Genomic DNA, 72,089 nt, shown 5'->3' on the forward strand with positions numbered 1-72,089 from the left:
GTATTAAATATGGATGGATTTCGTTCATGAAATGAAGCAAAAAGCAAATGCGTATGTGTTTATGAATGATAATACATCATTTTGGGTCACAATATCAGTTTCAGTCTGTGTTCCTGCTGTTCCCACAGAGAAACAAGCAACTGATATTTCTGTACCCATATTGAAGACTGGGCAGTTTGCAAATTGTGTCTTCTACAACTTAAAAAAATACAAGTTCCTACACGGTAGCTGTAACACACATTTGGAAATATTGCTAAAGATGAATCCTACCACATCTAATATCTGTATTACACGAAAAAGGCTTATAGATCTTTTAGGTATTAATTTTTCAAGTTACAATACATGACAAACCCGATGGCAATGTCCACCACTGGACTGCATCTCTGTGTAATTACTCACTGATGAATTGAATGTGTTCTTAGAAAAGTACACTCAGACATGTTTTGACATATTTTATGAAATTCCCACATTAAAAAACAAACAACTCAAAAGCACACTGATAAACCCCAAAATGGATTGTGGTGTCTGATTGACTAAAGTCAAAAACATCATACGGCTAAAATATTAACCTAACACCTTTTATCCACTGTAATTGAAATAAGGTAAAACTACTTTTTTTTTTATAGTTTCCATTTCACGGTCATAAAATGCAGTAAAAAAAAACAACCAAAAACAACAACAAAACAACAAAAATCAATGATATAACTGGAAGGTCCATTCCTTCAAAACTTCAAAAGTTGTTCTATCACTCAGCTTGTGGTTTAATTTTGTGAAATCCTAAAAGGTCAGGTAGAACATTTTCACTACATTCCTTCCAGCTCAATATCCACTTCATACATGTAGGTTGTACACATACTCCGATGAAAGTGGTTTTCCTTGGCAAGTAAGTATATTACTCATTTTCAGTGCACAACACAAGTCATGTTCATGCTCTGCAAAAGTACTTTCCAGAACAGACCTTGATTATGACTCCAAACCATTGACTTGTAAAACAAAGCCCCAGTCAAAAATATAAAGTAACGTCAAATGATGGTCTGTCAGGAGCCTATAGGTGCTCGTATAGAAAATTACTAAATTGATTATGTTGGATTATGTTCAGATCCAAATTTTGTGCTTTGCTTGACAAACAACAACAGTTGATATGTAAATAAAAGCTGTAATGAAACCTGAGTAAGTTTGACTGGTATAAATAAAAGGTGGAGTTGAACTGGTTATCTCAGCACAGGTCACAGGTTTGCCTTCTTTTCCTATTGACTACTCAGAGGTGGGAAAGGCTCGGGAGTGACGTCTCCAATGCAGTTTACATTGGTTGAATCATTAACACCGCTATGTATTGAGATAGGTGCCAGCTGACTATAGGCAGTCATTCGTTATGGGCACGCCTTAATGTAAACACATGCAGATACGTACTCACCTTTGTTCCTTTGACATTATGCTGACCATAGAGTTTATTTCACGTGACGACAGGGAGAACATTGCATGCCTTCCCCTCAACTTGACTTTGGAAACATTTCACAATTCATCGACAAATGTTTCATCTTGAATATCAACCGGCATCATGTCAGTGTCCACCATTGGGCCGCACCTCGGCATAATTTTTAATCAACTGTGAGATCCTGACGACTTTGATGTCCGACGGCACCGAGTCGTAGTCAGACCACAGGTATTCCGGAGACAGCACCTTAGTTGGTTTGTTGTACAGCAGGTACCTGCATGCAACAGAAAGACAATTTTCTTCGAGACATGTGACTGGATTTTGAAATCCCCAGGGAGCTGCAGAGCTGCCGTGAGCCGACTGTGTAATTGGATTGGACACCCTATGCGCCCTCCCAAACTGTCATAGGCTCTAATGTCAATCACTGTATTAAGTTGCCACCCAACACTAAATTAGAAAACGGAGATGGAGCCAAAGCTAAAGGCAATTTCAGCAAGGGCTGTGCAATTACAATTATAATGAGTTACATTTTATTTGAGGGTATTCCTTTAGAAATGTGCATGTTAAATGTATTAAACTTTGAATAAATGCTACACTAATCAATTCACTGACAATGCTAAAATCGCTTTGCTCTTATTTTGCGCTCATAATGGATATGGATTCTTATTAATTCACACTGCATCATATGATTCAACCATAGAAGAATATAGAGTTCACTTAGCCAACCAAAGCAGGATAAGGAAGTAGAAACAGTCACTGAACAACTAAAATGTTTCTTTGTTGTATCAATAACATTTTCTGGACCCCCCTGTGAGATTCATACTTTGAAAACAGGTACACATATAAAAGTGAAGATAAAATGAGATACCGTACTTGTTCAGGTGACTCTCTTCCTGCCACACAGCTTCAATGTTGTTCTTTTTGTCTTCCTCCGACATGTCGTAACAGTATCTAATGAAATACAAAAGTTGCAACTGTGAGGCAGCACAACAGGTACAATATTAAACAGACAATCAAACACAGTAGTGACAAAAGGCTTTACAAACTGTTTTGAAGGCAAAGCTTCTCATCCTTATTGTATTTAAAAGCCAACTGCAGCCATCTGAGGCCTGTACTACGACGCTGGAGTTTCTCTTATTGAGATAACTTTAATGATTAACCCAGAGTTTTCCATACTACGACGTTTTTGTGTCCAACTGTGGCCCTGAAGTCACAAGGAATGAGACGCGCCAAAGAATGTCGCGTGGCTGGAAACGGAGAGAGATCCTGGATATGCTCCTCTGCTCCTCTGCTTCACTTCCTTTTCTTAAGTTTTGAATCAAAACGGTTGGAAAATATTTTTGTTTTGGTTACTTGACGAGGTTGTACATGTCCTCCAGGTATCCCCCCCAGACGGCTGCGGTGTAATAATAGTCTCCTTCACCGGCAGGAATATAGGCTTTGGACTGGGGCCGGCGCTCGTAAGGAAACCCGTCTCTCTGTGTTTTCTGGTAAAAACAGAAATATACAGACAAGATCACTCTTAAAATTTCGGCATCTTCACGAGAAAGTTTAGCAGATTCTTTTAAATTCAACGCTCTTAAGCAGAAAATGTGTGAATAATTTGTACAGCCCCTTCGCATTAATGGTCATGATGACATAAGGTGGTAAAAAAAAAAAAAAAAATTTTATTTGGCATGAATATGATGGAAATAAAGGAAAACATTAAAACCTTGTAGTAGCCACGGTGAAGAACAGCAGATAGTCGACTGAGAGACTCTGCCCCAAAGCGGTTGTGGAAGATGCTGTCAATGTCCATCATGAAAAGATAGTCTGCTTCTTTACGGATCTTAAACATGGAAGACACAATTTAATTGTCAAATACACAAACGCAAACATAACAAAACAAAAGTCTATAGAGTCTTAAGTTGTTTTTTTTCCTACGATACTCGTTTATGGTGACTCAAAGAAGAGTGACAAAGTGGGTTATTGAAGAGTGTATTACAAACACACTATAAAAGAACTTGATAATTTCTTCAATGTCACAGTCAAGTGTCTTTCACTCGTTACCTGTTTGTCAATGGTGATGGTGGCCCATTTCATTCGGCCAAGTACCACATCCTGCCAGCGCTTGGCACTTGGAACAGTGACAATTGTGATCTTTCTGCCCTTTCCCATCGCAACCTAAAAGAGTCCCAACAAAAACATTTAAAAGAATATTATGTAGGTCCACTTGTTATAATAACAGCTCAAGTGTAGACATCTGTTATGCTTTTATCCATCTCACAGGGGAGAAATTCAGTGTTGCACACAGAGATACATGCATATGAGACAGGAGAAAAAAAACCTGTACAAACATAAGTACAAAACAAATGTAAAAAGAATAGTACAATCATTGAATATATTTTTAAAAAAAACACTCATAAACAGTGCAAATCCACTCCCTTGGATGTTTACCAGAGAGGGGCACTGTTGTTTTGTGTCAGTGAAAGTCAACCACCAGCTCTTTGGTTTTTCCAGCATTAATATACTGTCCATATGCTGCATCTTGACAGAATCGTAAAATTATGTTTAAGTTTCATCTTGTATGGCTTCTTAGCTCTGCTTTCACCAGACTGTGCCGGTAGGTTTAAATCATGGGGTGTGTGTGAAGTCTATACATTGAAATTAATAAATCTTTAACTTACTTTGGGAACATCTTTCTCATTGTCAGTGAAGATATAGTAAGTAATCCTGAAGTCAACGAGAAAGTACTTTTCACCCGACTCCAGGAAGCCCTTCAGAAAACGTGTGTATCTGTTTTAAAGAAGCACGTCATATTTTTAGTGCATGTGAGACAAATGGAACAGCATAATGCAGATAACACACAACAATATATACAGAGAAATGATTTAAAGTTATTGCTTTTTCAATTTTAAAAAGAGTTACAATCTCAACTTGATACAACAGTTCAGAAATAGTCTCGCTCCAACAATAGCCTGCCAATGCTCTTACTTGCCAACAGCAAAAACAACCACAGCAATTCTCGGGTCCATTTTCTTGTAGATTGCATCAATAACCACCGGATCAAACGTACCCTCCCACACCAGGGGAGCATTCCAGTTTGTCACCGCATTCACATCAGTCCGTCTGAGCAAAAAGAAAGAAGATTGCAAATGGATTGGAGCACTCAAATTTTCTGGATACATGTACGCAGAGCAATTCTCAGCTTCCAGTCTATTATTAGTGGTTTGGCTCTGATCTATGGTCATCATATGAAAATCTGATTTCTATTAACCCAGGTTGATCGAGCTTGATTAGCTTTCCTTCACCTCAAATTAACTATAAAGATATGAAAGAAATATGAGAATAGGTAAACAGACTGAAGGCAAGTGGAAAAACATATTTCTAAACTTGGTAATACTGAGAGCATAAAGTCTATGACACCCCTCACAGATAGGGTGGTATATTATTCCCCAAGGCTCTCCTTGGTCAATCAGACTAGACTACAATGTAACTCCAGTGATGTCACGCTCTGTGAAATCAGCCTGTCCAGCTAGGAAGCAACACTAATTGTGAATCAATTTCACCTGCTGGTGAGCAAATGAAACCCACAACATGTGGAAATGAGAGGCAAAAAGTAAGACTACTCCAATAAAGGAGTGGTTCTGCAGGTGGTAGTTGGCTTTTAGTTTCTGGATGATTTTTTTTAGTCACTTTTGAATTTTGTTAGTGTTCTCAGGCCTCGAGGGAGCAGGAGGCGTCTCTATAATGAAGAGAAGTTGCTCAGGTTGTGCAGCTCATCCAAGATGGCACATCAATGTGAGCTGTGGCAAGGTTTGCCGTGTCTCCCGGCACAGTGTCCAAAGCATGGAGGAGATTCCAGGAGACATGGAGGGGGGAGGGGGGAGGGGTGTAGGAGGGCAACAAGCCAGCAGCAGGACCGCTACCTCCTCCTTTGTGCAAGAAGGAACAGGAGCAGCACTGCAACAGCCCTGCAAAATTACCTCCAGCAGGCCATTAATGTGCATGTTTCTGTTCAAACTGTCAGAAACAGACTTCACCAGGGTGCTATGAGGGCCCACGTCCACAAGTGGGGCCTGTTCTTCCAGCCCAATACCGTGCAGGGCCATCGGCATTTGCCAGAGAACTCCAATATTGGCAGATTGGCCATTGGTGCCCTGTGCTCTTCACAGATGAGAGCAGGTTCACGCTGAGCTCATGTGACAGACGTGACAGAGTCTGGAGACGCCGTGGAGAACGTTCTGCTGCCTGCAACACCCTCCAGTGGGTCAGTAATGGCATGTCTTTGGATGGCTGCACAGCCCTCCATGTGCAACCAAAGGTACCATGACTGGCATTAGGTACGGGGCTGAGATCCTCAGACCCTTTATTAGACCAGATGCTGGTGCAGTGGGCCCTGGGTTCCTTCTGATGCATGACAACGCCAGGCCTCATGTGGCTGAAGTATGTCAACAGTTCTTCCATGATGAAGGTATTGATGTTATGGACAGGCCTGAACCAACCATTGTCATCAATAAACCTTAACATTGGAATAAGCCCCTACCCTTTTTTTTTTTAAGTCAATCAATCAATAAATGAAAGACTTTATTTGTCCAAGGCAGGGGGCAATTAAAGTCGCATAGAGCAGGCAGTGCAAATAAATAAAGAAATAGTTAAACAACAGACTACAACTACATCTCTGGGTAAATAAATAGCAGTAATAGTAAAAATGTGATCATAAAAGCATGCGTCTGATATAAATACAACAAAGAATGAAAGTCAAAAGGTTAAATATGTATCAGCAGGTGCAGGAGGAAGGGTTCAGCAGAGTTTTTGGCAAAATCGGTTGTAATTCTTATGTTCAGACGATGGGGGTGTTGTTGGCAGCTGCTGAAAGTAACTAAAAGGTAACTTGTAATCTAACTAGTTACTTTTAAAAATAAGTAATTTGTGAAGTATCCAAGTTACTTTTTAAAGGAATAATCAGATTAGGTTTTTTTTTAAAGCTTTGACCCAAACAGGAAGAAGCAGCTGATAAAGTTTTGATGACTGCATCTTTTCCAATGCCTTACCCAATCTGTGTGCTTGGCTGAGCATATCTTAACCTGGAAAATAAGAACAAAGTCAACATTTCATCACTTTAATCACTTTTTATACAGCAGTCAAGAGAATGTAAAGGATGAAGCAATATATAAAAAGACACCGGCAACAAATCCTAGAATTCTCAATAAATGCAAATGGGAACTAGAGAAATTGAGGAAAATGTGACTGGTACCGAGTAACCTGCTGAAACGTAATGCATCTTTAACACAACATAGTTTCTCTATTCGGAGGAATAAGTTAATCATTCCTCAGGTTAGTCATTCAGTTCCCAGGGTGACTGCTTTGTCCCCATCCCGTTAGTCAATATGCTGATCTTTGGTGTGAATTTTCAAATTGTAAGTATTGAATGAGAAACAGTTTAACTACACTGTAACACACACACACACACACACACACACACACACACACACACACACACACACACACACACACACACACACACACACACACACACACACACACACACACACACACACACACACACACACACACACACACACACACACATAAACAAACGGGTCTCAACAACCTATAATCTTAATCTTGATAAATTCATTATTTACACTGCTGCACGGATGGATGTGTTTATGGATAAGCAGAGGAATGTGGGATAGCCTCAACATTAGAGAGTGAGTATTCAGAACTGCACTTTTAAAACAGCAGTTCCAGTCTGTAGGCCTCTCACCCAGTTTGCATCGTTAGGTCTCCAATCTTCCAGTTGCCACTGTTTGGCGAAGGTTTGATTTCTTTGTTTTCCACCACGTCAGTCTCCAGGACTATCCTGTTGGGCTCAGTGGCTTCATAACACGGTTGGCACAAGCTTAAATGAGAAACAATATTAAAAAACAAAAATGAGTTCAAAATTAAAAATGTACATTGCTGTAAGAAATCACACATTTCATTTCTGTATCATTTAGGCACCGTTTATTTTTATTTCTGCTGAAAAACTTACCTGAAGGATGAGACGGCATTTCCCGAGTAGATATATATGGCTCTATCAAGACAAACAAAAACCCGCACATTAACAACATACAAACAGTGGGTATTGTACCTTTTGTGTAGAAACAATGAACTTTGTTCTTGACTATAGGCGACAATCTTAATAACAATTGTCATAAAATGAACACAATATTGTAAATATTGTCTCAAATGGGTCAAGAACTTGTTCTTTGTTATCAAGCCCCTTTGCACCGCTCACTTAGTTTGCCACATTGAACTGTGAGAAGAGTTCAAATGCTTTCAGAATTAGTTTCACAGCTACTGACTTTATTAGAGGGTTTCCTTTGAACTTTGACTCCATCCATCCATCCATCCATTGGCTACCGCTTTATCCGGGGCCGGGTCGCGGAGGAAGCAGTCCAAGCAGAGTTGCCCAGACTTCCCTCGCCCCAGACATTTCCTCCAGCTCCTCCGGTGGCACCCCAAGGCGTTCCCAGGCCAGCCGAGAGACATAGTCTCTCCAGCGTGTCCTGGGTCTGCCCCGAGGCCTCCTACCGGAGGGACATGCCCGGAACACCTCCCTCGGGAGGCGTCCGGGGGGCATCCGAAATAGATGCCCGAGCCACCTCAGCTGGCTCCTCTCGATGTGGAGGAGCAGCGGCTCTACTCCGAGCTCCTCCCTGGTGACTGAGCTCCTCACCCTATCTCTAAGGGTACGCCCAGCCACCCTACGGAGGAAGCTCATTTCAGCCGCTTGTATCCGGGATCTCGTTCTTTCGGTCATGACCCAAAGTTCATGACCATAGGTGAGGGTAGGAACGAAGATCGACCGGTAAATCGAGAGCTTCGCTTTTTGGCTCAGCTCCTTCTTCACCACGACGGACCGATACAACGTCCGCATAACTGCAGACGCTGCACCGACCTGCCTGTCGATCTCACGCTCCATCTTTCCCCCACTCGTGAACAAGACCCCAAGATACTTAAACTCCTCCACTTGGGACAAGGGCACTCCACCGACCTGGAGGGGGCAAGCCACCTTTTTCAGGTCGAGAACCATGGCCTCGGATTTAGAGGTGCTGATCCTCATCCCAGCTGCTTCACACTCGGCTGCGAACCGTGTCAGTGCACGCTGGAGATCCAGGCTTGATGGGGCCAACAGAACCACATCATCCGCAAATAGCAGAGATGAGATTCTGTGGTCCCCAAGCTGGACCCCCTCCGGCCCCCGGCTGTGCCTAGAAATTCTGTCCATATATATGATGAACAGAACCGGTGATAGAGGACACCCCTGCCGGAGGCCAACGTGCACAGGGAACAGGTCCGACTTACTGCCGGCAATGCGAACCAGACTCCTGCTCCGGGAATACAAGGACCGAACAGCCCTCAACAAGGGACCCCGGACTCCGTACTCCCGGAGCACCCCCCACAGGACATCTCGGGGGACGCGGTCGAACGCCTTCTCCAGATCCACAAAACACATGTGGACTGGTGGGGCGAACTCCCACGAACCCTCAAGCACCTGGTGGAGTGTATAGAGCTGGTCCAGTGTTCCACGACCAGGACGAAAACCGCATTGTTCCTCTTGAATCCGAGGTTCGACTAACGGCCGGACCCTCCTCTCCAGTACCCTGGAATAGACTTTCCTGGGGAGGCTGAGGAGTGTGATCCCTCTGTAGTTGGAACACACCCTCCGATCCCCCTTCTTAAAGAGAGGGACCACCACCCCGGTCTGCCAGTCCAGAGGTACTGTCCCCGCCCGCCACGCGATGTTGCAGAGACGAGTCAGCCACGACAGTCCCTGCACATCCAGAGACTTAAGGAACTCTGGGCGAATCTCATCCACTCCCGGTGCCTTGCCACCGAGGAGCTTCACAACAACCTCGGTGGACTTCAGCTTGGGAAATGGACGAGTCCACCTCTGAGAACCCAGTCTCTGCTTCCTCAATGGAAGACGTGGTGGTGGGATTGAGGAGGTCCTCGAAGTATTCCTTCCACCGCCCAACAATGTCCCCAGTTGAGGTCAACAGCTCCCCACTTCCACTGTAAACAGTGTTGGTGGAGAACTGCTTCCCCCGCCTGAGGCGCCGGACGGTTTGCCAGAATTTCCTTGAGGCCGACCGAAAGTCCTCCTCCATGGCCTCTCCGAACTCCTCCCAGACCCGAGTTTTTGCCTCCACCACAGCCCGGGCTGCAGCTCGCTTGGCCTGCCGGTACCTGTCGATTGCCTCGGGAGTCCTATGAGCTAACAGTGCCCGGTAGGACTCCTTCTTCCGCTTGACGGCATCCCTTACTTCCGGTGTCCACCACCGGGTTCGGGGATTGCCGCTACGACAGGCGCCAGAGACCCTGCGGCCACAGCTCCGAGCAGCAGCTTCGACAATGGAAGTGGAGAACATGGTCCACTCGGACTCAATGTCTCCAACCTCCCTCGGGATCTGTGAGAAGCTCTCCCGGAGGTGGGAGTTGAAGGCTGCGCGGACGGAGGGCTCGGCCAGATGTTCCCAGCAGACCTTCACAACACGTTTGGGCCTGCCGAGTCTATCCGGCCTCCTCCCAGTCCAGCGCATCCAACTCACCACCAGGTGGTGATCAGTTGACAGCTCTGCCCCTCTCTTTACCCGAGTGTCCAAGACACGCGGCCAGAGATCAGATGACACGACCACAAAGTCTATCATTGACCTCCGGCCTAGGGTGTCCTGGTGCCATGTGCACTTATGGACACCCCTGTGCTCGAACATGGTGTTCGTTATCGTCAAACTGTGACTAGCACAGAAGTCCAATAACAGAACACCACTCGGGTTCAGATCGGGGAGGCTGTTCCTCCCAATCACCCCCTTCCAAGTCTCGCTGTCATTGCCCACGTGGGCGTTGAAGTCCCCCAGGAGAACAATGGAGTCCCCAGTTGGGGCACTATCCAGCACCCCTCCCAGGGACTCCAAGAAGGTTGGGTACTCTGAACTGCTGTTCGGTGCATAGGCCGAGACAACAGTCAGAGACCTGTCCCCTACTTGTAGGCGTAGGGACGCAACCCTCTCGTTCACCGGGGTGAACTCCAACACATGGCGGCTGAGCTGTGGGGCAATAAGCAAGCCCACTCCAGCCCGCCGCCTTACACCGCGGGCAACTCCAGAGAAGTGGAGTGTCCAGCCCCTGTCGAGGAGCTGGGTTCCAGAGTCCAAGCTGTGAGTGGAGGTGAGCCCGACTATATCTAGACGGTATCTCTCAACCTCCCTCACAAGCTCGGGCTCCTTCCCCCCCAGCGAGGTCACATTCTATGTCCCAAAAGCCAGAGTCCGTGTCCGGGGATCGGGTCGTCGAGGCCCCTGCCGTCGACTGCCACCCAATCCACACTGCACCCGACCCCTACGGCAGCCTCTGTGGGTGGTGGGTCCACAGGAGGATGAGGAGGAGGGGCCCGTGTCGTCCCTTCGGGCTGAGCCCGGCCGAGTCCCGCGGGCAAGAACGCGGCCACCAGGCGCTCGCGTGCGAGCCTCCACCCCGGGCCTGGCTCCAGGGTGTGGCCCCGGCTGCGCCAAACCGGGCGACGTCACCTTGTTCCTCGTGAGTGTGTCCATGGGGTCTTGTGAACTGCTTTTAGTCTGACCCGTCGCCTCGGACCTGTTTGCCTTGGGAGACCCTACTGGGGGGGCAAGCCCCCCGGCAACATAGCTCCGAGGGTCATTCGGGTGCTCAAACTCCCCCACCACGATAAGGTTGCAGTTCAAGGGAGAGTGAACTTTGACTCATAACTCAAATAGGTAAAAGTCTAAATCTCAACGTATTGTTGAAACAAAGGCTACATCCAAGGATAGTATGGATTGATAAAGCAAAGAGTGTGACTGTTAAGAGTCTCACTCTTAAAATACTATAGCATAGCTACTATTTATAGAAAGCCATTTATCGGGAGGTAAATGCCAATTGTATTGAATTAATTCATACCAAAAATGTGGTACAAGGATTTGAAAAAGGGGGAAAGAACTTTCAGTTAAATTGAACTATTTGTGTGAGTGTGTTGTTTTTTTTTAATCCATTAGAAAGCTGAGCGGTACCTCTTTAAAATACAACAGGGATAAAAGTAGAGTCGGTCAAAAAAGCAGACAAAGGTTGTAGTCATAAAAGTCAAAGGGCTGGGTATTTGAAAGATCTGTCAAATCAATACGATTAATAGCCTAATATGTTATCATTTCCAGCCTTTGTGGGCCTTTTGAACTCCGACATAGGCGCTGGTTAGAACAACATTCAACATACTGTTTGCTGAGGAACTCTTTGTCAAACATTAACAGGCATAATGTCCTCAGCTGTGTGAAACCTGATATAGGAAAGACTTGCACTTGCCTGCAGAGTGAAGAACTAAAACCACCTGTTCACCTGTAATTTGGCCCACTGAGTAAATATTTGTAAATTGGGCCAAAACTGCAATCTTTTATAAAAGATGGGTGGATTTATAATGACAAAGTTTGATAAAAAACAAAACAAAACAACAAGTTATCATTTTGATGACAAATTTGCATTGATGTGTTGCTGATGGGGGGAAAAATAACTAAAATGACTAAATACAGACAATGAGTGACACAAAAACATTGTGAGATACATGAACCATAGCTACTTAAAGCTCGACAGAAGAACCAAGAGATCAGAGCAGTTACTTGTAAAGATAACGATTAGTCCAGAGGTAAAGAACTCCTATAGGGTATGTGGTAGGGTCCACAGTCCGTCAAACCTGCGCCTGTAAAACTCAATAAAGCCGCGGTCTCACAGCACAGTAAGTGCCGGGGCGGGGCTGGAGGGTATGGTATGGTACGGTATGGCAAAGTCCCCCCAATCCCTACTCTGTTGCACAGTCCCACCACAGACAGTACGGTTAAATTGTACGCAGGGATGTGAAGGACACGGGCATGTGTTGGGTGAACAACGCGGAAGCCGTCAGCAAAGACCGGCCGCAGGTCCGCAGCCGTCCAAGTAAAGCCTTGAGCCTCCTTTATCTGTGACAAAGCTTGTAAAACTTCCTCCTTGTGAACTGCAGCATCCAGCCTCCCGCTGAATCTTCTCCTCTCCTGCTACTGAGCGGAGCGTCTGCAGCTCGTTGAAAGACCGCGCTGCTGTGGAGCGCACCAAGCTTTCAATAAACCCTCCCGTTGTTGTTTTTAAAACAACAATGGGAGGGTTTACGGCAGATTAAATATTTACATATTGCGGGTAAGTCGAGAGTGACGGTCATCTCTACCAATCGGCAGACACTTGCGTTGTTGGTTTTCCTTATGAGACCCATTCCGATGTGCGAGGTACCTCAAATGAGGGGTGACAAAAAAATGTAACCGGTACCATCCATAACTTTTGTCCGTGGGGCCGCACAAAAACCCACCCCACAACATTCCATCCCGGCACAAACAGCGCGGTAGGACCGCAGCTTTTGAAACCCTTGTGCGAAATCTGAATCAACCCTTCATATAAATCCTCAAGCACCCACAATATAAATATTAGACCCAAAACCAAACACCTGATTGGTCACAGTGTCTCTGCAATCACTTGCTTCATAGGGTTTTATCTTTTTAACTTCTGCAATTGTGAAGCACACAAAGTGTGTTTGTCACATTTTCTGGAGGTTGAAGTCCAATGTCCGTATTTTTGTTCATTTGGGGACTTAATGTGAGTGTCCATCCTGTATCAGTTTGGGGGTGACTGTAGTTATTTAAATTAGACAGTAGGAGGCAGTGTGGCATAGCAGTGACTCATCCAGCTGCCGTCACGGACTTCTGAGGAACAAACTCTCGCGTGGCTTCTTCAGTCTGCCTGTGGAGCGACGTGAAAACGGAAGTTCAACGCTGCATGACTCAGTCCACAGATCGGACCTGTAACACAATCACTCATCAGGAGCTGTTGAGCCACAACCCCGGCTTCGGGAGAAACAAATTCATGAGGCCACCATCTCGGCCCCTGACAACCAGCTTAAGCTCACAACTGTACTCAATTGATTGAGTGCTCAATAACACAGATTTAGACACATTTTTTGAACAATATTTGAGAGACATGGGCCTTTTATTTATATAGAAAAGGTCTTAGATCTTTGAGTTCAGCTCATGGAACATGGGAGTCGTTTATATTTCTGTTCAGTGTAATAACTTAAACATTATGGAAATCCTTCTAGAAATGTTGGGTTTCACAGGAAACACCAATCGTGTTATTGTTTTTACTTTTGGGTTTATATAGCTTGTATTTGTTTTTGCATATTAATGGAACCTGTGACAATTTCCTCAAGTGTGATGATGACAAAAGCATTCTACTTGTAAAGCATTTCCATCTGTAGTGCGCAAAGATTCACAATGAGTCATACATTTTACTGCAGGTTTTCAGAAATGCTAAAGTGTTAATTCGACAGGAAACGACAGTTATGAAGTGGAATCAGGGTGAAAACATCAATATGTACTCTTTAAAAAAAAATATCCTAGTATGAAAATGCGAACTAGTATTACAAATTACAGTCTTAATATGTAATTTATATAAATGCTGAAGCTAATGCAAATGTCTGATTTCATTGTTCTTCCTTTATGTCCTGCAAAAAGTGATGCTTTTCAAGACGTGTTCGTTCCGCATACAGTTAGCAAGACATTGTAAAATACAGTGAAACCTATTTACTTTTATTCATTGTTTCACAGCCCTACAGTACAAATAGAAAAAATAGAAAACAAACAAATGCAGGGGAATTCAGATCGGAAACAAAAAAACCCAAAACAAAACAACTATTTAATCTATGAAGATGACAGCCTTAATTTTCGTTTAAAATAGTTTCCATGACGTAAATCTCATTGTTTTTACAATATATTGGATACAGTGCTGAAGGAAGAAAAGAAAAAAAGACTTACCCGACAAGAATAAAAAGAAAAGCAACGCAAATGAAAACATGGATCCTTGACATGTTCCGCAACATATTTCCTCTTCCTGGCAAATGTATTTACTTCTGTGTGAACAAACTACGTTACCGCTACTCTGCAGGTCATCGAGATCAAGTGAGTGAAGCGCGCAGGCTGCAGGTTCAGTCTGATGATGTAGTGGAGGAGTGACTTTCTTGCAATCAGACCGGTGGAGGAGCAGGGGCGGCTCGAGGGAAACGTGGCCACCTCTCGTTAATACTTGGCCACCACACACAGCAAGGAGGAAAAGGAGTGTGGAGAAGGGAACTAATTGCACTTCACCTGCTACCAGCAGCACCATGGCTCAAGTTAATGAAGTTTAAGAGAGTATTAATGATAATGGATATGCCATGTGAGAGAAGTTTATAACTAATTATATCCATTAGCCTCAGTTATTATTTTTCAAATAATATATATATTTTTTTTAATCAAACATTATGTAGGTTATACTAATGTTTATTTCCCCATCTCCATCCACAGAAAGGCCTTCGGTGGCTTTCTGTCATTCGAGAAGCCATTTCTAAAAATAAAAAGTCCGTGTTCAATTCTTTTCATTCAGCCTGGTGGTCAGGTTTATATATTTTGGATGTTGTGTCATTTTATTTCATAGACTGCTGAGCAACGTGTATCCAAAGTGCCAATAACCTTTCTATTTGAGAGATGCCAGTTGAACCATTTGAAGACAGTGCCTCAGTCAGTTAGATCCAGTAATATCAAAATTAAACTCTTGTCTCTGTCTTGTTTATCACCCAAATCTTAGTTATTTGCTTTTCATTTCCTTAAATATAAACATGCTTGGAGTTGTGATCTGTAAATATCCCATCACACTTTCGAGGAAAAAAACTTAAAGCGGTTGCGGAGAGAGCCATCTGCTGGAAAGAATCAATCATTACATGTGGTCTGCAAAGCGCTCTGTTTTTAGAACGTTATTGAATCATTCGTCATCAACAACCTTGTTTGTATTTATCGTGGAACGGTTTTCATTAGAGTATTCAGAATGTAAAGTCCACAGGTGTACTTTATTGCGCTTTTAAACGTGATGTTGTACCAAATACATCCTGGTCTGCCTCGCGTACAGGCGTCATTACGTCACCCTGCTCGGGTTGCCAAGTCCGCTGATTATGTGCGCGTTTGGGTTTGTTCCTGCAGTACAGTTGCTTGCAACTGAAAGAAGCAGATTTCGATGACCATATGAGAACGAAAGTGTATTTTATTATTTATAACGGCAAACGACGAACAGTTTTCCTGTTTAACTCAAACTGGCTTGAAGTCCTGAAACTAAAAGAAATCTGACGATGAGGGCATGTAAACATACAAATGCGCAATTCCAACAGGTTAATTCGGTAGAGAATGTAAAGAATAGTTTAACTGGCCAGGTTGCATTTGTTTGTTGCTTTAAAAAAAAAAAAAAAAAGGCTAAAATGCTAAATGTTGTCATGGTTTAAAAATCTCAGCAAGCCTCCTTTTTGTGTTACTTGTTTTAAATGTCATGTCTTTTATCCCCCCCCCCCCCCCCCCCCCCCATTTTATTTCAAGAAAAAGTTGTTTTCGGGAGGATGGTTGCTGACTTCTCTCACGATATCTGGCAACGCAGCACTGTGCGCGTTCCTTTCCACCCGCGTGCCCGTCGGGTTAAACGTGTGTCTACCGAGGGATTCCAACTGGGAAGAGAAATGCCGTCAAAAATCATCTTTGATACCGAAGATACAGAAATGGAAGAAGTTGTAGACACAGCCGCGGAAGTGAAGACCTTGAAGGTGAGCACAATGAGGGATGTCGGCCCAGAGAACCTGAATTAAAACCCAATCTGTTCCCGAGGACGACGCGTGTTTGGCTACATGTGGCTGAATGTGCTAACTCTAAACCTCGGGAAAACTTAACTGACTACTCTGTATAACCTTGAAGAAAAAAGTCGTTGAGCAGTAAATAAGCTGTGGGCTTTGCTTTTCTTTAATTAGTGTTTCGTGAACGGAGTTACTTTTGTGAAACCTGCTAAGGTACAGCTAGCATTCGGAGCAGTGGAAGCGTGGTCGTGTCCCTGTGCTTGAAGCCGCAAATCACGTGGCAGGGCCACGTGTTTCTGAGCTGATCTGCAGACCTCGAGGAATCGGCTGTCGACAACTCGCAAACCTTAACGGAGACCGTCCACACGCGTGTAGATCTGCGCTGTAGACGCGCACTGATGACGTATACATCAGCTGGTTGTGCCGTAAACAATAGAATTGCCGTGTGTCCCTCGTGCGACCTAAGAATGCCATTATTTTTTCAATAATACTGCATTACTGCTATAGTCAAACCTCTGATTTAGGGACCCCACGGTAGGTGTTCCCTGAAGACATGTGTCCTGTCTTGGGAGGGACGGGACAATAGGACAAATTGTAGGACCTGTCGATATTGACCGAACCAAACGCCAAATATGTTATGGTTAATTAAAAGCAAATGACTGAATCAAATGCATCCAATGGTCCTTGTTCGAGTTGGCAGCCCGCTGCCAGAAAACATAATTTCATATTTAGAGTTGAAATATTGATTTTCTCACTTGGTGCCAAATCCTCATTGGACAAGTATGCTGTTTGCACCTGATGCATCCTTGATGAAGTGGATTGTGTGATCTTCGTCCAGGTGTTTGAACTGAGTTTGCCCAGACGGCAATTTTGAAGCTGTACTTGGGCAGGAAGTGGCCTTGTTTCATGCCAAAACAAATCCACTAAGCCCAGTTGCCAACCCTTGTTATTCTCACTGTAAGTGATTGTTAGTATATGTAACTAGAGAAAAAAACATGGTACCTTTCTTGAAAATCTAAAAGATGGTGCTGAAATTAATAATAATAATACAAATTTATTATTATTAAGATGATATAAATACTTCTCTTGCTGTATACATTTTACTATAGTAGTTGGTTGACATTCTATTAACTATTATGAAATGTGATGCATTGATGGCTTAGTGAAAATCAGTATTGGCAGATGGACTTTGAGACTATATTTTTTATTATTAAAGCAAGAGTATTGCTGAGTTTTCCCATTCTCTCTCTTTTTTTTATAATAACACCAGGTTAAGAACAAGGAGAGCAAGAAGCTGAAGAAGCAGCAGCAGCTGTTGGAGCAGCAGGAAGATCCAGATTGTGAGCCTCCAGCACCAAAGAAGAAAAAGAAAAAAGACAAGCAGGAAGCAGACCAAATGAACGGCCACATCGAGGAGCCCACTATAATGAATGGTAGCAGTAACGATGTTGAAACCCCCAAACAGAAGAAGAAGAAGAAAGGAGACAAGCAGGAAGCAGACCAAATAAACGGCCACATCGAGGATTCCACAATAATGAATGATGACGGTAACGATGTCGAAACACCAAAACAAAAGAAGAAGAAAGGAGACAAAGGGGTCAGCGCAGATTTATTTGTACACATTTGTTGCAAATAATTTGTCTCTATAAATACATTTCAATGCATCCTTTGCATGCTTTTATCCATTTCATACGTATTTTATCAATTGCATATAGGCTGACTCGTGGTATAATAGAATGTATTACAAGATGTAAATGAACATTTTTGATGCTACCTTTGTGTAAAAAGTCACACCACTTTTTTTTTCTGTGTTTAGAAAAACAAGAAAGCAGAGGCAGAAACCAATGGACATTCCATTCCGAACACCCCCGTTCAGACCCCGTCACCTTCCAGTGACGACTCCACCAGTGACAGTGAAAAAGAAACCACGGTAATGTGGAGAGTTGTTAAAGTTTTCGTCCCAATAACTTTTGCTGTTTTTATGTTTGATGTTGAATGAATGTTTTGGAGGTTTGTTATGATTTGCTATTGTTATGTTCTGCATTTTCCTCGTCTTTACTTGCATCAGCGAGAGATTTCACACTTGTCATTAGGAGCTTTGAAGCTCATTTTCTGTTTGATAGTTTCGTTAGTTGTTGCCAAACCACCACGCGAGGAAGAAAGACGGATCAGTAATTGGGCAAGATTGACAAAATCAAAAGTTGTTTTAATTTAAGCGACTAACTTTTAAAACCACGCTAAACTAACGTTTTGTTTTTGATAAGTTTCACTCTGAAGTTTGTAACAATGGCTCTGAAGCAGAGCAGTTGCTCACTTGGCTGGTTTTTTTGAGGGTTTTTAATTTTTTGGGTGGGGTTTGATTTTTGTCCATGGTATGAAATGGCTTCATGAGGTGCTCCCTGTATAAAAAAGGACTTGTCTATACAGAGAAAATGTGAGCCACAGCCAATCCAGATCACTCGTGCTGCAGTACTGATGGAAATTAAAGGAAAATGTGTTGAATCAACAGGATTTTAAAGTTTTGTTTTGTTTTGTTTGGAAAATATTGCATTATTCAATAGTAAAGTAAAGTGATTGTCAATGAATGTTACAAAGGAAATTTACTACTAAACACATTGTTTTACTTTTTCTGTCTAGTTTATGTACAATGACATTGTTTTGAAATGTAAGAAATACTCAAGTTATGCGAACTGTGTCTTTGTTTAGGAGGAGACCCCGGAGCAGAGAGAAGGGGCATTCTCCAACTTCAGAATCTCTGACGTCACTATTAATAAACTGAAAGGTACAAAATTATATTCAGATTTTTCTGATGCCATTTTGAAATGAAACCAGAAGGGACCTCGGAGATACATTAAGAGTGCAACATGACTGCAAGATTACCTTTTCAGTCGCAGTGTTAAGTTTGAACTTTATCTTATCCACTTGATTGTTGTTTTTTTAATGTTGCTCGACTCAGAGATTTGGAGCAGGTATCTGACACAAAGTGAACTGTATGAATAAAAAAAAAAAAACATGACATTAAATTGAATTTGATGTAATCTATGATGAATCTGTAAAACACGTTTCTTCTGTTCAAAGTAAGTCTTTTCCTTCTGAAAAATGTACTTCATGGCAGTGCTAGTGGGCTTTTGGACTGTGTTAAATCACCATTAATCCTCCCCGTCTCTGTTGTCTCCTCCCTCTTTCTTCCCCTCTACACTCTGCTCGCACTCCTTCAGCTCGGGGAGTCACTTACCTGTTTGACATTCAGGTACAGACGTTTAATCCTGTTTATGATGGAGAGGACGTCATCGCTCAAGCCCGAACAGGAACTGGAAAGACTTTCTCCTTTGCCGTCCCTTTGGTGGAGAAACTGCAGAGGGATTCGGTGGAGATGGCCAGAGGCCGGCCTCCCAAGGTGCACTTCCGTACAAACCCTCACTGTTGAAGTATCGGTCTCAGTTTGAGTGTTGTTTACCGAGTCTATTGGGTCCGTCTCTAGGTCCTCGTATTGACTCCCACCAGAGAGTTGGCTATCCAGGTCGCCAAGGACTTCAAAGACGTCTCCAAAAAATTATTCATCACGTGTTTCTATGGCGGCAGCTCGTACAATCCACAAAGTGAGTTTACGGGGAAACTCCGTCATCTGTATGCAGAAAACACTAAATACAATTGTAGAAATACGTTTTTACTGAAATTTGATACAGTGACCATTCAGTAAAATGCAAATTGAATTGACAAATAATTACGATTACTATTAGTAGAGTATGTCTTATTATATTCAGGTATTATATTGAGTTTTTTGCGATACGTGTGTATACTACTAGTCCGTCAAAGGTTTGGCCAGACCCTGTATGAGTGTGATCTGAAATATAAAAAAGCAACTAACCCTGGCTCTCACTGGGTAACCAAAGAGTGTTTGACATGTAGAAGGACTTTTCATGTGAATTTGTTAACATTTTGGGATCTTTGGTCATATGTAGTTCACTCTTTATGCTGTAAAAAATAAAAGCTCAGAAAAATCTAATTTGATGAATAGAACACATCTCGGTAGTACCAGAAAGATGACTGTTCCTTTTTGTTGCGTAAATGATTAATTTTTGCTATGTGCATACTTGTTTGAATTCATCTCTCGTTGTGTAGTTGATGCAATCCGTAATGGCATTGACGTCTTGGTCGGCACGCCCGGTCGCATCAAGGATCACCTTCAGAACAACAAACTCAACCTCACAGAGCTGAAACATGTTGTTCTGGATGAAGTGGACCAGATGTTGGACATGGGATTTGCTGAACAAGTCGAGGAGATTCTGGGTTGTTCATATCAAAAAGGTAAAGCACAGAAAGTTTTATTTGAGTCTCCCATGTGTTCATAGATATTGGCCGCCACTAGGTTTTAGTCAGTAGAAATGAGCTTCTGTAGAATTTCAAACCTTGCGTGTGCTCTCCCTTTGCAGACAGCAGCACCAACCCACAGACGCTTCTGTTTTCGGCCACCTGCCCGCCCTGGGTGTACGAAGTGGCCAAGAAATACATGAGACCAGAGTGCAAACATGTTGACCTGATTGGAAAGAAAACCCAGAAGGCTGCAACGACAGTAGAAGTAAGGGAGAAAGAGTGCGCGTGTGTGTGTGTGAGGGCGTCAAGCATGGGGAGGTTTTGTGTGAGTGATGATTTTAAACTTAAGCATTACTGCAGCCCTCCCTCTCTCGTTCAAAGTTGCCTTCATGCACAGTTAATTCAAGTAATAGAGGCTAAAGTATGGTACATATATCTCCATCAGGAAAACACAGCAAGTTCATTTGCAGTAAAATGTTCTGTATTTATCGTGGTGTACACCAGTCGCATTTAAATGAGCCACAGGTTAAATGCTGCCCGCTGGATTCATGATGATTGTTTCTCATTCACTGGCTCTTGCTCTTTGTTTATTTATTTTATTTGTTTCTCTGCTCCTCCCATGTGTTTTCTGCAGCATCTGGCCATTGCGTGTCACTGGTCACAGCGTGCGGCCGTTATAGGAGACGTGATCCAGGTGTACAGTGGCAGCCACGGCAAAACCATCGTCTTCTGTGAGACAAAGAGGGAGGCCAATGAACTTTCCTTGAACGCATCCATCAAGCAGGTACAGCTGGAGTCTCGCACACAATTCACTTGCACCGTTGGTTTCATTTACGTCATTTTGAGAAAGGCGGGACATTGTTGACCACTAAAGAGTGTCCATTGTATCATCTGTTCTGCTCCTGTGCTTTCAGAGTACCCAGTCCCTTCATGGTGACATCCCACAGAAACAGAGGGAGACAACACTGAAAGGCTTCAGGAATGGATCCTTTGAGGCTTTGGTGGCTACCAATGTTGCAGCCCGAGGGTTGGACATCCCTGAAGTGGATCTGGTGATTCAGTGTTCTCCGCCTAAGGTGTGACGTCTTTCCAGTTGTCAGCCATGTTGTAATATTCATTTTGGGAGAAAAAAGTACTTCTCATCTGTTGAAGTCGCTGTCATAATGCATAATTTGTAAAAAAAAAAAAAAAAGAAATTATTCTACATTTGCCTTTCTCAAGATTGATTTCAACAAAGATGCAGCTGTAATCAGAATTTTGTGCCTTTATTGACAGATACAAATGTACAATTAGCCTATTTTACCCATTTTATTTGTTTACCTTCTTAACTCTCTAAAGCCCCGTCACAACAGATTCCTCTGAATGTTGTATTTTTTGTGTTTGTCGTCAGGATGTGGAGTCGTACATCCATCGTTCAGGACGTACGGGCCGTGCAGGCAGGACTGGAGTCTGCATCTGCTTCTACCAGAGGAAAGAAGAGGACCAGCTGCGCTACGTGGAAAACAAAGCAGTGGGTGTCTTTTACAATATTGCTTAAACAGTTTGAGCAGCTGTGCACAAATGTGAAGTGCAATGCTTCAGGTTGTTTTAGTACTTGTGGAATGGAAATAACCTTATGCTACAGAGGGAGAGGGCCTGGAGGTGCAGTGGTTGGCAGCCTCACGTCTCAGTGAGAATATCCCATGTTCAGGTGTGCTCCGTGTCCAGTTTCCATGTTTTCCCTGGGAATCCAGTTTGCCTCCTAAAGTCTAAGAAATGTTTTTAATTTAATTGGTAGCTCTTGACTAAAATAGATCTGTTTACACAACATTTGTAGTCGAAACAATAAGCTTTTGGTAAGTTTTGTCAGTTTACCTTCAAAAAGCAGTTTTTAGAGACTCAGGTAAGCAGAGTGCAGTGTTTAAAAAAAACCCAACAACAAATGACTTTCTTTGTCTAAATATGTCAAATGCAGCTGCTCTGAAACGCAGTATTGGCACATGTGCACTGTATTTGCAGTTCATAGATTTGTGGTTCATGTAAGTTGGTCAGCAAAAAAAACTGGATCTCTTAGTTTTTGTGTTGCTCACTCCAAGTTTAACAGCAAGCACTGTCACGAAATATATTGTACAATAGTATTGCATTTCCTACATCCGCTTAGCAGGCCTTTTATTAAAATATAGTGAACGTCTGCTTAAAATGGCTGGAATGCTTGGTAATGCTAATGGTTGCATTACTAAACATCACCAACTCGTGTCTTGTTAAACAAACTGCAGTGTTTTCATGGTTCCTCGTGTTGCTGTGTGTATGGCGATTGTTCTCCACGTTGTCAACTGCACATTTCCGTTACATCCACCTTCTATATCATCTTGTCCTGTTCAGGGTCGTGTTGCGCTGGCGCCGATCACGGTGAACTATGGGTGAAGTTAGATTTCCAGTCCATCATAGCGCCCGTGTGCAGCTTTTCTGGAACTAAAATCTAAAAAAAAAAAAAATCAAATAGTGTTTAGCAGGTTGTCATGTAAACAGGTTTGGTATTGGCGATGTGTGATCAAGTGGCACCCTGTCCACAGTGTCTGCTACTTTTACTCGTGGACATCTGGGATGGACTCCAGCAGTCAGCTGACCTTGGTTGGATAAAGCAGTATAGAAACGGGACGGTACGGAGTCGGCGAGATATGAGACAATCAAACATAGTGTAGACACACATGTGGAGGAGTGAAGATTGGAAATGTCATTGTTACAACAGTATTACAAACCAATTTTTTCTCTCGTCATCCATGCATAAATTACCAATGTAATTTCCAGAAGAGGTTTTTCAGATTTCAGTGCACTTTGTGTGGTTCAATATGACAGCATCCTCAATGAGTTTTTTTTTTTAATGCTGAATACCTTTTCGTTTAACATGATTTCAGGGCATCACCTTCAGGCGAGTCGGTGTTCCCACTGCCAATGACATCATCAAGTCATCAAGCAAAGACGCTGCCAAGTGGGTAAAATGTGAATCGTGAGCCACAGTAGAAATGTATTACTAAACTCTTTTCTTGACAGCCACAGTGTTCAATCATTGACTGTCGTTGTCACCTTGCAAACCTAGTAGTTGATGTACAGGAACATCTCAAGTAGTAAGAATACAATAGTTAAAGTTAAAAAAAAAAAAAATTCAAAAAGAGAAATTGGCATTCATTTTAGGTCTATAAAATAATAATAGATGTTTGATGGCGCTCATGATCATCAAAATGCAGTTTCTCAAAGTATTGGCTGAATGTGTCTTTAGGTCATCTGTTTTTCATATTTTTCATCATATTGAAAATACAACCAATCAGATTTTCACGAGTTGATTTTTGTACAACTGCAGCTGTAATCTGTGGTTCCTTCAAGTCTACGCCTGAGCGAGGATGTTTGTGAACTAGATTTCCTGATGGCATGCAATGGGTTGTGATTTTATTGTGTCCAGGTTTTTGGACTCCGTTCCTGCCACAGCTATCGAATACTTCAGAGCGTCTGCAGAGAAGCTGATCGAGGAGAAAGGAGCAGTGGATGCTCTTGCTGCTGCCCTGGCACATATTTCTGGAGCCACGGCTCTTGAGCAAAGGTCGCTGATCAACTCTGATGCAGTAAGTCTCACAAACGCAGTGCGCCCACTCCTTTTGCTTTTCTGCATGACGTGTGCCTGCTCCTCTATGTGCAAGCCACACTTTCCTACCTGATATGTGGCACCTGGTGCACACCTCGGATGACAGCAGGATGTTTGTTCACCGTCAAGATTCTCTAATGGGCATGTTCTGCTTTTCTCACTGATCCTACCGAGCTCATCGTTTGTTTCTGCAGGGCTACGCTACGATGCAGCTGGTGTGTTCTCAGCCGATGCATAACATTGGCTACGCCTGGAGAAGCGTCAAAGAACAGCTTGGAGAGGAGATGGAGAACCAGATTCACAGAATGACCTTCCTCAAAGGCAAAACGGTACGAACATGCGCGGTGCGCCTGGCATCAACATGCTGCACTTTTCCCACCCCATTTTGGATTCTATTGAACTCGAGTTGCATGTGAAGTGAATACAAAAACATCTGGCTTCTTTTATGTAGTTTTAAATGAAACATTAAAATCTCTGTGGTAGTGAATGTATGATGTAATAAAAGTATGATATTGCGTACATAGTTTTTATTGAGTTTTAAGTGCAGGGCCCCCATGATCAGCCAGTCAACGATATTATCAGTCTTGACTTGAACTCGTTTTTCTCCATAAGAAAACACCTGAGAGTGCCAGACAAATGGTAACATTGCATCTTACATTTGAATTGTGACACACTAAGTACAAAGCTAATTATCTACAAAAACAAAGTAGAGAATAAAATGTGGATCAGTGAAGCCTTGCTGAGTGTGACTATGCCTTTTATGACACAAACACTGACATCTCACCCTCATTGTGTCTAACAGGGAGTTTGTTTCGACGTCCCGGCTGATAAAGTGAAGGAGATTCAGGTAAGCGCAGCAACAGAAATCACCTGTTTAACCCATTTGGTCTGAATTGTTTAGACCATGGACGTGTATGTAAACATGGACGTCGTACTGAAGGCTGAATCCTACGCCTCAAATTAGACAAAGCAACTTTTAATAACTTTGAATTGAGAACATATAGGTTTTAATTTGTTTTGTTTGAAGATTTGTTTTTAATTTAATGTGTACTATTATGATAATTGGGTCTTATTGAATGATTTCATCATAACGCAAATATTTTACACATTTTAATGCAGACTGGACACACTTCAGTTATTTTTATCATATTGCAAATGTATTACTTCTATTGTAGTTATGTTCATTCACAGTACACCTTGAAAACATTTTTTTCATTTACTTACTGTGAGTTATATTTTGTACAGGTTACCTATTACTGCAACTACCTCCACTAACACCTAATATTATGTTAGCCATTCAATAAGATTACTATCATAATAGTAGATACTCTACAAACATTCAATAAAAAATCTTATAAATAATAAATAAAACCCATTTACCCCCAAAGTTCAAGTTATTAAAAGTTGCTTAATTTTAGATTTTATTATAATTGTAAAGAAAACAAATTTCACATTTTGAGATGTGCCTGCATGTTTGTACTGCTGAAATCCAACCATTGGCCCTTTAACAGGACGGCTGGAAGGACGGTCGTCGATGGCAACTCTCCATTGCCACCGAGCTCCCAGAGCTGGAGGAGAAGCAGCAAAGCGGTAACCGCGGTGACAGAGGCTTCGGCAGCGGTGACAGAGGGTTCAGAGGAGGAAGAGGAAGAAGTTTCGGGGGTCGAGGTGGCGGTTTCCGGGGCAATGGCGGCGGTTCCCGGGGCGGCGGCGGTGGTTTCCGGGGCAGTGGCGGCGGTTCCCGGGGTGGCGGCGGTGGTTTCCGGGGCAGTGGCGGCAGAGGACAAAAGCGCAGCTTCAGCCACGCCTTCGATCACTAACCCTGAGACTGACTGACTCTCACTGGCAGTGCCTGTGCCAGTTTACAGCTGTTAAAAATCTCCATTAGTCAACATGCCCTCTTCTTCAATGTGGAAATCAGGAAAAGGACAAAACTGTCCTCTCAACGATGCGGTTCATTTTTAGGAAACCAGGCTGGAAGATGGCATTTTTCTTTCCCAGTCCTCAGCACAGTAAGCTGACAGGCATTTAGATATTCTTGATACATGCTTCTCTGTGAAGCAATACATTAGCTAAGACTCTGAAAATGACATTCTTGAAACCACTCTACTGTATAGAATAGTACATGGGTTGGTTGCCATGTCTTGAATGGCAAAACATTTGAAACATTGACTTTTTGATCATCTAAAGAAGTAAAATATGATTTTTCTATGTCATTTGCAGGACTTAAGTTTTACTGTTACCGTCTTTTCTTTTTCTTTTCTTTTTTTCTCAATATATATTCTGTATTTGGGGAACAGTTGCAGCAATCAGGCTTTGGCCTTTTGCCAGGGTAGTCACCTTTATGATCAAACAACTTGTACACTGGAAGTGATTACGCAACCTTTGTAATTCCATGAAGGTGCACTATATAATGCAGGCATGTAGGAGGTGCTGTGTTTCTTCTCACCCTCGGGGGACAGTGATGAAACAGCTGCTGACCTTTACAGTGTGTGCTGTGTCGGATTGCTGCATTACCCTTTGCTGAAATCTCTCTCCCCAAAAATATATTGGATGATTGCTTTGCAATTGCCTCTATTTAATAACGTCTGTCGACTGCCTCCATTCATTTGAATGAGATGACTTGTTCATTAATAAAAAGGTTAACCTGTATTATGTTTTGTTTTTCCCCCCCTTAATTGGAGGGGTATGAAAATATGGCAGTGCATGTTAGTTCAGCAGAAATGCTTCCAAGATGGACTGAAGTTAATACACTACTCACAAACAGTCAGGGATAGTAGGCTTTTGGGTGAAACTTATGGAAAATGTAAAAATTGAGAAGAGCCCTTTAGAAGCATGCAATGGTGATATCCTGATCTCAAACCATTTATTGAAACGAAACCACAGCAGTAGGTACACCACAACAGAAAATGTCAATGGCTGAAGCATGGCACTCTTCTCGACGTCTCCATCACCACTGGCGGCCATCATTTCCACGCAACAGTGTGAACGCTCCCTTCGTCGTGCAAAATGGCTTCACCTGTGCCGGGTGGGGAGGATGACATAAAGTGGGACATGAACTTGACTGATCCAGTCACTGGGTCAGATCAGTGCGTCTCCCAGGATGTGCTGCTGGATGGTCTTCGAGGCTTTAGTCATGTGCTGCGCAGATCCGTCCTTCAGCAGAACCTGGTGGACACACGAGAAAGACACTTGATATACAGAACTACCCGTACTTGGGTTGCAGAGGGACTTTAATTGTACAAACCGCCTTCATGATTTTTTTGCGAAGTTCCCCTTGTGAAAGCGGCCGCTCTTCCTCATCAGTAACGGGGGACTCTTCTGTGTCGTAGTCCACACTGAGGGGTCAAAATAACACACACACACACACACAACGCTGTGCTTTTAAGACTTTGCATTTTAAAAATTCCAAATCCTCATATCAAGATTTAAATATTCTAAAACGCCATAAGTTTCCAGAACAAATTTGTTCTAAAGCTCAACCTGGAAAAGCATCCAGGAAGCAAAGACGACGTGTATCTCATGAGTTTGGTTTTGTGATTGTACATGTTGCGATTTCATCACGAACATGTAGATTTCAGACCTGTTTGCTGCAGGCTGGGTACTAATCTTCTGTTGGAGGACGTCTGGGTTTTGACCCAAAAGGAACTTGGGCAGGTCTATTGGATTGTAGTCCTTTTCCAAATCCTAAATGTTGAAAATACAAAGACACACAGAGCACACACTAAAAAAAAATAGTAATTTGATGGAAATAAGTGCATATAATATAGAGCAACTGGATGAAACCTCACTTTGGAATTGAGGAAAGCTTGTACGGTGAGCAGCTCGTCTGTCTTTTGTTCCACAAGGCCCAGATAAGACATGATGTTGTTTTCCGAAGAGGACCCCAACATGTCCTCTATCACCGAGCGGTCACAGTCCAGGTTGGACAGTATGCTGTTCACTCCTGTGTAAGGAAGGAGAGCAAGATTCACCAACCCTTAAACCCTTAATCATGGTGAGTTCCTAAATTAATTAAAGGAACAGTTTATTTCTTCCTGAATCTTTCCATAAAAGTTTTTTTTTTCTTCCTTTTTTCTGGTAAACTTTGTGTATACTAAATGTCTCGAGGGCATGCTGAGAAATGAACTGAGCTTGATAATTGGATCGGATATGAAGAGTGAATAGCTGTTAAACCTGTTTTGATCTCATCCAGGACTTTGCTTATGATGCCGGCTTGGTTTTCATAATCCTCAGTTTGAGACTCGGTTTCCCGTTGTTGCTGATCAATGTCTCTCAGCTTGGCGCGGTGATCTTGTTCCTGCTGCAAACCTTTGACTTGAAGCTGCTCGATCTCTGCTTCGATCTGCACATGCAAACAGCCAAACGAGCACTAATGTGATCAAACTATGATTGACTTGATTACCCAGCATCCTGAGACAACTTCACAGTCGTCCCTGCAGAGAACCCACCGAGACCCGATCCCTGTCCCGCTGCACCAACCTTCCTTTCTTGCTTTTAAACAATTTCCAAGTATTTCAGTGTTAAATTGCTCTATATTTATAATCAGCGACTAATGCAGATTCTATTTCCTAGTATAAGGTCTGGAGGTCGGACTACAAGCAATCCTGGGAGAGTTAAAGAGAAATCGGAAAAAAAAAACAACCTACCTGGCTAATTTGACCCCTCAGTGCCTCAGCCTCATTATTGTGCTCATTAACAAACTTCAGCAGTGCAGCGTTACGGTCCTCACCTGCAGGGTGAGACAAATAGTGAAAGGCATTCAAATATTGTTTGTGATTTCTGATCATATCGGAGAGAATTGTGACTGGACAAAAAAGAAAGATGGATTATAGATATGGGGGGGAAATGATTTAAGATCGGTTTAAGAGACAACAATATAGAATTAAATGTTTGTGTTTTCACTTGAAATTGCTCTGGTTGTGCTGATCGGATTTACCCTGGATGAACCTGTTGACCAGCAGGTCCATGTTGTCCTCGCCTGTCACAGCCTGAATCCTCCTGAACGCCTCCTCCAAAACATCCAGAGACTCCTCCCCAGAGTCCGCCCTCCTCTGCTCCTTCGGCTCGGACACTGCAGCACACAGAGCTCTGTGAGCAATCGTGTCCGTGCGTTCAAAAATGTCAAATCACAGCTGAAACCATTGATATCGGAGCAGTAGCTGCTGTGATAATATACTTGCTTCAACGTCATCAAGTTCATTATTCACACATTCAGTCCACTTTCCTAAAGCACTCCGAAATCCCCAAAATAGCATCAAGATGCCTTAAAAAGCTACTTCAGCACATCAAAATCTCAGCACTTTTACTTATGTAAAGAAATTGAATTGGTACTTTTTCTTTTACCGGTGTCTTTTTTTTTTTTTTTTTTTTGACAAATATTTCTGTAGTTTCAGTAATAGAGAATGTGAGTACTTAAAAAAAAAAAAAAAAAAAAGAATAAAATAAAATGTAGTGGCTAGTTATAAAGCTGTCTGCTGAGTTTGTCATGACACCTTCACAAGATTTTGATGTATTGAAGCGTGGAAACACCCAGGAGAGTGACGGTCCATGACCAGGATTGAACTACCCCCGCAGGAGTCGTTTTGCAGCTCACATTGTGTGGTTCCCATCTCATGGTCATTGTCATGCCCGCTCCTCTCACTGCACTTGGTGGTCATGAACTCTTTCAGGTTATACTCGTGTACTAAAACCCTTTCCAGCTCCTTCATCTCGGAGTTGAACTGGTCCACTTCCTTCGCCGCCTTCTCCCTCATCATGGTCATCTTGGACTGAGCCTCCACCCTTAATGCACAGGTTACAAATTATGAGCCGCACATTAGGCTTGTTGCTTCTTGGATCAACACGCAGTTATCTCGACCCTCACCTTGCGTCATACGCAGCAGTTGACAGGCTGATTGTTTCCCCAATCTTCTTGCGGATTTCCTGCAGTTCCTACAGCCACAAAGTGTCACCGACAGGGGTACAATCTCACAATGCTACTCAAGTATTACAACCAGAATGGGTCACTGGTGGGCTGAAGAGCTGCAAAAAAACTGAAGTGAAACGGTCGCTTAATCATACACTATGAGCCATGTGACCTTGTTCAGTTTGTTCTTCAGTTGCTGGAAGCGGTCCCGCTCAACATGAAGTGTCTGCAGCTCCTCTCTCACGTGCTTGTTTTTGGCCATTTGTTCATTTAAACGAGTTGTCTCCTGGAAATACAATATGTGAAAGTGTAATGCAGTCAAAACCATATGAAATAGAGTGCAGAGATACATCTACATGCACCTAAAAACAATTACAATATAATGGAAAGATGTTCATTTTTACTATTATTTAAATCTATAGATTTAACCTAAAATGTATATATATATATATATATATATTTGTTTATTTGTTTATTAATAAAATAAATAAATACATTTTTTATTTTTTTTTATAGCTCACCCGGCCCAGTTTGCCTTCCAAAGTGCGAATGGCCTTCTGAGTCTGCCAGACCTGAGACTTTTCTGTTTTCTTTGTTGTGACCCCTTCTTTTCTCAGTTCTGCCAGTTTCGACTCCATGCTGGTGATCTGCCCATATAAAAATTAAACAAACATAGTTTGACATGATCAAACAAATTTAAAAAAAAAAAAATTTGTATATTGCAAAATGGTTTTGTCTTAACCTCTTTTTGTATCTCTTTCCCACATTGCTTCTCTTTCTCCACCTCCTCCTTCAGTATGTCTAACTGTTCGAGCAGAACCTGAATACTCTGGGTGGCCTCAGTGTCCCGCTGCTGGCGTGACATGCTCTTACATGCACCCAGTTTTCGATGCAGCTCCTCCTGCTCCTTCATCAGCTTGTCAATTTCCTGCCTTCATCCACATCACACAAATGGCTGACAATATATGTACACGCGCACGCATGCACGTGCACACACACAAGAAAAGTGTATACATAGTCCATATTTACTGTTGTTTGCGGATTTGCTCCCGGGCCTGGATGTTGTAGGCCTGACGATCTCTCTCCATGACCCTGAGCTGTCTCTGGAGTTTGGCTAACTCGGCTTCTGCTTCAGAAATATGGGACACAGGTTATAGCTGTTTGAACCACAAAACAGGTCGAAAACTACCACTGACACAGCACTGACGACGCCAAAACTACCTGTCCCGTCGAGATCCACCTCACTGTTCTCTGAATGGGTACTTGAGGCCAGTCTTTTGTGAGACATGGTTACAACGGGCTTCACAGAACCGAAGTTAAGAGTGGCTGTTTAGAGAAAACATAGTCAAACTTGTATCAATCCCCTGCGACCCTGCACAAAACAAAATGGTATAGAAGCTGGATGGAGGGATGTATTAGTGCATGTTTCCCCGAGCCTCTGGCTTCGTCATTTAATCCATCAGACTGTTAAATTGATGAATGTGCACATGAGATTCAACCCAGTGATTCTTAATCAGAATAATGTCGGTTTTAGTCTCTGTAACACTAATTTGGATAAAATACACTTTAATTTCTTACATCCAGAGAGTTTAATCAAGTCTTACTATATATCTCTCGAACCTCAAAACTGAATAGCCAATGAATCAAAAGTGATTGTTTTCAAGAAGCTTTTAACAATCAAGAATCTTTATGTCGTCTGCAAATTAGGTGGTCTTTGACTACACCATCTTTACAAACCTTTTTTTGTATGATGTCAACTTTTAGAAAGTTGCACAGAAAGCCAAGGTTTCCCACATTAGCGTTAAAGTGAAAAAAACCAAAACAGGTGTAGACTTTCAACATAATGTAAATGTGGTGAATTAATTGAACATATATTTTATGTATTCATTCAAGGTCGAAGCTCACAGGTCATCAAAATCACACCCGTTATCAAATGCTAGTGAAGCTAAACCGAATATGTTCTCAGCTGTTTAATAGAAATAATAAATGATCTCACCAACAGTTGGAAACGTAAAAGCAATAGGACTCCTTCAGCAAGCCGACCGAGCCGCAGCACACAGCAGGCCTGAGTTGTTGGCAACCGTCGCTCGGTGATGCGGGACAACCGTTGCTATAGTGATGCAGGGCAAACAGTTCCTGCACTAAGCTTGTCAGGTTGTAAATCTTTATGAGTTTCTTTTTTTTTTGGGGGGGGGGGGGGTCTCAGGGCAGACACTGTTGGTGTTTTTAAAAGCAGACTCAAAACCCACTTTTTTTTTTTAATTAAGCTTTTAATTGGTTGATTATTTTACTTACTTTTTATTTTTCTTCTTTTATTCTAATGTACTCAATGTTTCAGCTTCATTTGTTTTATTTGATTTTATTTATCAACTCATTTTATAAGCTCCTATTTATTTTAATTGGATTATTTTGCATACTTTTTATTTTTCCTATCTTTCTGATGTAGCCAATGTTTTCTCTCAATTTCTTTTATTTTCATTTATTGATTAATTACTTATTAATTTTATCCCAGTGTCTCCTCATGTTGGCGCTCCTGGGGACCGTTCTGGCCACAGTGGGAGCTCTGCACTATAGTTCACAGACCATGATGTGGGCTCCTGGTGGTGGTGGTGGTGGTGATGGTGGTGTGTGTGTGTGTGTGTGTGTGTGTGTGTTATATTTCTCTTTTAAAAGTATGTGAACCACTTGGTGCTACAACAATTGTATGAAAAGTACTATACATGCGATTTGATTCCTCCCTCTCAAAACATAAGCTGTTGCAGATGCCAAACAACATATTGTTGATTATAACTGCAGTGGTTCCTTTTATCTTCTGAGTCTCCTTTATATTCACTGTTAATATTGCCCGCTGTAATATGTCGGCGACGCTGACGTGGCAATTTATCACCTGAGCTGTTTATACAGTTGCTAACCCCATAACATCAATGTTGTATGCGTGCTGCAGGGAAAACTCTTTATAGCTGACATCCATGCCATTCCTCATCCCTTTTTGACCTCAGGGACGTGGCTTCAGCTGTTTTTCCTCTGTGCTGAAAAACCCATTGAGCCTTGTTCCTTTATGTTATACAATTATTATTGGAAAAAAAAAAGTCCACATATTGTAAAATAGGCAAGGCAAGGCAAATGTATTTATATAACACCATTCAGATGCAAGGCAATTCACAGTGTTTTACAAGTAAATTAATGAAATGAGTGATGAAGTAAATTTACAACATGAACTAAAATGAATAAAACATATGAACATCATCATATTCTGAGGATTTGGGGAAAAAATGCTGCTATAATGTTTAAAAGTTTTAAATAGTTAATAGTTGAGATCATGTTTTTGAATATTGAATTTAGTATTGTAAATTCCAGACCTCATTAGGAGAGACTCTGTGAATCATATTGATTGCATGTGTGCCATGACCCCCCGGGGGTCATGGCCAGGATACAGGCTGCACACTCTCTGTGTGAATCCTCCTTTTGCGCACCAGTTGATTAAGTAAGTCAGTTACATTTTGATTTTATAAGATTTTGCAAGTTTCTCAGAAAACAGGAGACAATGTTTGAAGCATTGACATCAAATCCTTTTCTTGTTTGAAGGTAATCAAGAAAGTGAGAGCAAACCTTTAATGAAGAGTCAGAACGTCTTGTGTGAATACAAAAAAAGTCTTTGTTTATTTCAATGTATCCAGTATTACATTCTTGAAATAGAGGTGTGTGTCTTTATCTTTCCAAAAAAAACAAAAAACTTCTCATCTCTTTGTAAAGTGCATCATCAGAACAGGCACGCACAATCACAGCAACTACATTAAAAAAATACAACATACATGTACAAATTGTACCAGAGAATAAAACATGAAATTTAAAATGTAAAATAACATTGACTGCTCACCATATTTCACATGCAGTCGTTGACAGATTTTGTTTTGATCAGAAATAGGTACAGATATTAATTTTTTATCAGATTTTTGCTAATAGTATTGTAACATCTTTTAAGTGAATCTTTGATAAAGGTATGTTTTTAATTTGTGGTGCTCGTAATCCCACCAAACATCAGGATATACAACACCCATTTTGTCTACAGAGTGAGAATGAGGATAATCAATGAGTCTGTGGAAATAATACATCCCTCCATACTTTGGACCAAATAAATACACATTTCAGAATAAATACTTTCAGCTGCATAAAACACTTCATCAGCAAACCAGTCTTTCCTGTGACCACTCACTCCTCTGTTAAATATCTCTTTTCACTCAGTAAACAGCTAGGATACTCTCAGAACCCAAACTGAAAAGGTTGCAACACTTTAAGAAACGTTCTGACAGTCTACCCAACCAGCATGTCGTCTGTGGTGACGAAAAGTCCAGTGGCCATACGGTTCTCAATTGTGTGGCCTTCATCATCTTCATCATCCTAGCAAGAGAGAGCGAGAGGGAGAGAGAGAAAAAGAGAGAAAGAGAGAGATTTTTAATTTACTGAAAACTTAAACTAAACTAAATATAATTTTTAACATCTTAAAAAAACAAAAAAACCAACCCTACACAGATGCTGCTTCTGTCAAATTGCACCTGTCACAAAGTACATCATGCCAATTCGTTGGCTCAGTCTAGCTTTGCTCGCTTTTTAGATAATTAATTAAATATTATATTGATCACATTTTTATTATTTGTTACTTTGCCGTGGGCCTGAATATATCTCTGCTCTTTACAACATTGTCCTGCCTTTACGTTCTGGTATGTAGTAACCTGTCTAGTTCTGATATTATTATAAAAAATGTATTTTGGGTTCACATCAAAAAAACTTTAATTATCACTATCAGCTTTTACCCGTTTTGATGTTTGTATTGTAATTTGTGTTTGGTAGATAATTTTTTTCATAAGACAATTCTATGTTAATAAATGTACTTGTGTAAAGCTTGTTTAGTTCACTTTTAAATGGTCCCACATTTTACAGCAACAAGCATTTGTGGGATGAGTGTCAAAGATTAGTCAGTGGGTTTGGTTGAGGTCACAGCTGTTGGCAGGCCTTACAGAGTAAGATTTGGGAAATTTGACTTTGATGCTTTTTTCCCTCACAAATGCATATTACTTATCAATATGAATCCGCTTCACAAGGAAACAAGCATTTGTTTCATGGTGGTGTCGTTGGCATGATCCCCATGTGCCTGTGTGGGTTTCCTTCCATAGTCTGGAAACATGTTTTTGAGGTTAACAGATGTGTTTGTGTGTGATGGTCTCTCTGTTTGCCCTGTGGTGATGTGAATATATGCAAACGTTTTCTTTTCTCTCAATCATCTGTGAAGCTATGAAAAAGCTGGTTTAAATAAATGAAGACTGATTACCTCTGCCAAGGAGGTTATAAAACCATCCGTGTTTATTTGTCTGTCTGTTAACAAGATATCTCAAAAACTAAAGTGTGGATCTTCGTGATCACTGGTACACAGGGGAATTTTGATCAAAGGAAGACCCATTAGATTTTAGTGGTGATCTGGGTCAAAATATTTGTTACTGCTGAACATTTTCATTTTGCAATATATTGTCCTTATTTTTTTTCTTCACAAGTTAAGCACGCTTCACAGCTTCATATGATTTTTTTTGTACCTTTATTTAACCACGAGAACCACATCGAGATCAGTAATCTCTTAATCTATTGTCTTCGCTTGTGTTCTGCCAAATGATGAAATAAAATCACGTGATCACCAAACAACATAAATGAATAAAGGCAGTCGATCTGGATGTGGAATATGTGTCATTTCCCTGTGTCCATGTCTACGGTTGGTCAGTCAATCAATACAATTCCTCCTGTAATGCGTGAAACAGCGGCCTCTGCAGGCAGCACGAGGAACATCGGGACTTGTTGGTCAGTGATTAGTAAAGTGGATGCAGCTGGAGTAGAAACAAGAAACCATTCAACTATACCAACAAGCGTTTGTAATCAAACAATACAAGACTTTAGTTTCACGTTCCACTACTGTAGCTTTACTAGATGTCTCAGGTTTAGTAAATAAATACTATAAAAATTGAACGGCAAAGGAAAGGAGCTGCAGATGAACTTACTAAGCACTTGGACTCTGGGTGGGTGACGGTATGTTAAAACATGTTGTGTTAAGATTATTCTCCATATATATATATTTAAAATGTAATTGCTGAAGTTTTTGACAGTCAGGAAATCTTGCAAATTTGTATTTGAAGTCAGCCTTTGTATTCAACTGTATTTAGTCTGTTTATGTATTATTTGCATGACTTAATTTCAGTTACAACTCATAAAGCGAAGTACTGTTTTGTTAAATGTAGTCAGAGCTGAGAATGGCTGTCATATTGTTTAACTTGTACTCAATTACAAGTAAAGGTACATTTGTTGTAAAGTGCAAAGTAGTTCCTATTGTCAATGTATATTGAAATGATAACTATTTCAATTATTAGTTACTTTTTACATTTACCTAATTCTATTAAAGCAGATATTCACTTTACTGTAATAGAATATAATTTAATTTGTTAAAAATATCTCCAAATATGGAGTCAGAAAATTTTTATATACATTCAATCTACGTTTATACAGTAGTGACATTTGATTTCAAGAAAAGAGTCAAAAGTACATTACATTATGGAGGTTGTACCAAAGTATGAGTCAAGTTACAGCCTCAGAAATACACAAGACTCATTTAATTTACAGTAATGTATTATCAATTTATGTCCATCCCTGCCCATAGTTAGTTCCTTTTTATGTAACAACATTTCAAATTTATAACCGGTTATGTATATCGCTTATGTCGTGTTGACATAATGATAAACAAATTTAATTTTAAACAAACTTAATACCTATGAAAATTGCACATTAGATTGTTTCTGTATTTGATACTTGCTGTGTTATGTTTTGAGGATTTTCTTTTTCTCCTCCTGAAGCAACTTTCAACTCTTGATGCCGATGGCAAAGCTTTGGAGCGTCAGCATGAAGGTAAGTTGCTTTATTATACCTAAATTCTCCTATCTTAGGCAGATTATTATATGCCCATGTGTAAATATCCACTGCGGTTGGTTCTTCATTTTGGTTTTCCTTAAATATCTCTATAATCTGCAAGCGCATGAACACATTCTGCTGTGAATACGTTGTATTATCTGGTTCCCAGAAGTTTATTGGAACGACTGTTTGCAGTTCAAGTCGCTGGTATTTTGGCTCTCTTTCTTGTGTTGAAGGGAACTCGTGGTGTTATCTCTGAGCATCATAAAGCCTACGTGATTTGTGGTGTCGCTACTTACTTCAGTGTTCTCTTTGTAGTCTTTTTCTGTGCTTCGGTAAGACACGACATGGATCAGAGTGTAGATCCTGCAAACAGACAAACAAGCGGACAACAGAGGAAAATAGAGGCACTGGAATGAGTAAACAGTGTTTATAAGAAGGAGAGATATCCAAAGAGGATATTAGTTGTCAACAAACTTTTTATTTATCAGTAAAACGAACATGCGCAGTTAATGATTTAAAAAATGTAGTGAAACCAGGTAATTATTCAGTTTTTCTGTATGCGTGTGTGTGTGTGTGTGTGTGTACCTGTGATATAACATAGCCAAAAACTGGATAATGAGGAGAACAGCAAATGAAAACAGGAACATCAAACTGACAGGTTCCACCTGTGGACACATAATATTGGTCATTGTTTAGGTTCCAGCCGTATGAACGGCGTCGAGACAGTTTCATGACTCCAGTATGGTCTCTGTGACGAACGCTCGAACCTTGAGGGGTTCATCGGACAGCGTCCCGTTCGGGTAGTATTTTGGGATTTTGATGCTCATAATGTCAACTCCAATGAGCTGCAGGACGAAGGTAGCGACCACCCACAGCATGTTGATCATGAAATACAAGAAGACTGCCTGTGGGGAGAAAAAAAAAAAAGCAAATGAAAGGCGTTTTTTTAACTCTTATTGCTGAGCACAGCTAGCGTGCCCGATTTTACAGCTGGATTGTTATTGAGCAAGAAACGGTTAAATGGTTTGCCAGTCACTTTGTACACAAGCTAGTTTGTTTTCGGAATAATGCGCTTTAAATGGAGCACAAAAGAAACGTGAACAGGTGAATATTCTTGCACGTGATTTGCTATGCATTACGTCCCAGTCAGTCGTCTGATCAGACACAATATCAATTCAGTGGTCATGCAGAACTGCACAAGTCAAAAACGGCTTCAAGTAAAACATACTTCACCCTTTTCTTGTTTTACCGCAAATATTTCTGGAGGAAGCATCTCCAAGCTCAAATAGTAATTTCATGGCATAACAGCTCGCACCCCGTTTTGCCAAGACAGTTTTTTCTTCTTTCTTCTTTTTGTCTTCATTTAATAACGTATAAGAAAGTGGCACATTGATCACAATAATAAGTGATCAGGTCTTTAGCTCTTGCTGTGTTGAGCTATTTTTCTTATATTCTGACAGTATAATGTGACATATCATGAAATGATGTTTGAATATCTGCACCTCATAGTGATGTACGACGCAAGAAATGACTTACTTAAAATTTAAAATGAAAAGCATGATAGACATTGCCTTGTTTATTGTAACTAAAAAGTGCATTAGTACCATTATTGACACATTTCTACTTGCTCGCTGTGTTCCGGAATCAATTTTTGATGTACTGGACATATTATATTTCTACGTATTGTTTTCCATGAAGGGCATGGTCTTTGTTATCACTGTTTTGAAAGTCGTATATGTAAATAATGCTGACCCATCAGAATATCATCAAAAAGCTTTGCCGTGGGATAGTAAGTGAATACGACTGACCTTGTTGCGAAGGGACTTCAGTTCACTGGTGACCTCCTCCTGATGCGCTTTGGTGTCATTGATGGGTGACAAGTAGCGCTCGAGTAACTTGTACCAGAAGTCCTGCTCGCCCTGAACACACAGATAAGTTCACATAGATACAGCTGACCCTGACTCGTCTCTTGTGGTTGTTGTGTTTCGCTTGCTTCTCACCGACTCTGCAGTCGGTGACACATCTTACCTCATCTAGTTTTTTCACTTGTGGGGCTGTGAGGGTTTTCTCAATGGCTATCTTGACTCTCTTCTCTAATTTCTCCATTTTGTTAGTCTTGAGGATGCATCGAGCCTGAGAGATGGAGCAAGTCAATTACTGATCAAGACAAGCTGCAGTGTCACCAGTTTTCCTAAAACTACATGGCAGCAGTCTGGTTTTTAATAAATTTATACAGAGTTGATATTCAGTTGACGTTTGAAAGTAACAATGTAAAAAAAAAAAAAAAGATACACTGGACTCCATCCGATCATTCCACATTGTTACAATACAAAGTCAAACGCTCATTTCTGAATCATCACCTTCTTTGCCAGTGCGTATTGAAGCTCCTCCAGCTGGATCTGTGATGGGACGTTTTCAGGTCCCACTCCACTGAGCTGTGTGTTAAGTGTTTCTGTCAACAGTTGGACTAACTCCTCACACACGTCATCCTGATTATTCTTCCGGAGTGAGTATCTGCACAGGGACAGACAGTCGTCATTCCACGGTGGCATCGGTCCCCTTTAAGCTCATACATGAACCAAGCAGTTTTGAGGCTGAGAATTATACTAAACGAACATGAATCTTAAAGTTTGTCACATCTTATGCTCATACAAACACCTTAAACAGAATAAAAATCTTTCTTTAAAAGTAAATTTTTTTTGCACACACACAACCACATATATACACACAAACACTGTCAATTAGATACTTGTTTATTTCATTCAAACATACTTCTCAAGTCTTTGCATATTGTCCGATAGCCTAGATTAGGATTATATACCAACATACGTTCCTCCTGATAAATTCACTTCTTTACCTTATCTGTTCTTGTAGATTTCTCTTCATGTTGGAGCAAGTTAGTTTCTTCAAAAACTCTTCTTTCACCGGATGCACCCAGTCTACACACAAACATGGAAACAGCATCATTGGAATATGATGAAATGAAAAACCAATATTTCACTGAACACGGTACTTATGATTGCGTGAATTATGATGTTTAGTAATGAGGGCAAGTAAAGGCGTCTCTCACCTCGGACAGGCACCTGCTCCGTTTCGTTTGCAGGACCAAAGAAAGAGTCGTCGTCCTCATCCTCACTGCTCTCTTCTTCTGATGAATTTAATGAAGAGCTGTTTCTGCTGACACTCATGTCACTACACACACACACACAGACACAGACACAGACACACACACACACACACACGAAACATTTCCGAGGCCATTAATAACTTGCTGTGATTTAAAACCACTTGCGGTTAAAACTCCTGATGTTTGTGATGAAATTATTATAGAAGAAAAACAAAAACCTGGTGATAAAGTCACTGTCGCTTCCGTTTCCTGTCTTCTTATTTGAGGTCTCTGCTTGATATTTCTCGACTTCTGCCACATTTCTTCTTACGGACACCTCTCTTTGGGGCATCGGGTTCGACAGTTCTTGCAGAGGCAGTTCATGATTGTTGGCTGCAGTAGGAGGGGTCGGCTGCACTGCCTGACCGAGGATTTGCTGAAACATCAGATTCTCCGTTTCCTGAGAAACCTGTAAAGCAACACAATACATGAATGCCCCGTCCAGCCACCAGCTGTAAGCCACTGACGAGATGTTTATCCGTTGCTGTGTCCTGACAGTACCTGTATCTTCATGTCCCAGCAGCACAGTTTGCACTTTTTGTCACACAGGATATTGTGATGTTTCTTCACCTGTTCCTCTCCCCTGATGGGCAGAAGAAGAGAGGGTCAAAACAAAACAAAACCAAAAAAATAGACGGAATTGTTTTGTTTTGGTTATTTTTAGTGCAAGGTTCAATTTTGGGTCGTATTAAAACACAGTTTTATATTTATAATGTAAAATTGTTGGACAGTAAGGACATAGCACTGCAGAGTATGTGACAGCAGGCTGGTGAGACCCGTTTCAGACATCCACAGATAAATATTTCCCATGTATAGTTTTTTTGAAACAGAAAATTATCTAAAAAATGTTTTTGGGTCACTCCTACGCATTCTTTTACAAATTTGACTGTGTAATGTTATGCCACAGTTGTTTGTATTCATTCCATGTGTTATTACATCCATTAATATACTCTTATTGTAATATTTCAATGAGTGATATGTAAAGGGTTAACTTGGACACCTGCATGATAAATGTGATAACCAGGATGATGACGCATTACACTTCCTCCTAATTGTGTGCATAATGGCTGCAAAATCCATTTGTTAAAGTTAACAGAGCATACTTGATCATCATTATTACTGCTCGTTTAGGATTTAACACTAAGAAGCTGCTTCTATCTTTAGTCTGTTTTTGGCTTCCACAAATATCCATACAATACTATATATAACATGATTATAAAAATTGTTTATTAGCCCCTTTATGTCAAAGGTAGTTTTTACCTTTGGGCTAATAAACATTATTTCTCTAAGATTAAGTGATAATTAGAAAACTATGTTTTGGGGGTATTTATTTTATTATCTTCATAAATAATAATGCAATTAACCATACTTGACAATGAATTCTTAGAGTGAGATTACTTGTTGGATTCCCTTGTGCCCCAGGACACAACGTGCATGTTAACCAGTGAGTAGATGGTCAGCAAGAGGTATCCACTGGGGATGGAGATGAAATACATCAGACCATAGACGATCATTCCTGAAACACAGGGACATGACATTAACATGACATTAACATGACATTAACATGAAAATGATTTATACAAATTCATACCAAATTCTTCTGGGTGTAGTAAAGCTGTCACTGTGTACAGTATCACCATGGAAACCAAAAACAAGCCAGTGGGGGTCAAGAAGGTGCCCTGCGTCACGGTGTCTCCTGAAAGTGAAAAGACCTCGATGACTCCGTTCTTGAAATACACTTACAATTTAAGGAGCTGATGCACACACAGTGATAGCCATGGAAGTTTTACCCACCAATGATGGAAAAAAAGGATGCGGTCATGAGGAATGCGTAGAAAATACTCATGATGCCACCGATTACGATTTGGGTTCCTGACTTGGTGAGGAAACAAACGATGATGTAGAAGATCGGAGGAACGCTGGCGATGATGATTGCCAGACCACCATCCATCTGGAAGATGAACTGGAAAGCACCTGGTGGGGGGGGGGTAAAATATCAATATGTTTGCAGGTCTGGCCCTTGGTGGTTATGTGAAAAGTGTATGACCTCAACATATTATCGTTATCATGTCCAAGGTCCGTGTTTATGAGAATATATATATATATATATATATATATATATATATATATATATATATAATGGTTCATTTTTTTGGCTTCTCCATGTATGTAAAAGTAAAAACAACACATATTGATGCTGTATTGTGATTTACTTGCTTTTTGTTTTTTTCTGCTTATTAGTTTTTTTTTTTTTTTTTTTTAGTCTGTGGTGATATTGTCTCCAGCTAGCACCAATTCAAACTACTTTACCAGAAATAAATAAACAGAAAAAACACAAACTATTTGTATTTCATTTAGGCACTGCTGGCACTTCTTAAACATGAGGATTAAAAATAGTTTTATTCATTTGATTTGTCTGTAGAAGAAGAATCTGGAAAAAAGGAAATGAATCACGACATAACCAGTCATTGCTTCAGCTTTGCAAACTCACTTTGTCTCTTTCAGAGGGCAGAAACGTACATGTTTCTCTCACTGCTGTCGAATTTCTAGAAGTAGTAAACTAAACCTACTTGCTATCATGAGTGTAACAGCGGCTGGTCCCAGGATGGAAGATCCAACAGCGAGCATCTGGTAGAAGATGTACAGTCTGGATATGGATGTGTTTCTTTTCACGGTTTCCGAGCCACTGCAAGTTAAAGAACAAACGAGAAAGAGTCAGCACGTGGGGCTGTGGCTGGGACAGCGGTCGTCTCCCAATCTTAAGGTTGCAGGTTTGATTCCTCATCTTTCACCAGTCCACATGTTGAAGTTGAAGTGTCCCGGAGCAATACACAGAACCCCAAACCTCTCCCAATATATGGAGTGTGTACCTTGCATGGCAGCCGCCTCCATTGGTATGTGAATGTGTGTGTGAATGGGTGAATGTGATTAACAGTGTAAAACACTTTGGGACTGCTCAAGCAGTTGAAAAGGGCTATAAGTGAAATCTATTTACCATTTATATAATATAAATGTTGTGATATTTTGGTGAATAGCTGATTAATTAAAAGATGTAAAGATCTGTAATAATGAAAATGTTTTGATTGATAAAATTTATTTAATCGTGAATTGTAATTGATGATCCACCCTTCTGATGAATATCCTTATTTGACTGTGAAGTAAACCCAACATCACCTTTGATCATTAGCAATATCAAAGTTTCCAGGAAAAAGAAGTGTGACTTCTCTTGTCGGAATGCTTTAATCTGTTCACCCCACCACTTCACTCCCACAGCTTGAGCTTTCCTAAAGATAAATCTCATTCACATGTTGATGGAACAAATTTCATAACTATGTGATTTATTAAATAAGACCCCAGTTCTTTCACTCACAGGCTGTTGCTGCTTTTAGGCAAACCCAGACGTGCTCAAACAAACATGCAGTGCCTATTTCACTCATGTGCCCAGTGAAAGATATCAACAAACTCCAACCTGTGCAGAAGGTCGAGTGTATTGGCCAGTGTGGAGGGTCCCCATCTTCTCCTCTGGTTGTAAAACTCTTCAAATTCCTGAGGGGAGTTGGTGTATGCATCAGATGCAGCATTGTATTCAACACGCCACCCTTGCTGCAGTAACAGCGTGCACAGCCAACGATCCTCCCCTAGAGGAATACAAAAGCACACATAATGCAACGATGAGAAATGAAGCCAAATGCTCAAAGAGAACGGGTGAGGAGACAAAACCAGAAACAGAGTTGACTGTTTGACTGCGAGCGCCGACCTTGGTCATATTGTACGTATTCCGATGCCCTTGTCGCCGTTGTTGTGTACCGCTTTAAAACATTGTCATCCATTATCGCAGAACCCCGAAACAGACTGAAGCATCCTGGACTGCAGAGCACAGAGCCAAACACATGCTCTGCTGTCTTTTGTAGCCAGTGACCCACTGCATACTCAAACTTCTGGTACCACACCATGGGACCTGTGAAGTCAGAGTTGGCCGAGTTACAGGGACATAGAGGAAAAATAAGAGCAGCAGTGGTTATGTACCAGAACAAGAGTGCAGTGGGAGCATGGTGAATAGGCCCAGCTCAACATAACTTCATTAAAAAAAAAAGAAGAGTTCACTTACCCATACCAGTTGGATGTATTCTACCACATGCTGCACCTACATTGTCATACATCCTCAATCTATCAAACAAAAATATATCAGCAACTGTGGTTATGAAGTATTTTCCTGAATGTCTAAAAATACAAATAGGTATTGTTGTATTCTTTTATTGTATTTTTCTCAGCGGTTAGGATTGGTTTATTATAGGTGATGTATATTATAGGTCACTGACCTGTCAACAAGTAGAATCACAGCCTTAGGGTAGAAGTCAGTGTCTCCATCCAGAGCCAATATAAATGTGTTGTCATCCAAGATGAATTTTCTCTTATTGTCATGGTCATACTGAGGACACAATAAAATCTCACTATCCAGTGAGATTAAACTTGGTCTGTGTTCATTCTTATACTGCTGGAATAAAAAGGGTACATTTGGACAGTTTGATATTTAATTCATGGAAATCTGAAAAAAAGAACATGTGAAAATTTGTTGCAAACTGCAGGAGGGTCTTACTGGGATCCTGTGGGGGTTTTTCACGAGGTAGCCCTTCCAGCCCAGAAGATAATACATGTACATGATCTGAAAGTAGCAGACATTTGCAAATTAAGTTCACCAATTAAAAACTAAAACACAACAGTCAATTTTTTGCCTCAAACTTTAATACTTGTATTCATTTTGTCATATCACCAAGAGTGATATAATTCCAAATATTTTGAAAACTATTTTAAGGTATGCATTCCCATATTTCTACATACTTTAATATAGCTGCAACATTTACGTACATACAGTTTTAAGACTTGACAATGATGTGTGCATGTAGTTTCTGTATGTTCTCCAAGAAGATAGATGCTTAGGATCCATGACTGACACAATAGTGATTAGAGAAGAAGACGCACTGTTAATAATGGGCAATTGTGTTCATGGCAGCACCACCGTCTGGCTGCAAACAGTGTGAAGAGACTGTTCATGACGAGAGCTTGGCTGGAACATCTGTTGACAGCTTCAGTTACAGTGCAGGATGTTTTGTTGACATCTGAATAAAGTGCCATAAATGCTTTTCCTTTTCAAAATGTTTATTTTTAGGTCAATTTATATAAGAAAGGATTAATGACGAAGACAAGATGAGGTTTCATTGTAACTGCTAGTTATTGCGTAATTAGATTAATCTATATGAATTCATTTGTATAGAACATTAGTGCAGAGAAGCCCATTATTTTGCACAAAGGATGGTTGGAACAAACAAGCCGCAAGAATATAAAGCACGTGTCGTATTGTAGATAGATTTTTGAGCTTTGCACAGTGTAAGGCATTTGAAGGGAATTGGTCAAACGATTAAATGTCTGCACCCTTTCTAGGGTTTCATTCATGTACAAGGCAGTTTATCCGTCATGCCTGCTGCTTGTCGGTGCTGCAAAGCTGTCAGATATCCTCTCCCTGCTGCAGTGCTATAGAAGACTGGTTTAAAAAAAAAAAAAAAACCCCAGTGGAGATAGGAGCAGACATATTAAACCTGAGTGTTTTGATACTAACCCACAGCTGCCAGCAATTTGACTTTTACTTTGTTGGATGAGTCTGAATGAATTTTGTTGAGTTGACGGAGAAATTAGTTGCCAGGAACATTAGTACTCCTTACCTGGGACCATCTTTTTTTGTTCCTGATGCGACTTTTGTCTTTGAGGTGAACATAGAGCATGTTTCCTTCTGGCATAACGAACATTAGCCTGCCCCCATAGGGAGTGTCGATAATGGAAACATCGTCTGGCTCCTTGTTGGTATACACCCTGAGTGGAACAGGTAAATGTTTAGTATTTCTGTTGATACGTTCAGGGTTGAGATGAAAAAGTTGAAAAATCTCACCTGTAAACCTCTAAGACGACGCTGAATAAATTATCTACATAAGAATTAACAAGCCGCTTTTCAGTGCCCTTTTCAGTCATGAAGGCGTCGTCCACATAAATGTGACACTCGAAGTCGAAACAGTCCTTATGTTCCTTCTTTGGGTCACCTCGGTAGCGGTCGAACCTGAAACAAAAACCCAACGTATTTTTCTTTAGTGCAAGCACTGATGGCACAGTGGGATACATTTTTAAATGTCACCCCGCCTTTACACCGAACATTCCAGTGCCAGAAGTTCTTAAGTGAAGTTATGAATCAAACTTATAGCTAAGAGCCACATCACACCATAAAGATCAGCTCCGTTGGTTCAATTCCACCTCTCCTGCTAACCTAGAAGAAGTGAACTCTGTTGCCATGTCACTGTGTGCCGACACCCTCCTGGTGACGAGTTAGCATAATTGCTGGAAAAGTCAAACAAGATGTTTGTATGCAGTTACGTTGTCCTGTTGGAGGTTCGATTAAAGCCACGTGTTTGCGTTTTTGCACACCCGCTGTACGCATCGGTAGTTTCTCTAACCTGAACATGGAGGTGAGGATCTTCAGCATCTCGTCGTAGGTCTCGTGCCACATGGTGGCACAAAGATAGATCACACAGCTCTGTATTTCATCGTTACTGTGGAGAGGATGGTTGAGAAGAATGAGAGAGAAAAGGAGTTTTTAAGTGATTTTTTTTTTTCTTCTGCTGTGAGCATAAAAATTTGGCAAACATCTGTTATCTGGAGCTTCATCTGGAGGCTCATTACTGTTACAGTCCCACCGTGCTCATGTGCTTGAACAATAAACACATGCGTAATGACAACGGCAAGTTGATGCTGAGAAGTCTCTAATGTGTGAATCATTACATAAAGAAGCCAGCTGCTTGAAGAAGTGTCAAAGCAATTCCTGTCCTTGTACTGAATGCAACTGTTTTTCCTGAGATATGACCACAGTTACAACGGACGCAAAGAAAGCTCACTTTTTCTGACCTCCTTACCTGTTATTGTTGGCTGCTTTTGGCACCTTCATCTTGGTGTTCAGTAGTAAAGACAGGTCGATGAAAGAAGATTCATAGAGTCGACGAACAAAGAGCTGGGATGTTCTCTCTATACGCTGGACCTAATGCATGGTAAAGCATAGAGACATTTAGCTGTATGTCTTGTCTGATATTAAGATATAAAACACCCTGTGACTTTTAACTTTGGCAGTTGGCTGTTACGTTCATATCATTGGCTACGTTGAAGGGTCATGCAATATAATCCGAATCAAAAAGGTATTAGGAGGCATTTTATGAAGCGTGTGTGTTTATCTTTATACCTTGATCTTCCACACATGGTAAGTACATGTCAGGAGGCCTGACCACATACACAGTCCCTCCAGTGCCAGCATGGAAAATGGCCATTGTTGGAAGGAGCTGTCGATATAAAGGTCCACATTTATGTTGAATAAAGTTTGCAGAGATGGGATATATTTAATTTTCTATACACATTGTCAATACAAGACACTGCACTATTTGCTTTTGTGCAATTTTTCAATCACATTGAAGACATTCACAAGTCATCAGGGCCGAGTGTATAGTCAATTGAGGAATGCTGCCGTCAGAAACAAACAAACAAAAAAACAACTTAAATGTGGCACAAGGAGTTGTGGATGAAATACTGTGGAAAAAGAAAGTGCACATTGTACTTTAACACAAACTTACCTGTTGAGTGAAGTTCGACAAATGCTCCTGGTGATCTCAAGCAAGACTATGGAAGTAGTGTTCTTGTCACTCAGGGGCATCAAACTATTACAAAATTCTGCAAACAAAAACAAGAATATTTGCAATAGATAAATGATGACCTATTTTATTTATTTTTTCATTACATAGCATTTTCCACCATACGCTTACTTTTCAAAATGCAGAAATTCAATCTGTCAGTGACTGAATTGAAAATAGACTACAAGTTTTGGACATTGTTGGATTTTATGATGGTTGATGCAACCACGAAAAAAATTATTAAATCCAAATTAATCGAAGGAATGACATGTTCTAATTCTGAATGGACATGTTATACATCTCACCATATTTATTCTCACTCACACTTTCAGCAATGCTAAGAGGATTATCACCCATCTGGAGTTGGTCAATAGCAAGGCTTCGTTCTAGCAGGCAGGTTGTTGAGTAAATAATTTAATTCCTATTGTGGAAATAATTGTTGGTGCAAGGCTGTCCAAACTTCAATCACCAGATACATCAGTTTCACTCCTGTTTTGTGATCTTAATTAAATGATGAAAGTGACACCAACTCTTCTCCAAAAACACACCTGGGATGCTTCCGTGCGCTGCACCATCCAGATGTTTTGCCTGAGTTATGAACATCACGAGTCCCACCAGTAGCACTGCAGGTCCTGTTAAACATACTGGAAGGGCAAAACTCATCCTGACAGCATGGATCTTACAGGCCACCACCCCAAACCAGTGGCAGGCTGCTGAACAGAAGGCCTGCGACAGAGTACAAGAGGAATATTCATTAGTTCCTCTCAAATTTAAGTGATAAAAGCATGAAATTTTGCAGTTCAGCTCTTCAGACAACTCCCTCACTGCAGCTGTAATGAGCTGCCGTTCATGTAATTCACACAAAAGCCCCTTTTCAAGATACGACTCATAACTGTTTAAGACATATTTAAGTTGCGCAGTGCAAAAGAAAGCTATTTAGATTTTGTGATAATTGCTGCCCTGTACGTGACAAAGTGCTGAATAAAGAAGCGTTAAGTAGGGTGATCAGTGCCTGACCAGACCGGCAGCTCTTCTGTGCACAAACCTTTTAGTATTTTTACTAGATTATTGCCACACGTGATTACATTTATGTAAGCTTTTAAAGGTGTTTATATATGTGTGTATACATATGTGTATATGTATGTATGTATGTGTGTGTGCATGTATAAATGTGTATATGTATGTATGGTTTTATGGTTTTCTGTATATTTATTTACACTCGTGGATGTTGAGGGCCGGTGGGTCACTGCAGTGGGCCCCTATTTGCCTTTTTCTGGTACATTTTATTAAAAGGTTTAATGTGTACATTGATCACCTCATTTAATTATACTGCTTGGAATATTTGTGTGCAGGTATGCAAACCTATTTATTTTTAATGCTTCTGTCTGTAAAGCATCTTAAGTTGCATTTTTCTATGTAAAAACGGATGACTCAGGAGTTGGAAATAAAAATGGAATTTTGTTAAAAAAAAAAATCAAGAAAATGGTTCCACTATTACCAATAACATGTTGAACCTCTTTCATGAGCTCAAGTCTAATTTGTCTGTGGAAGGCCCAAACGTCTCACTGATTATCATCCAGGAAAGCACTGGAGTAAACGGCCTACCTGTAAGAAGAACAACACCAGTCCTATTTGCAGGAGTTCCCAGTCCTCGTCCTGCAAGGTGAAGTCCGTCCAGGTGATGGTGTTCACAATCAACTTATGGTAGACCAGGTATACCCCTCCTGCAACAGGACATCATGTATTAGTGATGTACAGTAGGCAATCTCGTGAGGAAAAATGTACAGAATAACAACAGATGTTCAATGAAAACAACACAAAATGAATGAGCTGATTTTTCGATGGAAAGAAAAGCAGTGGATTTTTACTGAACATAGGAAATGGTGTTGTTATATCGCGTGGAATCAAGTCCTAATGCTGTGGTGTGCTAAATAGGAAAGCAAGTTTCACAAAATAGAAAACAATTTGAGACCACTTCACAGCTGGGGAACATCCTCCACAATCCATCTGCAGTCGTGACTTCACAGAAATCAGAAGTTGGAAATTAAACTTTTTCTAAGCACGGCAAAACACTGATGGTGGGAGTTGTGATACATTTCTACAGTGTGCATAATATTTCCTGCTTCTTCTTTTTGACTGTTCATTGGTGGAGACATTGATGGCGGATAATTACCTATCACAATTATCCTCAGAACACTGCTGATGACAAACACAAAGTCCCTGAAACCGTCCAATTCTGACAACGTGTCCTGCCAAGTTGGAGATGAAAAAGAAGTCTTACTGATCTTGTTAAGTCAGTCTATTTACATGCTATAAATACACAGTGCGAGAACAAGTCAACGCTGAGCTGAAGTTTCCCTGTGGGCATACACACACCTTCATGTGATTAGTGGCCTGCAAGGGATTCTCCCACCAGCAGAGGGAGACCAGGAATGAAGAGAAAATTCCAATTCCCACATAGATATAGCTGTCGCTGTGCTGTTGGTCTATCGCTGATGACACGCGCACATAGTAGTCAATTCCCAGGAGGCAGTAACCTGTCAAACAGTTATTTGGTTAGTAAAATGAATTGCAGTGGAATTTACAAGTTTGTATTCATTATTTCTGTCTGTGGTTTGAGAAAATATAACTTGATTTGAGGTTTTTATTGTTTAGTTATTGAGTTTTCATACACTATAAGGTCCTATAGGGGCTTCCAATCATTTTGTTTGAATGCTCAAATCAGGGCTTGTCAGGATTGCCTTGACAGTTAATAAATCTTACATCATTCATCTGAGACAGTTGTCATAACGAGAGTGGCAGATTTACTGAACCAGCAGTGTGTGGATACAGAAAAGTCAGCACTAATGGAAAGGCTGCGCCAGAGCTGACTTTTAATTAGAGAGACATGTCAGTTCAGTCAAACCTATAGACACAAACTACAACTGAAATGTGTTGAAAACAAGTGGGAGCAAAGAGAAAAAAAAACAATCAGTTTGACATTTGTTATTGCACATGGGAGGAAGAAAATAGCTTTTGACTCTTCGTCTTTCTGCTTCACCTCTTTCCTACGCCTGATTTAGGACTAGAAAGGATGTGACAAGAAGGCTATTAAACCTTCTATTAGACATCCTGTGAACTCACCAAGACTTATAAATGATCAATTTGTGTGTGTGTGTGTGTGTCTTTTGTGCACGTGTGTGTGTGCGTGCTTGAAAGTTCTTGAAGAAGAAACAATGTCAGAGAGTTTTCTTTTTTGTATTTGGAATAACAACAAATCAAAGGGGGAAGCAACCCTGAACAGCACCACATTCAGTTTGTGAATGTGAGAATCTGCTTCGCCACTTTCTTCGTCTTCTTTTTTTTTTTTTGTACTGAAGTTAGACAATAAATGAAAGATGGTTACCTGCAACTGTGAGAATGAGGGAGCAGATTGGAAACACAATTTTCCAACTTTCAGTTTGCAGTTTGAATACTATCTGCAGAATTGAGGACACAATGCAGACTCCTCCACTGATGAAGAGATTAGTCAGTATGTCAAACTGAGGCATGACGACCAGCACCAGGACTGAAGTGCCGAAAGATACCAGACACTCAATGGCACAAATCTGCAAAAGAACACAGAGATGCTGTTATTTCAGCACTTGTATGTATACAGTATGTGAGGGAAAACAGTTGAAATAATTGACAACAATTATGCAGCTATTCATTTTTCCTAAATCACATTCATGCTGTATTGTGGTTGCTCAGGTCTGGCTTAACAATCAAAGAGCTTGTTTTTCCTCCTTTGTAATGGGGATTTAGTCGATGGTCATTCATGAAAGTGAAGTACCAGCGTTTCCTACACAGTCATATTTGTTTAAACAAAACAATCAAGATGTGCTTTAGATACAGATTTGCAGGTGGAGGGCACAACAATAAGATGTGTTGGACCGTTCACCCAATTTGGAACGCAAATGCCCTCAAGTTAAATCTGAAAGTCTGGGATTAAAGAACATCTTAATTGTGTCATTCCACATCCACCCTGGTGAGGTAGAGAGCTAAAAGCGTTGAAAATGTGTCGATGTTCAGATTTTTATGGACCAGAGTGCATGTTGTAATCCCTCAGCTCCATGTGAAATCTCCACGGTCATCACCATAACTTGTCCTCGGCAGTGACCTGTGTGGTAGGTTTGCGTTCAACTTCTGAACTTTAACCAAACAAAGGCAGTTTCTTTAGTGTCACTGTCAATGTTGTGAGGCACTGAACAATAGATAATCTCAGATATTCTTTGAGAAAATGAGAAGTTTAGCACCTGATGTCAACAAAGTACTATGACGTGCTATGACGATGGCCTATTGGACAAACTGGACACATGTTGACAGCATTTAATGGCGAAACGTCAAAATTTGGTTTAACCAAATGGGTATTGGATTTGACTCGCTCACTTCACGACCAATGTGTTTTTCATCAAGAATAATAATGACCTGAAAATTTTTTTATTGGATTCTTTGCTGTCTTATCACTTAGAATTGAACAGATGGCATAATATGCACGTATTATTCAGGAAAAACATACAAATGCCATGGTCTTGAAGTTGGGTTGTACAAAGCTCTTGAAGGCACATCGCCACAATGATTTCATGAAGACCAGGAAGTTGGGGCAGACCAAGCAGAACACGACCATCAGCATGTAGAACTGTTTCTCCTTGTGGTTGCTCAGTGAAACCGGACTGGCCATGGCAGTCAAGACCACGAGGGCGCCCTGGATGGGGCAGGAAAAAAAACACACAAAAAAAACCACAGCCAAATCATTTCCAAGAAAACAAGAATTGGACAGATGACATAAAGAAAATGGACATATTGCCTGTTTTAATGGCCAGGGGAACTTTTTTTCTCTCTCAATAAACTGTAGATAAAGGCAACATTATTTTGATTTCCTTATTCCTCCTTTACATAATAAATCTCACGGGTTTATTATGTTTGTCAACCCTTTACAGGACTCAATTAAATACAAGGAAATGTCCCATTTCCATCACAAGGGTGTCAATTAAGAATTGTCAAGGCATTCCAGAATGATTGTTGTTTAAACATTAAAACATTCTGAGACATTCTGCAACGTTCACGAATGTTTAAATCCTGGAACTCTGGCATAGTCAAAAAATTTCTCCAATGGCAGAATTCCAGAAGCATTTCCCATTTCAGTGTTTAACATGCCTGTTTCCTCTTGAGTTGTATGGCTGTCAATGAGTCGTCAGTGTGAGTGAAAGAAACTAGAAGAGATATGAGCGTTTCCGAATTTGCTGAATAAACGGCTAATCAGATTGAACAGTAAGAAGCTTGTTTTGGATTATGTAAAGTATCTGAAACAATGACTTTTAGATGTGTTGTTTTGCACTGGTGCATTGTTCTATGCATGATGATTCGGAGAGAAGGAGAAAAACGAGGCCAAAGGGGAATGACAAATTGATAGCAGGGAGACAGACGGTGGAAACATGTGCACATACTGCAGAGTTAATGTTTGATAGAGGAAACTGTAGATATTATCTGTGAGGGAGGCAGAGAAAAGACAGAGAAATACAATGAGAGATAAAACAACAAACAGAAAATGGGTACAAAGGGATCAAGTGTTGTAAGCCCTGTCTCTCCACAAATAGCAATAAGGTTGTTCATGTTACCCAGTGATCAGCTTTTTGACACTTGCTTAGTTTTTAGTTACTAAATTTGGGTTCATGTTTCCCAAGAATAACTTGGAAACGTCAACTGACTGCAGTAATAACTGCTGGATTGTTTTGATCAAGAGCTCATAAGAGCGCCTATAGTTTGGTCACGTGCATTTCCTGATTTCAATTATGCCAAAGTTAGTGGCCAGTTGCACACTTGCATTATGCAGCTTTTTACCGTTTCCTTTTGGTTTGTGCTCTGTTTTGTTTGACTAACAGTAGACGAAACATATGAAATAAAGAATCCTGCAGGATCCAAAAATAATATCTTTGAAAGAGTTTGATTTGTGCAAACGTAGAGGAAAAACAATTGTAATCTGAACATGAGTTACTCTGACCTTCGAGATTATGGCAGTGGCCAAGACTGCAAGCCCCACAATGCCTGCCACCAGGTACTGGGCCAACTGGAAACATCTCCTCTTGCGTTCCTTCTCTGCTCCAGCAGGGTTCAGCTGGAATGGATCCCACGTGTCCCTGGAACATAAACATTGATTACCTATAAGTGCAGAAATGGTAATGGGTGGATAAGGATCCAATACATTAATGAATTCCTGAAAGAAATGGCAGATTCAAGAGTAAAAAGTGAGATCAGCTGGCAGGAATTTATGTGAACTCTTTTCAACTTGATTCAATTTGTGACGTTTCCTAGACATATGTTTTTATTACTATTAATGTTGACGTAAGACAATTGATTTTCTACGTCTGCTGTTTCAACATCATTAGTTAAGCTTCAACCAGCAACTGTCTCAAGGTTGGTTTGTAAGAAAGTGCAATATAGACGTCCATTCATCCATCTTTTTTTTTGTTGCACTTAATCCTGTTCAGGATTGCAGAGCCAATCCCAGCGAAGGGCAGGGAACAACCTGAACAGGTTGCTAGTGCAATACAGAAATCCCAAAGATGATTCCTCAATCAGTTAAAAGGCTTTCTGATAAGAACCAAGAAATTATTTTGATAAAACTTCACATATCTGGGTCAAGTTATTTACTTGGTGAATTGCAAAGATATTTACAAGAAAGACATTTTCCTGTGCAAATATGAGATTGCTCTGTGAGAAAACGTATAGCCAATTTTGAAGAATACTGTACAATTCTTTAGAGGCCAAGCTGAGGAATGGCACACAGCACCAGTCTACTGTTAAGATTTGCTGTACCGGTGCATCTTAACTATAAAATGGTAATCGAATAGTCTAAAAGGTTTCTAAACTCACAATGTCTAAAATGTTTCAACCATTTCTGGAATGTTAGAAAATTAATTAAATACATGGAAAACACATGATCTTAAATTAGATTCTAATATATGTCAAGCTGTATATATTTCTGTTTTCATGACTTACAGGCTAACACTATAAATAATGATATAAACGGCTTAATACAGTTTGTGTAAAGTTAAGTGTAAAAAACTTTACTGTTGGAAACAACTGATGAGAAGAATGGATTTTTCCATCGTTTATTCATTTTTGAGATGGGCCAGTGAAAACACACAGTCATAGCTGTCATGAGTTTACTGTAACTTGAGATGGCTTAACTGCTTTATAAATGATGTCTTTCAATATGTGTCTTGATTGGGTCAGAAGAACTGCATAAAGATAGTGACGGTATAGTTAACTGTCATAAACAAGAAGGTCCAGTCAAGGTGTGTCAGTCAGGAAGGAGTCAGTGGTACAAATTAAATATTTATCATCATTTTAATGACTGCTCTATGTGGGTCATGACCAAAGATTACAGTTGACTGCCATAAACGCAAGAATTTCAGTCGAGATTTTGTTTTATTATGTGTAACGAAGTGTATGATTGACAAACGATCTTGTAAAACTTTGTGCATGTCAACCAAAAGTACAGAAGTAGCAATGATAATTTTACCATAACAACTCATATTTTGTACTCTATTTGTCCATCTTCTTTTTTTTAGTTTCTACATTTCTTTCTTTCTGAAGAGTTTCACCATTGATTATACTGTAAATGATGTGATAAACATCTCTTATGGGATTCCCACTATTTCCCAACTCGCTTCTGACTACTACTTTACATTTATTGTAGTTTTGGTTTTTTTTGGAGACGCTGTAAACATCACCAATGATATCTTATATATGCGTCAACCTTTGCATCTTTTGAAACTGCTGGCTGGTTCATGCAAAGTACATTTATCAGGGCGTTCAGTTTTCTTCCTCAAAAAGATAACAGCGTTTTATGCAATTCAGCGTCGCAGGCTGTGACGCTGATCCCAGCTGACTCATGGTGAGAGCATGTTGCACCCTGAACCCAAAAGGTTCCAGGGGTCAATCAGAGAATCTCGCGCCACTGACAAAGGTTTGTGTGGGATTGTCTTTAATGATGCTTAATCATTTCAAATCTGGATTTTAAAACCAGCTGATTAAGAGAAAATGGGTTTACGGTACTCACTATAGAGCAACGCTGATGTTGCTCAAAGGGAGAACTTAAGAGTAAAAACCAAATATAAAGTAATCCCCAAATTCAACGACATCAGAATAAGTTATTAAAAGTAAAAAAACAGATGCTTGTGTTTGTCAGAGGTGACAAAAGTTCTCCTCATTAGATAGACGTACAGATAGTATGTTGAAAGTACTGAATCAAACTTCTTTGCTCTACTAAGAGTATAAAGTTTGGACTCTGCAGTGGGCTGGAGCGCAGTGTATGAAAACGAAAAGAAACCTTGTGGAGGACATTTCTATCTGTTCTTCAAGCAGTCAACTTCAAATGCCTCTCATAAATAAGAACATGGACGGGGAATGTATTGCTGCTCTGAAGCTGCGGTCTTTTGTGTTTTAGAGAGCCGAGTATTTAAAAGTGAAGATATTTGTATTTAAAAGAAGGTAAAATGAATAGGTTTACATTGTAGTTAAGTTCAAATATCAGAAAAGTCTAACTGAGCATTGAAATATGTTATTACTTCCCACCTCTGGCGTTGATGCCGTCACCATTTAAAAATTGTTGGCAAATACCATTTTGTGTTGGATTGTACTGCAAAGTTACCAAATGTACAAAGATGCCGACAGATGTGGTGGATTTGAGGTTGGTAGAGCAGCCATATTAACAGACCCACCCCACATGTAAACACGGATACATACAAGAATGAAGAAATGCTTTTTATCGATGTGGAAAGAACAAGAACGAGAAGCATGTGCCAATCTCCCGGAGGGAGAGGGACAATAAAGGTAAAACATCGGTGGCTTCCTGATACGCGTCAATTTATCGCACAATCGTTGCTGGATGTCACGAGGAAAACTGATGTATCATTAACAAGCTGACCTATCAAGAACTCCCTAACCAAGGTTGCAGGTATAGAATAAAGTCTGTTTGCCCTCAGAGCGAGAGAGTGTGCATCAAGACTTGGTGCAGCTTCATTCCCAAAATCAGTTTTCCACATTGCTGTGTTCGTTGTGACGCGTTAGAATAAAGACTGACACACGAAAAAACGTGCCATGACATGGCTGTGTTGTAATTGGAGTGTTGTAACTCCATTGAATGGAAATGAAACAAACATTTTACTTTTAAAAGATGATTCATTCAATTCATTCACATTGAGCAGAACTGAGCAAAACTTGCGGTTCTGCCTTTCACAGAATTCCTTTTGTGGAATGAATTGCCCGCTCTTGCTCTATATGCAGGCTGCCTCTGCAGTGACAACTTCTCTTATAGTGTGAAACAACACCTGCACACAGGACAACATAATAAAAGAGTGACAACTGGAGCTGTGGCCGTAGATTGCCTAACTTTTAAGCATAAAAACAATAATAAGTAATTTGCATTGTTAATAAAATGTTTTCCGAAGAAAATATTAGTTTTAAGCTCGGCTTGTATATATGTGTTATGCGACTTTTGCTCTTTGATAAAAATACAGTACATTGCAGGGACTCTGAATATTGCGTCCTCTATATCATTAATGTAGCACACGTGAATATTACTTGATATTGAACACTGTAAATGGAGCCTCTAACAGCTGGCTGTCTCAGAGGAGATAATATCAGTCACACCAATAAACACAAGCACTGCAGTACATCGGGGAAATTAACTGTTTCCTTGGCTGTAAATTGAATAAAATCGAAAACTAATAATTCAGTGCTTCGTGATATATCACAGGGTGAACATTTTAAAAAAATATCAATTACTACTTTCTCTCCCACAAATAATTAACCTCTTAACAATGATTGAAGAGCTTCATTAAAAAAAAAAAAAAAAAAAGATTGTTTGTTCATGGGAAATGAAATAGCCTCTCAGTTAGAGAATGCATGCTGCATTGATGCATTTCTGTTTCACTCTCAGTACAACCAATAACCATATTACAGTTTACAGCTCCAACTTATGCTGTCCCTCAATCAGGAAATAAACTCCCTCTATAGTTCTCACACTCTTAGTAATTTGCTATGGTTAACCAGAAATTACAGATTAAATTTTTTTTTTTATACATTTTTTGATTAATTGCTGCTATATATGTGGCTACACTGAAGAACCTGGACTTGCATATATTGTTTCTTCGAATTTATTGTGACTTTTGATTCAGGTCCAAATTTTAGAAACTTCACCAATAAATGCTCACAAACTTAGTTAAAATTGTTTCAACTTTTGGAACTGAATGTCTTTCCAATCCTCAATTCAGTGTTTTTCTACTCGTTTCATGAAAAAATAATTTTAGTTATTCAGAGCTGAGAAGTACGAAAGGGTATTGGGGCCACTGAAGGAATAAAAAAACATTTGTAGGCAAAGAAAAACCCCCAAACCTTCCTGGCATTTCAGAAAAAGTCAAAAGTCGGGTTGTTTCAGAGAGATGTCTGTCCATCCCTTATCATTTGCCCGTGGATGTGAAATCACATTATATCACTTAATTCTGACTATATAGGGTTGCTTACTGCTTATGGACATGTGATTTTACGCAGGATTTCCTTGATTAATATGAACACATTTTGTAAGCACCCCAGGATCAACTTTGATTTTCGACTTTTTTTGAAGCGCCTGAAGGTTTTTTTTTTTTGTGCTTCCGACTTCTTTTCGTCTTTAGTGGCCCGATATTGCTACATAGAGAAGAACATGACTGTCAAGTCTGCATTATATCAGATATATAGAGGTTTATTGGTCACATGCAGTTTACAAAAGTTATCATATTTGTGCTATCTCAAGACGATAATAATTAGCCTGGATAAAGCTAGAGACACGGCCTATGGGGAGCGAAAAAGAAAACAGATGTGAATGTGACTATTCCATTTTCCTGGTGAGTTGGTTCACATTTTCACTTTGTTTTAAACAAAATAGAGAGTGTCGGACATGAAAAGAGTTCAGATTTAACTTACTGTAGCCATGCTATCACATCTTGGAGACACGGCACACTTTTAGCAGGATTGTACTTGTAAAAGTCACATATCTATTTATTAGTGAAATGAAGGCACAAAAGGGCAAGTGCCAGGTTATTGAGATATTATTCAATTGGTAGATGAAACTAAAGTGGTGCTCTTTGTAAACACAATACATCAGCTTGTTGAAAGACGATGAGATGACTATAGAAACCAACAGCCTCCTTTACAGTGAAGCATAATGAATATATCGCCTCCTTTCAGGGCTGTTTAACTGCCTCTGGCACTGGACGGATTTATCAAATGATTGATGAAGTCTGAACACTTCAAGGCTTTTTTTTAGAGACAAATGAGTAGCCAGTGACTGAAAATTCAATCTGAAGTGAAGCTTTTGGGCGTTTCGCAGAACAACAACAACAACCTGAAGCTTACATTCACCAGCACAAAGAAATACTCCAAAAATAAGAGGAGGCCTTTTTTCAAATTTGCCAGCAAAGAGTCCTGACCTGAATCTTACTGAAATAAATATGAAGAGAGCCGAGCTCTGCTCCTGCAGAGAACAGGAGTGAAAGAGAAACTACTGCATCTTTGTTTTAAACTTTCAACACATCACGTCTGAAATGTCGTAGAAATTTCAAATCAGGCTTTCTTCAATATGAGGAAAAGCTTTTCTTTGTTGGTCCGGTGGGGCCACGCTGGAAGACATAGCGCAACTTATAAGTCCAGAAGTGATCAGAGCAACGACGTTCATACCCGAGAGATCAGTGATGCCGCAATGAAAGACCTTTTTAGTTAGTGAGCTGGTATTGGCATGAAAGTCACACCATGAGGGGGAGCTTGTTAAAAATGGGCAGAAATGCTTTGTTCGAAAAAGCGACATTTATCATTAATTTTGAAAAAAAGAGAATAAAGTATTCCGTTTTGATAATGATGTATAATACTGACAAACGAAGGCTGGGAAGATGGCAGATAAAAGAATATAATCAAAGCAAATTCCAGTGGACGCTGTTCGTAAGCTGTAGGAAGAGGTCCACACATTTGTATGAACTTGGGGAACTCTTTTCAGGGAAGAATTCAAATTGCACTTTTTCGAGTTATTCAGACGAGATCTTGTGGAAAATTGCTTCAGACATAACATACATTTACAATGTACTTATTTTTAGGGGGGTAAGCATAGTATTGATATAAATAAATATATAATCATGGTCCAACCCAACTGAGATCAACCTGGACTCTACGGAGCCTCTGAAATAAAGTGGGTTTGACTTTCTAGTACAGGATGGATAGAAAATGTTGCTGAAGCTATGTTCACTGGCAAAAGTTCTGAAATTCAGCGCGTGGGGAATTGTCCATTTAAATCTGTGGGTTTGTCGTCTCTTTAAGGAAAGCCCTCTTCTGGTTGTTTTTAATAAGTTAAATATTTGTTGCAATATGTTTATGAAGATATTTTAAATCCTTACAAATCTGTGGTTCTGAATTTTCTGAGAAGTGGAGACATAATCAGATATTGTTGTACAAATAATTCACGATAGGGAAGCTATACATTATAAAATATCAGCAGATTTTGGTGTTAACTCTACACACTGTCCAATTACTATAACTTGGTTGGATTACAGAAACAAACACTGCAGATGAAATTGTTCAGCACAAATCTAAGAGGACCAGTTGGCTTAATGGTGCTTCAAGAGAGTAGTCAATATTTTTCTACATTGTGTTTGAGTCTAATCCAGATCAAAATAAAGTGTGAAAGTGATTTATACATCTGAATTCCTTGCTTGTCACATATCCTCTGTCTTACATCTCCAATGTTATGTTATTCAATGAAGCAGAAAGTGAAATGAGATGATCTTATGGAGGAAACACTTGTGGTGGGTGACTTCTTACTTCTGTCTGAGCTCCACTTTCTTCACTCTTTCTTTGATTTCCTCCATTGTGGTTGTCTAGTGCCGCTGCTTCAGGGGACCTGAAATTCATCATATATATATTAACCCTTGTTATTCATTGAATGAATTCTAAAAATTAAAAATAAAAAGTAAACACAAGCTTAGCATTGATCAAATCAAGTAACATTTAAGTAAATGCCATACAAACTGTACCTTTTCTGGTCTCCAAGTCTCCAGCAGTGCTCTGAACTACGTCTTCCAACAATCTGTACTTCACTTAAAAGGATGTGTTCTCATCCAGGCTCAAGGAAAGGTGCAATACTTATTCACTGACTGAATTGACATAACATTCCAAATAATAACTGCAGGATTTTTAATGATATATGTATTTTTTTTTTAAAAGTTTGCAGTGAAGGTAGGCTTTCACTGCAAAAGTGCCACTTTCTCTCAGTCTGTCAGCCTCTCTGTCCTGCGCTCATCTGTTCCTGTTATCACCAATTTATGAAAGATACTCCCTTACAGTCAGGGTCAGCCCCCTCAGGTGTGCGTGTGTGTTTGCTCTCACGGTCATAGTTTACGGAAGCTGTGTGGACCGGGAAGTAAGCCTTTGGGTTTCAACGTTAATTGTGACTCACCTTGATCAGAGTTTATAATCAACTCATGTGGGTTGGAGATGAGGTGGAAGATTTATTTATTTTTTTCTTGTGACCAAGCAACAGACAACATCAACCGTGTGTTATAAATGGTAATAAAAAAAATACAAGGGTCATTGACACATATACAAGAGTGGACACCAGCTTGTTTGCACAGGATCTCACTACAGCCTATACCCCATTGTCGATGCATGCACACGCACACGCACAGGCACACACACACTCTCTGTTTTTAATTAACTAAGACCAAGACAGCGCTCAGTGCTTTTCACTAAAAATAACCTTGGGCAGTAACACAGAAGCTGCACAAGTGTTATTATCAAGTGTTATTTCAGTCTGTCAAATATCCAAGAATTTTCTTATATTATTATGTCACCATATCACTGCAGTATTACCCAAATGATGTACTAATATATATAAGCTATCTGTATTGTGGAGCATTGACGCAAAGGTGCTGAGTTTTATCTCCTTTAAGTGACTTTCTGGTTGTAAAGCTCACGTTCCTTTTGAAAATGAATTTGCACCACAAGAATCAGTTCACTGTGGTTGTGTTATAACTTGCCATAAATCTTCTTTTATGGCCTCTTGCCTGAGACACAAGCGCTTGTTAAACTTGGTGTTCAACATTTCGGTGACCTTTTACCTCTATGACGTAAAAAAAGCTTCACCTGTCGTAAACATGAAGAAATGGTGAAGGATGTTGATGGTGCAACTGAGCAGCAACATAAAGCCTTTATCATTTTGTGTCACCTTGTTGATTTTCATTTTTTTTTTTTTGTTGGTTTAACTGCTACCACTGGGTGTCAGTGCAGGGCTTTGATTTGAGCCGGTGCCAAAGCTATAATGTTTTTTTAAAAAATTTTTAAAATCCAGTTTTGTGTTTGCCAATAGATGGTTTGTGCTCAGTTTGTGTTTGTCTGTTTTGATATTGTCTTCTTGCGTGTGTGTTTGCGTCTGTGAAATCATGTGGTCGCATGTGAATGTGTCTGCGTGTGCCCATCTTCCTCTTGCGTTTGGGCCGCGTGGACTCAAAATAATCTCCCTGTTAGTGTGTGGACTCTCATTAAGATGCTTTGCCAGTGCATAACAAGCTGGCCATATGGTCAACATGGCGGTGACGTCTCCTCCCACCCTCCCCACCATCAGGTAGTTGAGTTTCAGGGAGCGGCCCCACTGTAAAAACTCTCAGCGCTCGGAGAGAGAGAGGCTGATTATAAAGCAGATCTGATCAGTTTCATTTGATGAGGCAGTGTTATTTGCAATCCATTTAAAAGTACTTATGGTGGCCTGTTGGTCATGTCCTCCTCCTTTTCATGAACAACTACAGCACGAGTTTTGGCAGCCCGGTTATCTCGAGGCTGTGTTCAGCTCAACAGTCTGACTCCATGATCTGTGAAAAGTGCTTCAACATTTCTGCTTTTCACAGCTGATGCTTCTCAGAACTACAGAAAGGTCAGTAGAGACGTACCCATCCCCGATTCTGATTAGAACACACTAAAAACTTCAATGCCAGACTATAATTATTAGCCATATGGTTTGTGTGTGTTGAGAGAAGCTACCTGCTGCAGACGCATATGGAGAGACCATGTTGACTCGTGCTATTTATCGCCTGCTCAGAGATGTGTTAAATGGGAAGGTTGTGTAGGGCCATGAGCTGAATTTTAAACTGAACCTCTAAGATTTACTGAGAACATCCTGGCAGAATCTGTATACGTTTTCCTCCTCTTCATTTTCTGTAATATCCAGCCATTTGATGAGTTACAAATTTGAATTTGAATATAAAACACTTCCCTTATTTGCAAACAGGGTTTTGGTGCTGCTGAGAACACTGTTCATTCTGCCACCATAGCTTTATAAGCCACTTTAAGCTCTTTGTTTCTGGTGTGTATGGCTAAGTCCTTATGTAAGACTGTGAGCAGCTTGTTTCAGCCCACAAGCAGCTGTTTCTTCACTGCCAGTCCAGAATGAAACGGTGATGAGCTGCACTAAATTAAGGTTGTTTTTTGGTTTGGTTTTTTTAAGTTGCACATCCTACAAGCCCAAGGGACCAAGACAGTTTTCTTAGTCAGTCAACCAAACCATAGCTACGACAAATTTAAAGACATGCATTACATTCAAAAAGTCAGCCAAATCGACATCCAGTGGGATATCCATGCTGCTCCAATTCGGTTTGATGTATTTAGCAAACAATACTTGGAAATAATTAGGTTTAGTTTTCACAGAAAGCTCATAAAAGGAACTACAAGGTCTTTTTTCTTCTCCCTTCCAAGAGTAAAAATTGTAGCCTTGAAACTTGCATTACTATGTACTTTAGTAAAACATTTGGCTTCCAATTGCTTTCAGCAGATATGTTCAAAAGTGAGAGAGCATTGTACTGCCACTGAGCGGGATGACTGTGAAAGAAAGTATTGCTGATCTACACATTAATGAAAAATAAATAAAACCAGAGAGAGTCTTTGAATATTTTGCACAGGAAGAACTCCATCCAAGTCAGTGGACTGCGAGCTGCTCTGATTGTGCTGAAAAAATATTTATAGGTCAGAGTCGGCTGAGGTACAGGCTCCTCCAGTGTCCCACCCTCTCATTCAGTTCCACCACTTCTATGCTTGTAACCCACCGTTTTTCGTTTTAAACCATACCACAAACCTGTGCATTTCAAGATCACATTTTTGTGTTTAACTGCATTTTGGGTGGAATAAAAAAAAATTGCTTAAATTGTTTAACTTCTATTTTCCTCTAATCTTTTAGATGATGCATTAAATCCTAATTTTACTACAGTTTCTTGAAAATGTCATGCAGCGTTAGTGATGTCAAACCTCTACCTAACAAATGCAGAGTATCTATATATAGACCAAATACTACAGTACACCAAGGCTTCCTCTGCCGGAGCAATCAGTTCCATCAGGGCAAACATTCAGAAACATCAGATTCATCAAAGCGTTTTAGAGCTCGGTTCTGCAAATGTGGCTGTATGTTGTCTGACACCAAAAGAGGACCAGAAAAGCCTGCTTTTAGAAGAGAAATGCCTTTGATCTGGCATGATGTTACTTGACTTAAAATGGCATTTGATAGACTGGAGATGCAAAAAAAAAAAAAAAAAATCCCAAATGTTGGAGAGAAAGTGGTTGACAGATTGAGGGAATGCAATTGGCACAATCTTGATAATTGAAAAGCAATGAAAAGGTGCTGTGAAATCTTCATTACAGGAAGCTATTTTCTGTGCAATTTATTTAATATGGGTTGTAGGCTGAGGAGCAAAATTACATGCAGCAAGATTACAGCGAATGCAGGATAGCACTGGTACAAGCACGTCCAAAAGACTGGTGGGAGCAGCTTATAGAAGGGTTTTATATATATATATGTGTGTGTGTGTGTGTGTGTGCCGGATCTTTTTGCTAAAGGATTTTTGTCCAATATAAAATAAAAAAAGCTGACAATCAAGTCAATATGACAGATCCATACTCGATGCAGGATGTTGTGGAAGCGGGGCCTCAGTGCATTGAATTCTTCTCTGAGATATATACAAGTGAACTTGAATCAAAGTAAGTTTTGTTTAACCACCTCAATGATAACAAAGTGAATAAGCAGGAGAGAAAGCTATTATTTCTGTGGAAACATGTTTTCGCCTCAGAGCAGTATCGGCTGTTCTCGACACACTTTCTCACGGCTTTTAACAGCCTTTCATGAATGTTGCATTAAAACAAATGCTCTCATCTTTTGTGGGTTTAGTCTGGTTCAGATTCTTCTATCTCTTCATGCAAAATCCCATGGACTTACCCCAGGTGAGGGTCACAATCTCATTTCCAGAACAGCCTCGTCTTTGCCCTGAATTTACTTCTTCACCTTCCAGATAATTTTACTTAGTCAATAATGAGTGTCATATAACAGACATACATCTTTGCACAGTGCTGTTTGTATTCTCGTAATTTCTTTATTCTTGTATACAACTTGAATAAAATGAACATTCATGTCAGAAGATGATGGCCATAGCTACCATTATTTTCCCCATATGTATGTAATTAAAAATGGTTAAAACGAGGCTTTAGAGCTATAGTTTTTTTTTGAATGGATTGGCACACACATATTCACAACATATATTGAAATCACATGTTTCAATTATAATTGAATATTGGTTTTCATTTCATTTGTAAGATGTAGTTGAAAATAGAATTAACACGTACATTTAATAAATTAAAATCATAATGAATTTGATCTGGTGAAGGGACTTTCCCCCCTCAAAAAACCTGCAGTTTTATTATTGGCAGAATGGATTTATTGCTCATAGCTCTTGGTCATAGCTCATTGTATGGAAATGTTGATCTGAAATGGCCCCTTCACACATTTACAAGTCATCAAACTATGTGCATTGATGCACAATACAATCCAGGTGATCCGTCTCCGCTTTAGATTTCAGTTATAAAAGCTCATGATCTTCAAAACATCCAAAATGTAGTCGAAATGAGACGGATTTCTGTTTTTGTTTCAGTGGATTTCTTTTCATCATAATATTTTTGGGTCACTTTTCTTGGTAGCTGTACATAGAAGTAAAGATTCCCAAGTCAGGACAACAAGAAAAATGCCTTGGAAAACAGCTTTTGCAGCAGTCATCTGGCAGAAACCCCCACAGTGCAAACAGAAACTTCAATAAACATAAAGCATTTCTGCTTGGCACACAGGATCCCAGGGGAGGCGCAGTCCTGATGATTTTGCCACAAATCCTCCTGAAATGCACAAACAGAACAGATACTGTGAACATGCTTTGTTGTTTAGCAAACATGCATCCATCAGTGAGATTAAGGATACAGCTGATGAGCATGAGCTCAGAACACACCGCAGCATCTCAAGATCTCGTTACGTCTCAGTCTTTTGATCATTGATTTTAATCCAAATGTGTAAATACAGTGATTAACTCTTAAGAAAAATGCAAAGACTCTGCAATTACATGTCAATGCAGTACTGGCTGAGAATTCTGAGATCATGACGATCAAATATTGCTTCTGGCCTTGTTTCGTGAGGACGGACATTTTGCTGAATTGTTTTACTCTAATAGCATTTCCATATGGGTGATTATAAATGAGACAATTCCTAATTCCTCCATAATACTGGAATCATTTGCAGAAAGGTTATCTTACTAAGTGCTAACATTTTTGAGCAATGGCAATTGGATGTCAATGGCATCCAATTCATCACGCATGCGTCCATCTTTTATAGTGCTTTATCCAACTTAGGGCTGTGAGATGGTGTAGCCAATCCAAGTTTTTCATGAGTGATGGCACAAAACCATGTACAATCTCTCTCCTGCAAGCCCTCTCAGATACACGCGTGCACACATGCACACTCCAATGGCTAATTTTGAGTCACCCATTAACTTTGAACAGACATTTGGACGACAAGATAAATACCTGGATAGGTCATACAAACTAGATATGGGGCCAACCCAACTCGTTCAACAGGTACTATAAGAAGGTTAACGAGGTGACTGGTGTTTTTCCCTCCCACTTCTCCCCATGTCATCATCACCTTCACTCATATACTTCTGCTCCCCCCCCCCCCCCCTAGGCAGCCATGTCCCCAATCTTCCTCTAGCCTACAACTCATCTCCTTCACCTCCGTCTCCTCCATCCAGCTTCGTCCACACCTGGACAGCTCTATCTGTATTTTACAATGGTGAAGACTGAATTGAGGAGACTTTGCTGGGAGAGAGCAGCTGATCCGGATGGTGCATCTCCAAGAGGACTGAAGAACCACTCAGGAACTTGATCCCCTTCAGTTTGCATACCGAGATCACATTTGAGTGGAGGACACGATCCTCCCCATGCTGCACAGGGCCAAGACCTATCTGAATGTGCCTGATTCACTCAAACGCTCAGTATTATGGGGGTAACTCCTTACACCGAACTTGTCGAGGTCTTTACTGACTGGAGGTGTACGAATGGGCTCTTCTGTAAAGCCACCAAGAGGAAGGAGGTGCTTTGGACTTTAGAGTATAAAGCCCCAGTCAGCCTGTCCTCATTCAAAGAAGAGGCTGTGGGGACAGTACAGACTCAATAATACTTGTGTGGTCCTGGACTAGAAGCTGGACTGGTCTGCAATCAAATACACCGTCTTTAAAAAGGAACTGAGTAAACTTTTCTTTCCCACGAAGCCCAGAACCTTCGATGTCTTCAGTGTGCTATTGTTCATGTTCTACCACACTGGTTGTGAGTTTCTTGCTCTGTGCTGCAACTCCATATAGTAAAGTGGATGGGTGGATGTCTCATAGTTAATGAGATAAAGTCTCCAAATGTCTTGCAGATAGGTGGGAGAAGATTAAAGAAGGATTTTCTTTTTATTTGCATGCAATGAATATGTTTCCGTGTTGTAAAATTTTCAGTGAGTTTGTAGAACCATGCTTTTTATAACCGCATACAAAAACAACCCAATGCTTTTATAATTAAGCTTCTTGAACAAAACCCAAAATACACTTGATTGAATTTCCCCTCTCAGTGGCAAAATGCACCCACACAACATTTTCCTCTAACTGTTATATGCTTTCACAGTAAGGACAGAAAAAAATCCCATCTCTGAGAGATGATAAATCAGCTGTTAATCAACAAGATAGGCTCTTCACTAGAGCAGGAAGTTGATCCTGTTATTCCCCACCCACTACAACTGATGGCTCACAAATATCAGCCACAATTATAATTCCAGTACACAAACTTTTCCAGCTGGATTTTTCTCTTAGGGTTTATTTGGAATGAACTGACATGAGTTTTGTTGCCGCTCACTTATTTCTGTTCCTACAAATTAATTTTAATATAAAGTCCACCGCTTCATAAAATAATGTGGTGAAGTACTGGTTATGAGATTGACTTCTCCGTACGCTGTTAATGAAAAGTTCTAATTAGACTTGTGAGGTGGAATTCACCATTGTCTCACTTTCCTCACTTCAAACAGAATTATTGGCTCAACAAGGCCTGGTGCAACAGTGGGTCAGCCGGTAATTGCTGGTTTCATGGTTCGATACCTGACTGTGCATTGAAGGGCCCTTACGCAGGACGTTGTTGCCCAGTCTGCTCCGGATGAGTAGGTCAATGGTATCACGAATTGTTGGGGAGAAGTGTGCTCTAAGGTTGGTGACCTACATCCAACACTGCGTTAGATTTAATGTGCATCTCGTCATTATTGACTGCAGACTCGCCCAGGACATTACTCAGACTTGCTAGTAAATTATCAATGAGCCCAAAGATTTCAAAGTCACCTTCAGCAACGCGGGATAAAGCTTTCATTTTCGGAGCAGATAGGAGCTGCACCAATCTTATCCAATTTCATCCCACTCTGCTATATCTTGCCCGTTTGCTTCACAGCCTTTTGGCTGATGAAAAAACCCCAAAACAAAACAAAAAACAACATTGTTCAAAAATCATAATGAAAAAAAAGCTAATGTTGAATTATAAAATGATGTTATTAAAAATGTATTTGACAGAGTTTCTTCCTTAAGCATTACATTTGCCGAGTGAATACCACATTGTCAGACCAGCCTCATTATTGCACATAGATCAGAATATAATACAATAGGGAGAAAAAAAAAATACAAAGCACGCTATAATTAAATGAGAAAGTGCTTATAAAGTTGTTTTGGGAGAGAAAAAAAGACAGGTCAACAACTTTTAAAGTATTTAAACAAAGCTCTGCGTGCATACACGCGCACAGCAATGAGAAATGCAGGGCATGTTTTCATGAAATGGTTTGTTGATGAATGTGAACTGTGGGATGGAATTGTGGGGAAATAATTATAAATCAATCAATGAACCTATTTTGTTTTACTGTAGAAAAAGGCCATTAGAATCATAAATCAAACTCATTATTATGCTCTAACAAATCCTGTTTGCCATATCTAAGGCACAAAAAATACACGACACTGTCATAACCCGAACCTTAATACACTAGTTCTTATGTTTAAGGGGCACCTACTAGTTAAAAAAAATGAGATGCTATAAAAATGAGTTTTTCAGAAAAGTTACTTGTGCATTATTTTTAATGGTTCCTTCTCGATTTAGATGTTCCAATGCTGTTTCAGGCTCAGCTGAGGTTACATGAGTTAATTGGAAGTCAAAATATTTTGGTCTGTCTTTTTGAGTTATTTAGCCATTATTCCATTTATATATCAACTGCAAGCATTATAGTATCGCGCTCCAGAAGGGGGATTCTAATGTAGCAGTCATGCACAACTTTGCTTAACACCAGTACTTGAGAGAAACTGATTAATGATCATAACGAGAAGCATCAACTAAACATCGAGACATCTCTCAGAAAGACAAGCTACCGTAATGTTTATTTTGGGCTGCAAATTCATCTCACTGTGGAGGCAGACTAATATTAATGTTACCCACAGTCAGGCATTTTTTATGCTGCTGTCAGGAGGACTGAGTTTATTTGGGAAAAATTAGGTGTTACTCCTACTTCATGAAACAGGAAGTTTTAAAACAAGAATTTAACCATTAAGACAGAATCTCTGCAGCTGATTTGATCTTTTTCTTTTTTCTTTTTGGTAAAACTGACACAAAATGTAATGGACAAAAGATCTGCTGTATTTGTAACTTTTCTTCTATTCCATTATATTCTGTTTTGAACAAAATGAGTCATGAAACCGGTAGAATTTCTGTGACTTTATCAACTTATCTTCTCTTACACCATCCATCCATCTTCTGTGCATCTTTATCCAATTTATGGTCACGCAGGTCTGGAGTTGCTCCCAGTTGAATATAGGCAAAGTCAGGTCATTAAACAGGTTACCAGTCCATCACAACACAGACACACACACAGACACACACACACACACACACACACACACACACACACACACACACACACACACACACACACACACACACACACACACACACACACACACACACACACACACACACACACACGGTCACGATCAATTTAAATATACCAATTAAACCCATGTTTTTGAACTGTGGTAAATGGATTAGTTGTATTTGGCACTATGTAACTGAAAGAGAATTGAATTGAATGGAATTCCAATGCTTTTTCACATTGTCAGCAGTCCCCAAAGCACTTTTCAATGTTGATCACATTCACACACAAACACCAATTTTGCTTATCTCAGTCCATCCATAGGGAGCCCTTTGGGGTTCATTGTCTTTTTTTTTTTTTTTTAAAGGACAATTTCCATATGGCTACAGGGATTATGGAATAAAACCTGAAACGTTCTGATTGAGAGGGGAGCATATGCAACCAAAGTAGAGAAAGATTCTCAAACTCCAAAATTCCACCAAAGATATTCTTGCTGTGTGTCAAGAGTGATAACCACTATACCAGTGTGCATCCTCGCCACTCTCGTTAGAAAGGCTTCAGTGTCATCAGTGTAAAGACATCTGCAGCTTTAGCTGTTCTTTAATCAAAATGTTGTTGTTTTTTGGCTCGGAGCAGAAAAAGTTGCAGTTTCTCTCCTGCACTTTGAGACGATTGAAAGACTTGTACGGGAGGATCTTAAGGTACATTCTGATTCACAGATCAACAGTATGAAATGAAAGGAGTCTGGAATGAGACCATGAAAGCCTTTAAAGACGGCTAACGGAATTTGAAAGCCTTCACAGGCTGTGAGCATGACTTCACATTAAAGCGTTGTAATCTCTCCCTCAGGTTCTGGTCAGCACCTCAGTCGGAGTCAGAGGTTTGAATCAAGTGCAATCAATTATTAACTTTTTGGGATTAATCAAACATTCCAGTGTAGTCTGGATAAAAGATACAGATTTAATCACGTCCTCATTGTTGGGCTAGCATGGGTGGCTAACAGGTTCAGTATTAAGTGTCGCCATTAAATCCAGAAGCACTGCAAAGAGCAGCAACATGAACATATTTCAATCCGTATTTTCATCCCTTTTCATTTAATGTAACACCTGACTGTCTTTATTCTCCTCCATCTCTTTGAGAAATTGTTTTCCGTCAGAAAATTGATTTGCATACATTGGTGGAGTCAAACACTGACATTAGCTTGAGTGCAGCCTGTTTAATACTGGAATGTCTTTTTTTGGGCACAGTTTTCTAAAACTCAAAAGCTGTCATCCCCTGGGAGTTCAATCATTTCCAACTCCGACGCCGCTTCATCTTCCACCAAAGGGGCTTGCAATCAGTCTGGATCTGCAGTGAAAGGGTTGATGAGGGATGTGATCTGGGATCTTTTCTGCTCCAGGTTACAGCATATGTCCCCCAAACTCTGCTGTAGGCTTTCAATCAGTGTCACATAATGAGCCATTCTCTCCTTTTAGACCAAAGCTCCGTCTCCACATGCTGCTGACAAAGAGGGAAAATTAACACTCTCTCTTTTGAAGATGAGTCTGGAACAGTTTAAGTTTGTTGACAAATGCAAGAGCATTTTGCACTCGGGTCAGGTAAGTATTTTCAATTTCACTTGAAGATCGAGATTTGCTTTTGTTCAGATGGTGCAGAATGTCATCAAGAAACCCAAACTCTGAAACCCATTGGGGGTTGTGTTGCTGTGCGTAGTTAAGTTTCTCTTCCAGGAACAGTTTGACTGGCTTCAAAGTCCAGTGAAATAGGAAGTCGGTAGAAAAGTCCTCATCGAGTTTAGCAGAGAAGTTTTTGAACTGTCTGTGATTGAGAGCATGATTACATAATGTCGAGAAGCTCTTCTTTAATTATGTAGTCTTCTGACACAAATCAAACAGTCATTCATCTTTAACACCACAAAACAAGAACATCATTCATTGTTGCATACAACTGCAATGTTTATAATGGATATAT

General features: G+C 40.3%; 4 protein-coding genes across 4 annotated transcripts; 1 reads left to right on the forward strand and 3 right to left on the reverse strand.

The window, feature by feature from the left end:
- Positions 1-1,561: 1,561 nt before the first annotated feature.
- Positions 1,562-7,470, reverse strand: LOC308149166 (globoside alpha-1,3-N-acetylgalactosaminyltransferase 1-like; the record flags this gene model as incomplete). Its single annotated transcript, XM_080520836.1, has 10 exons — positions 1,562-1,709; positions 2,309-2,386; positions 2,789-2,922; positions 3,147-3,263; positions 3,485-3,598; positions 4,102-4,210; positions 4,409-4,543; positions 5,514-5,909; positions 7,185-7,296; positions 7,452-7,470. 10 exons carry the CDS (start codon positions 7,468-7,470, stop codon positions 1,562-1,564), a joined length of 1,362 nt encoding a protein of 453 aa, XP_080376962.1.
- An 8,487-nt stretch (positions 7,471-15,957) lies between these two features.
- ddx21 (DEAD (Asp-Glu-Ala-Asp) box helicase 21) lies at positions 15,958-26,712 on the forward strand. Its single transcript, XM_080500925.1, has 16 exons — positions 15,958-16,103; positions 17,401-17,727; positions 17,947-18,060; positions 18,837-18,912; positions 19,349-19,527; positions 19,612-19,729; positions 20,253-20,438; positions 20,564-20,709; positions 21,079-21,228; positions 21,359-21,520; positions 21,835-21,954; positions 23,339-23,412; positions 23,881-24,040; positions 24,255-24,389; positions 24,863-24,907; positions 25,572-26,712. Exons 1-16 carry the CDS (start codon positions 16,020-16,022, stop codon positions 25,878-25,880), a joined length of 2,385 nt encoding a protein of 794 aa, XP_080357051.1. The 5' UTR covers positions 15,958-16,019; the 3' UTR covers positions 25,881-26,712.
- Positions 26,713-27,141: 429 nt separating this feature from the next.
- odad1 (outer dynein arm docking complex subunit 1) lies at positions 27,142-31,256 on the reverse strand (the record flags this gene model as incomplete). Its single annotated transcript, XM_080520848.1, has 14 exons — positions 27,142-27,228; positions 27,308-27,398; positions 27,644-27,747; positions 27,852-28,006; positions 28,237-28,405; positions 28,710-28,792; positions 29,000-29,134; positions 29,657-29,844; positions 29,927-29,994; positions 30,141-30,254; positions 30,490-30,615; positions 30,711-30,900; positions 30,998-31,097; positions 31,190-31,256. 14 exons carry the CDS (start codon positions 31,254-31,256, stop codon positions 27,142-27,144), a joined length of 1,677 nt encoding a protein of 558 aa, XP_080376974.1.
- A 3,023-nt stretch (positions 31,257-34,279) lies between these two features.
- Positions 34,280-60,711, reverse strand: chs1 (chitin synthase 1; the record flags this gene model as incomplete). Its single annotated transcript, XM_080520859.1, has 34 exons — positions 34,280-34,366; positions 37,210-37,276; positions 37,499-37,578; positions 37,681-37,818; positions 38,722-38,832; positions 38,942-39,046; positions 39,274-39,427; positions 39,771-39,852; positions 39,984-40,061; positions 40,275-40,488; positions 40,581-40,662; positions 41,478-41,595; positions 41,671-41,775; positions 41,874-42,053; positions 42,650-42,765; positions 43,549-43,717; positions 43,837-44,037; positions 44,188-44,246; positions 44,399-44,574; positions 44,677-44,742; positions 45,797-45,944; positions 46,021-46,185; positions 46,577-46,672; positions 47,033-47,154; positions 47,353-47,449; positions 47,738-47,834; positions 48,343-48,520; positions 49,400-49,518; positions 49,968-50,043; positions 50,171-50,331; positions 51,180-51,381; positions 52,332-52,517; positions 53,814-53,949; positions 60,665-60,711. 34 exons carry the CDS (start codon positions 60,709-60,711, stop codon positions 34,280-34,282), a joined length of 4,218 nt encoding a protein of 1,405 aa, XP_080376985.1.
- Between the last annotated feature and the right edge of the window lie 11,378 nt (positions 60,712-72,089).

Source organism: Blennius ocellaris (assembly GCF_963422515.1).
Source record: "Blennius ocellaris genome assembly, chromosome: 1".
Lineage (NCBI taxonomy): Eukaryota > Metazoa > Chordata > Actinopteri > Blenniiformes > Blenniidae > Blennius > Blennius ocellaris.

What these genes read in the sequence shown, in the direction of transcription:
- ddx21 (XM_080500925.1), top strand. Translation starts at nt 16,020, where the DNA reads ATGCCGTCAAAAATCATCTTTGATACCGAAGATACAGAAATGGAAGAA. An exon ending in AGGCTGCAACGACAGTAGAA is followed by an intron (nt 20,710 to 21,078) that starts GTAAGGGAGAAA and finishes TGTTTTCTGCAG; the next exon opens with CATCTGGCCATTGCGTGTCA. An exon ending in CCTTCCTCAAAGGCAAAACG is followed by an intron (nt 24,390 to 24,862) that starts GTACGAACATGC and finishes TGTGTCTAACAG; the next exon opens with GGAGTTTGTTTCGACGTCCC.